Here is a 72089-nt window from a genome sequence, read left to right on the forward strand (position 1 = left end):
CACTCCAAACCTTTTGGGTGGAACTCCCTTGTTTGCCCTCTCTGACCTCCTAGGACCTTGTGGCTCTGGTTCATTCCCTGATTCACTACCTGGTTGATCTTGTTCTTCTTCTTCTTCATCTTCATCCTCAGTTGTGGATTTATTTGTGTCTTTAATTTCCTCTTTCTGTGTTTCTATCTGCCTATACTGGTTCCTTTTTGTGTCACATATTGGGATAAAAACTTGTGAATTTGCATGAATTTTATCCCAGTTTTCGTGCTCATTAAAACTTGCTGATCTAGAAATTACAGTACTATGTTCCTATTCCCATCTAAGAATCTGTATGCCTTTGAACCTGGTTCATACCCAAGAAATCTCATCTTCTTTGCTTTGACTTTACCTTTCCTTCTTAATTGCTTTGGAATATGTACCCAAGCTGTACATCCAAATACTCTTAAATGCTTTAATGATGGCTCTTCGCCATATAGCATGTAATAGGGCGTCTGGTCTATTGCAGAAGACCAAATTCTGTTTACCAAATAGTTCGAAGTCTGCAAACACTCTGCTCAAAAACCATGATTCATTTTTGAGTCTGCTAATAAGGCATCCTTCATAGTTTGAAGCACACCATTCCTTCTCTCTGCTACACTATTTTGAAATGGAGAGTAAGGGCTGGTTTTTCTGTGACTTATTCCAGTACTTTCTAACCAACTCTGAAATTTACTGTTCATGAATTCAGAGCCTCTATCCATTTGTAACTGTGCCATCTTGTGGTCAAAACGTTGTTCAACAAATTTCACCCAATTTCTGAAACTGTTAAACACCTCTGTTTTAGATTTCAATACGTAGCAAAAAGAATATCGACTATAATCGTCCACCAATATCAAAGCATATCTAGCCCCTCCTAATGAGGGTGCAAAAGGCCCTATTAAATCTGAATGTACTAGCTCAAATGGCCTTTTTGTCTGTCTGAAACTTATTTTGCCTTTAGGTGCCACATGGGTTTTTGCCTGTTAAAACACTTGGCAATCAAGGTAATTCTGACAATCTTTTAATTGTACACCTCTGGCTATATTCTCCATTTTTTGTAATGTTTTAAAGTTTACACATCCAAACCTCCTATGTAGCAAATGAACACAATTACTATGCTGTGGTATGTTTCTGCTAACCACATGTGTCTCTCTCTGTGTTTTGCCTTTCAAAATATACAAACTGTCTTTTTGTTTTGCCTCTGCTACAACACAGTTCTTTTTCTTAATTATACATTCACCTCTATCAAATATTACTGTAAATCCTTGTCTGTCTAAAGCAGAAACACTTAAAATATTACAGTCAATTTTGGGAACAAAAAGAACATGGTTTAGTTCTTCATTTAAATTGGGTATATAAACGCTTCCCTCACTAGAGACCTGAGATTTATCTCCGTTCGCCAAGGTCATGCTGTGCTGCTCAGAGTCTCCTAGAAAACACATCTATCTCATTAGTTAAATGATTTACGGCACCACTGTCTATAATCCAAGCAGCTGTGTGTACGGCCTTGGACACTTTATCTCTTGTTTTCTTCACAAGAGAAATTCTTCTGTTGCTGTCTTCTCCGGAGCGTCTATAAGCTGCTTGTTCTCTGCCTTTTGAAAATGTCTCTCCTTGTTTTCTGCTTTTAGCTTGTTTACAATCTTTCAAAAGATGATTTTTAGAACCGCATTCGAAGCAACATTTAATAGTCATGGCATGCCAGCGCTGTTCTTTATCAGTAGCTGGCGTTCTTCCTTTCAGGCTGCCCTCTGGATTTCTTCCCCAGCTTTCCCGGTCAGCTTTCATGTGGTTTCTCTCAACACTGTCGGACCTCTCATCCCAGCATTGCTGTTCCTGCAAAAGTCTGCTCATAACGTACTCCAAACTCAGCTGTGCATCAGGTAAAGTCTCTAGGCTCGTTATCAGCATTAAATTGACTAGGCAGACTGCTCAAAATAACAAAAACTTTATGCTGTTCTGTAAACTGCACGTTCATCAGCTCTAACTCATTGAAAAGTACTTTCATTGTTTGTAAGTGCTTGGATACACACTCACCAGGCTGCAACTTACATTTGTAGAGTCTTCTGGTCAGTGAAATCTTCGTACCAGCTGTCTCTCTTATGTAAATATTCCTAAGCCGATCCCAGACTGCCTTTGCTGTAGTCAGTCCTTGAATATGAATTAATTGTTTGTTTGTTCAGTCGTTTAGTCGTGTCCGACTCTTCGTGACCCCATGGACCAGAGCACGCCAGACCCTCCTATCTTCCACTGCCTCCCGGAGTTGTGTCAAATTCATGTTGGTTGCTTCGATGACACTGTCCAACCATCTCATCCTCGGTCGTCCCCTTCTCCTCTTGCCTTCACACTTTCCCCACATCAAAGTCTTTTCCAAGGAGTCTTCTCTTCTCATGAGATGGCCAAAGTACTGGAGCCTCAGCTTCAGGATCTGTCCTTCCAATGAGCACTCGGGGTTGATTTCCTTTAGAATTGATAGGTTTGTTCTCTTTGCAGTCCAGGGAACTCTCAAGAGTCTCCTCCAGCACCACAATTCAAAGGCATCAATTCTTCGGCGGTCAGCTTTCTTTATGGTCCAGCTCTCACTTCCATACAACACTACAGGAAAAACCATAGCTTTGACTATTCGGACTTTTGTTGGCAAGGTGATGTCTCTGCTTTTTAAGATGCTGTCAAGGTTTGTCATTGCTTTCCTCCCAAGAAGCAGGCGTCTTTTAATTTCAGGGCTGCTGTCTCCATCTGCAGTGATCATGGAGCCCAAGAAAGTAAAATCTGTCACTGCCTCCATATCTTCCCCTTCTATTTGCCAGGAGGTGATTGGACCAGTGGCCATGATCTTAGTTTTTTTGATGTTGAGTTTCAGACCGTTTTTTGCACTCTCGTCTTTCACCCTCATTACAAGGTTCTTTAGTTCCTCCTCACTTTCCGCCATCAGAGTGGTATCATCTGCATATCGGAGGTTGTTGATATTTCTTCCGGCAATCTTAATTCCAGCTTGGGATTCCTCCAGTCCAGCCTTCCGCATGATGTATTCTGCATATAAGTTAAATAAGCAGGGTGACAGTATACAGCCTTGTCGTACTCCTTTCCCAATTTTGAACCAATCCGTTGTTCCATATCCAGTTCTAACTGTTGCTTCCTGTCCCACATATAGGTTTCTCAGGAGATGGATAAGGTGGTCAGGCACGCCCATTTCTTTTAGGACTTGCCATAGTTTGCTGTGGTCCACACAGTCAAAGGCTTTTGCATAGTCAATGAAGCAGAAGTAGATGTTTTTCTGGAACTCTCTGGCTTTCTCCATAATCCAGCGCATGTTGGCAATTTGGTCTCGAGTTCATCTGCCCCTTCGGAATCCCGCTTGTACTTCTGGGAGTTCTTGGTCCACATACTGCTGAAGCCTACCTTGTATGATTTTGAGCATAACCTTGCTGGCGTGTGAGATGAGTGCAATTGTCCGGTAGTTGGAGCATTCTTTGGCACTGCCCTTCTTTGGTATTGGGATGTAGACTGATCTTTTCCAGTCCTCTGGCCACTGTTGAGTTTTCCAAACCTGTTGGCATATTGAATGTAGCACCTTAACAGCATCATCCTTTAAGATTTTAAGATGAATTAATTGATCATCTTCAATAAAAAGTCTTAAAGAACTAAGAGCCCATTTGTGATCTCTTTCTTGTTCCTCGTCAAACTACGCTGGAGGATTATTCACAACCATAATCCTTCCCTTCTCAACAACATTTCAGCTTTGACAGCCCATGTTTTGTAATTGCTGTCATTCAGCCTGGTTAATGGAAATCCTCCCATGCCTCCTGCATTAAACGCCATCCTGTCTGCTCTTTCAGTTCTCTGTTTTCTGTCCCCTCCTGGGCTAACAACAGACGAACTGCCTTTTTCCAAATCTTCTAAATCACTTTCTCTTTCTTCTTTCATCTAGTGATTATCACCCACGGGTACTCACCAGCCGTTCTTCACTTCAATTGGCTTGCGCAGAGCATGTCTCTGGGCCCATGACCTCTGTCAGCTTCTTGCTGTTTAATGTGCAGAGTTTTGATTGAAGAAAAAAACCACACACACTCTTCTACAAAAAGACATGTGTATTAACAAATATATACAAATGTACAAAGTAGCAGACCTTCGGCGTGGCAGGCAAAAATATAGGCAAAGTAGCATGGAGGATAGAAGCATAGAGGAAAGAAGGAGATACAGATAAAGAAAGAAGGATATACAGTTAAATTGCTCCTTCTGTCCAATCACTGGAAGTGTTGCATCATCTTCCTCCACATGGCTGTTGCATCATCCCCAGGCATTGCATCACCTTCTTCTTAGTCACTGTGACTCAGCAGTTACATAGGTGTTCATTATGGCAGTTCATTAATGTTACATTCTGGACCTGTTCAGGCCTATAAAATTTACAATACTTTGACACTGCCAAATATAACAAGGTTTATTTATGGTTTGGTAGGTACAGTAAATCACAGAAGTAAAATCATTGATGTTCTTTTATTACTCATTCAATAAACATGGTTTTGATTATATATACACTTGCTGGTATTCATTCACTTTAATCAAGGTCTCATTGTATTCTGACTGTCTATGTATTTCTTATTACTTTTCTCTTTCATATTCTCTAACACACTAACTTTCCATTCTCTTGTCTAAACACTTCACAATCTTTTCCCTAACTGACTCTCTGTCTCTCCCAGTTCTGTTGAGTCCGTCCCTCCTGTCCTGTCATAGGCTCCTGCACTAGAGCTCTACAATGACTGACAGGAGCGACGTGTGGGCTCTCTGCCACATAGCTATATTCCATATTTCATTATACCATTCATCCATTTGAAATTCAGACTTTGGTTTCCATTGCCTAGCTATTATTAATCTAGCTGCTGTTAATAAATTGGTAATCAATTCTTTAGTCATCTTATTATATTCCATATTCTCAAATATTGATAACAAAGCTATGTCAGAATTAAATTCTATATTTTTTCACATATGTCATTTAATTCTTTAAAGATTAATTTCCAAAATCTTTGTACTTTTTCACATTTCCACCACATATGAAAGTATGTACCAATTTCCTTCTCACATTTCCAGCAGACATTCAGAAAACTAGCATTAATTTTATTTAATTTTGTCAGGGTTAAATACCATCTTAAGCCCAATTTAAAATAATTTTCTCTTATTCTCAGTGACATAAATCTTTAAACCCTCATTTTCCACATCTTCCTCCATTCTTCCTCATTAATTCTTTTGCCAAAATTTTGTTCCCACACTAACTTCAATCCTTCTTTCTCACTTTCTTCTTCTTCTAAGCAGGAATTCATAAATTTTACTCACTGTACCCTTTACTGAATCAGTCATCTGAATATCTTCATATGATAATAGAAACTGTTCATACTTCATGTATTATCTACCTTTGTTATATTTCTTTACCCATTCATTATTCCATCTTTCTAATTGCATACAATTCAACCATGAAATATTCTTATTCTGAAGGATTTGTTTCATTTTATCTTTCAATCTCATTTTATACAACTAGTCTTTCAATCTAATCACTTTTTCCCTTTAAATAATTCCAGATAAATTTTCATATTGACAGGAAAATTCTCTATTTCAGTCACTAATCCTAGTGGAGAGTTAAATGGACGTGTAAATTCTTTCTATATTTTTACCATATGTTTAACATTGTCTTTAAAAACGGGTTATTAATGTCACTTATTTTACATTTATTGACCATACCAAATAGGTATTTTTATCTACCTGTAATTCTGATGATTCCATTTCCCACCAAATTAACCTTTCTGGGTTACATGAATTTGGAGTGATTCTGCCTCATGCAACCTGGTGCAGAGCACTTCCAGGTATCAGTACTGAGAAAGAACTCCCAGCTGTGTTTCTTCAGGGCCAGTGTTCTTTCATACTCAAGAGTGGATCACAAGTCGTCTGGATTTTGAGAAAAGTTAAAGAATATTTGGATATATGGACATTTGTTGCAAAATTTATTCATTCATTTAATAAACTACTCCATTATTGCACAGCACTATTCTGGGCAGTGTACATATGAAAACAAATATCACAAAATAATAACATAAGATAAAGATCAAAATAATAGCTGAGAGATAACACAGCATATCCAAGCAGCATTGCAGGGGTGAATAAATTCCAGAGGAGCGGCCAGCAAAGGCCTCTTGAAAGGGAATGGGTCTGCAGTCCGGATCTTCTTTTGCAAAAATGATGCTTACTGGGATTTACCTTTGGTGGGGAAGTGAAATGACCTGAATTATGGCATCTGATTGGCTGTGTCTTTTTGATAGATTTTTTTAAATATTAAATTAAATTCAGTGCTCCTCACCTTTCTGTATTTGCTGAGTTGCTGCCCTGCATCAAAATGAATGGGATAGCAAATATTGCCAATTTTCCTCAGTCTCCTCCTTTATACCAGAATTTCAGAATCATCACATTGTGTTTGAAACACTGGCAGTATCCAGATTCAAAAACAAGAGCAGCAGCAAAGTTCCGTTCCACTGATACCATTCTTCAGCAAAGAGTAGGAAGGTTCTTGGTGTAGATGGGAAGAAAACCATTCTTTGGATCTGCAAAATCTAAGATCTGAAATGTTAAGTCAAAGCTACCTCTCTCCACATATATGAGTAATCAGTTCAAGGGCCAGTTTGACCTATTAAACTGACTGATCAGAGGTTCCTTTACAGCACTTGAAAAAAATAGGTTCTACTTTTATTTTTAAAAAATTGTAACTTGAAAACTCTTTGTCCAGACTTCCCAAAATTCGGCACAGAGCAAGAATAAGCTGTCTGTTACAATTGTGCTACATTTAGCGCTGCTCCAAAGCTTAGTCTAAAAGCTATAGTTTTTTTTTGTTTGGACTGCCTCCATTTTTTGGATTCCCCCTACTACACAAGATCAGAGGCACAACTCTTGTACACTTCTGATGATGCTAAATGCCTTAAGCCTGACCCTGCAATGTTACTTATACATGGAATTTTCTTTAGAATGATCTACAGTGGACCCTCTACTTATGGAATTAATCCATATTGGAACAGTGGCTGCAGGTCGAAAAGTCTGTAGGTTGGGTCTCCATTGACCTACTGATTAATCCCATAACTGGCCATTTTTATTCCATTTTTGTTCCATTTTGGTTTTTTTCTGGTCTGTAAGTCGATTCTCCGGCTGCAAGTCGAACCTAAAATTTTGCGGCCAGAGAAGTCTGTAACTTGAAAAGTCTGTAAGTCGAGCCGTCTGTAAGTCGATGGTCCACTGTACTGAAGAAAATGACTAGTTTAAATCTTGGCAGTTATAATGATTCTTACAATTCACAGTGCTAGTTTTATTTATTTGTCTCATTTATAGGCTGCCTTTCTCCCAATGGAGAGAGGCTCACAGTATAAAACTATAAGTTGTACATTAAAAACAATTAAATGGTAATAGTAATTAAAACACATTAAAAAATTAAAAAAAACATTTAAGACTTCAAAAACAAACTCAGGGGGAAAAAACCAGCATTCAAGGACTCAGTTATAGTTGCTAAAAGAGGTGGGTCTTCAGCTGTTGGTAGAACGATAAAATGGAGGGGGTAAACCTTGTTGAAATTTTTGAGAGTTTACACACACAGTGGATTGAGCATGAGTGTAAAATAAACATACCAATCATGAATAGATTCTCCCGTGGTATACATATATAAACTTGTATATGCCAGCCGTTGAAATAATATTCATTTAGTCATGGAAAAACTTTAAGAATCTTTTCTGTATAACGTGTTGAAAAAATAAACTGTCAGTACCTGAACATTTTTGCTTGGTATAGATTTTGTGTTAGATAGACTTTCAATAGTTTCGTAACAGCCTCCTTAACATACTAACAGCAGACATCATAACTGAAAAACAGGTCCAGTAGAACCAACAGGAATACATTTCCCCTGTCCAGTTCCCAGCATAGCTCATCTACCAAAGTGTCCAAACATTCATCAGGCCTGAAGCCAGACTGATATGAGTCTAGATAGTTAAGTTCATCCAGGAATCTTTGGAGCTGAGAAATCCCACACCCTCCAGTACTTTGCCCAGAAGTGGAATATTTGAGGCTGGCCAATAGTTGTTCTTCTGGAAAAGTGGGATTCAAGGAAGGATTTTTCGATATAATAGGATCCCTGTATCCATGGGGAATCAGTTCCAAGCCCTCAGCAGATGCTGAAAAATAATAGATTATAGCAAACACTGTTTTAAGACTGATTGCTATGCATAGAATGGTCTCTGGTGCTCTCTAGTGGCCAGTTCTGGTAAATGTATCTTTTAATAATATACAGTATTTCTAAGATTTTTCTTTTAATATTTTCAGACTGTGGATAAGTGAATCAGCAAATACTGATCCCATGGATACATGGGTCCTAGTGAACTGAACTTATTATTAAATCCTTTAAACAAGCTGCTGCAAGGAGGCAATCACCACGTCACTTACCCACTCCAGCCAGTCCCCCTTTGGCTGCTTTTATAAGCCAAGAAGGAAGAGCATATATATAAGGGTAGCATAAGAATCTTGTCCACATCCTCAGGCTGCACCAATTGAAACATAATCGTTATAATAATTATAAGCAGGGGCCAAAGTTAAATCCATAGGACCTGTATGAATTACAGCATCCAAAGCAGAGTGGATCTGAGTGATTTTACCTACAAATTGTCGCACAAGTTCCTCACAGTGGGTTGCTGGTATGGATCTCCTATCAAATATGTAGTTCTTGCACAAACCGCCCACACCCCACCATTCTGTGTTCTGTTTCAAAGTTTGAATTAATTTGCAGATACATCATGATTGCTTTCTCCTGGTGTTAATTCTCACTGAAAGCTTAAGCACATGAAACATTAACTATGATATTTTTCTAGTTCTGATATAGATGGGTTCCACTGCCTCTTCCGTTCTCTGCCATTAGTAATCACTGCTCTTACCACAACATACAAATGGTCCAGGTACAGAACAGCATGAGTGGAACATGCAGAGATAGTCATGTTGACCAATAAACTAGAGTGATTTGGACTGGAACAATTAGTATACAATAAAAGATGACAATGTTTGGCAGCTTTTTATCTTTAAAAAGGGCAGGTGGAATAGAATAGATTTATCTAATGCCTGTGTGGCATTGGTTCACACTACCAGAATCCTTGGATCATGCAGTGAACCTAAATACTGTAATGGGGGATTTAAGACAAAATGACAGGCTTCCTCATCCAGTACATAGTCAAGTTGTGGAATTTACTACCATGGTATTGTTGGTGATCATGGAACAAAGGAAGCCTAATTGCCTTAGAACCAAGGAGTCGACAGCAGGGATGTCCGAACCAGCGGAGCCTAAAGGCAACGCCCTGAGAGCTCTTTTTATTGACTTAGCATGAGTTACATAGAAAGTTGTGAGAGATACAGATAGGATACTAGTTACCTAATCGTAACTAGGATTGGTTGAAATAACTCTTCGACCTTATGCTCTACCTCTAAGCGAAAGGGCAGATTAAAAGGTTACCCCTGCCTGCTGGCAGCTGCTGCTTCCTGCCAGGACTGGAACAGAATGCAGCTACAACCTTTAAGCAGAAGTTTCCCACATGATATGTGATGATAACTGCTCCCAAATTATGGGAGAATGCTGTTAGCAAGTAATATTTATTCTGGATATATGCAGTCTTCAGTATCCTAGGCACTAGTTATGGAGAGAGCTATTGTCTTCTTCATGACTTGTACCTGGTTTGCTACTTTAGGTAGCTGTAGAATTAGATGGACCACAGAAGTCTTACCCTATTAACATTATGCAGATAAAGCAATTCTGTTCAGTTTGGAACTTGGATAGGTTATTTTTCTGGAGCACAACGCTCAACATTCCGCTGCTCATCTTGGCTGGGTTATTGTAGGAGCTCTCATCCAAAAATGTAATATTCAAACTCTGGCTCTGTCAATATCTATTTGCTTCTGATTTCCTTGTTGCTAAAAAGAGAGGCATATTGGTGGTATGCTCTTGACTGGTGCATTATTTTTGACCAACAGATACACTGAGACTATTTCTGAATTAAACTAAAAAGGTGTAAAGAAGTTGAGAGGTGGGTTGCAATCCAAAGTCATTTGAGGATTGGAACCCATCACTTCTGTGCCATATCTAATTCCTGCTCTACATCCTGATTGAGAAATTATACTTCATAGAGCAGACAGCCATGGATTCTCTCATTTCAGTTATAAACGTATCGTGACAGCTATATTATGTCATGCCTGAAGAGTGGGTGGGTATTGGTTATGGTATGCTAGACAACTGAGTTTATTTAAGATGTCAGATATAGCTTGAATTACATGAATTGTGGTTTCACAAACGTAAAACCAATACTTCAGCCCATAAATATTTCGGTTTCTATTTCACTCCCAAGGTAGGCTTGAAGCAAAATAATCCAAAACTCTTGGAAAAGTGTCCAATGTTGAGATGATTTTTTGTTTTGTTTTGTTTTTACAGTAGCTGAGGTCATGATGTCAAAACGGGAATGGAAAAAGCAGACTGTCTCTTTCTCTGAATTTTTGTATAGTTTAATGCTTTTGGAAATCTGCACTTGTCTTTTTAATCAGAAAAGTATTTGCCACCATTAAGTTGGATTTATAAAGATCTATCTGCTTGTGAATGTATTACATGTTTATATAGTTTATTATTTAACATCTAACAGATTTGAAGACCTCCCATCCTTTGGTTAGGATTCTCTCTACTTGCCTCCTCAAAAGCTGCTACTGAAAAGAAATATCAGGCTTAGCCTACAAAACACAGATAACATGTTGTTACTAGTGGGACTTCCCAGGTGTGGGAAGACATCTGGTTGTCATGCTACAGGTTTTGAAGATACCTCTGGTATCTTGAAAAGTAGTGGCTTTGATTTGTGATTGGTAATCAGAAAGTAAAAACAGACTACATTTGCATGTGTGATTGGCCAGGAAAGAAAAAAGAAAAGGATATTGTGACGTTTACCCCATGGCCCCTGCTTGTTTCACCAAACACAGAGCTCATATGAGTATCCCAACACACCCGTTAACACGCTGGCACCAGTTGATCTTTTTATCAACCTATATTTCCTATGAAAGACTGAGATCTATCCGGTACTGAACTTTTAAACAGAAACAGGTTTATTGATTACAAGTTGAGTAGTCAATTGACCAGATGGGCAGGGTATAAATGCAATAAATAAAGTTGTTTCAGGAAAAATTCTTAAGCACATTCTTAAAGTTACACAAAGTGTCAGTATTTTACTTTATCCTCTTCTATCTTAATTAATACAGGTCACACTCTGACTTGTTGTTGTTTAGTTGTGTCTGACTCTTTGTGACCCCCATGGACCAGAGCACGCCAGGCCCTCCTGTTTTCCACTGCCTCCCAGAGTTTGGTCAAATTCATGTTGGTAGCTTCGATGACACTGTCCAACCATCTCATCCTCTGTCTAATCACTCCTTAAACACACTCTCTCTGCCTCAAACCCCCAAACTCTTTTTTTCCTCTTCTCTAGCTCTCTCAAAAACTGTCTCTGACTGAACTCCCTAGACTCTGACTCACCCCTCCCTTCTAGTTTATCTGGCTCTCCTCCCAACAGCTGTCATTGGTACATGCAAATAATCTTCTACCTGAGCCAACGCAGGGTGATCGCCACAGGTATTATTTCTCTTTACCACTTATCCCTTCCTCCTGCTATATTGTAACTGTAAAATGTTATGGTTGGAGACTAATACGTTTGTCTAGCACATGCCTAAGGAAGAGGTTAGGGAAGGGGAAAAAGGCATTTTTCCCTTCTTCTCTTTCCCCAGGTACAGCCAGAGGTGGGATTCAGCAGGTTCTCACCTATTCTATAGAACCGCTTCCTAAATGTACTATTGGTTCTTAGAACCGTTTGTTGGCCTGAGATGAATGAAGGAGGAGGGGCCAGGTGACCAGCGACGAGCGAAGGGGAGGGGGCACAATTAACTGCCTCCCTTCCCACTCCACACTGAGCCGTCTGAGGTGGGATATGGGTGAGAGAGATAAAGCCCTGGAAAGAGCAGAGGTGTCACTGGGGGAAAAGGGGGGAGGATGAATCCTTGATGGCACTGGAGGAAAGCTCATGGCCTCGAGGCAGAGGGTGTGTGTGATTGACAAGGCATGAGGGCAGGACACAGAGGGAAAAAGTTTTGGGGTGAGACCGCTTCAGTCAAACAAACAACCGTCCTCGTTTTACTATGATTTTTTTCAAGTTAAAGGTACCACATAAGACTGTTGCTCTGCCTAGAAACAGTTTTTTTTAAAATCCCAGAGAATATCCAATGCATGAACCAGTGACAGTCTCACTGATCCACGCAAGCAAGGTATGCAATAGAAAAGTCACTCACACCACAAAGAGATGAAACCTCCAAGCCTCATTTAGAGTAACAAAGAACTCTTCCTCCTGCCCCAAAACTGACAATTTCGGGAGACAAATGGCACACAGAGATGGCCCACTCTGTTAGAAGGAAGAAGACAGCTATCAGTATTTTAACACTAGTAAGACTTACTATTCTTGAAGGCCATATATCCAGGGCCAAGAAAGGAAAACACATAAACATATCAATAGATAAGGGGAATTGAAACTCTTCTCTCCAGACATTCAGATGCATCTTGACCACAGGTCAACATGGGGGGTGGGTGGGGGCCGGAGGGACTCCGAGGGGGAGGGACCATCATGAGAAGGCAGCATTCTCCAGAAAAGACATACATGAGAGCATACTAATCATTTGTTGATATTGGCTGTTGTGGGTTTTTCGGGCTCTTTGGCAGTGTTCTGGACCGATTGAGGTGGTGGGGTTGAGGTGGAGTGGCAACAGATTGAAAAGAGACCATACCTTCCAAGCCAGAAGGAAGCGGGGGGGGGGGAGAAGAACTCCTCAACAGGTGTGCAAAGGCAGCCTCCAGGTAACAACAAGCAGGGCTATTAGTCATTTCAGGAGCAGGAAAGGGGATGGAAGCAATTTTTACTGGTGAGCTATAGGGTGAAATAGGAGGTAAAGGGAAGGAGAGATGTGTCAGTTCTCTGTCAAACCTGGTCATAAGCACCCACTGTGAGGTGTGTGTTTGTGTGTGTGTGTTTGGCACATGCCCATGGTGAGGTTAACAGCAGCGGCATGCCCAAACAGATACACTTATCCAGATATCTTAATCATGTGAGAAGTAGTTGTGATGATAGGCAGTAGGGAGACCACTGTAGAAGAAACTCTCATTGGATCCCACTGTCCTGGGCATTTATTTATTTATTTATTTATTTATTTATTTATTTATTTATTTATTTATTTATTTATTTATTTATTTATTTATTTATTTATTTATTTATTTATTTATTTGCCATTCGGGCATAGAACCTGTGGTTAATTTATTTGAATCCCACCACTGGGTACAGCCCCTCCATTCTGCAAAAAATCAGGTCAAAAGCTTCCTGTTCCATGTTGGCTACAGTCCCAAAGGGGAATGTTCCTTCTTGAGAAAGAACGGGACATTTCTGGCCCTTCAGATGCTCTTGGCCTGCGTCACCCCCCTGTCAGCAGTGTTAATGGGCAGAGATGATTGGGAACATGGAATTCTCCTTTTCCCATGTTCTTTCCCTTTTCCAGACTTGTTTTACTTGTTTTCTCAGCAAGTATTCTCTAGAATCGGGGCAACCTAATGAAAGGGGAAAACAGAAAACCAAGCAAAATTAGCTTTTACTTTAATCGAAGTGAATATTACAGTAATTTATTGCCATGCTCTTTGGCCACCCAACAAATATTTTGCCACCATGTTTCTGAAAGTAGTTTGTGTCTTTTATAGTTCTAAGCAGCAGCCACTATGGATTTTACAAGAAAATGTGACAGCCATTTTTGGGTTTCATGACAGTCAGAGGACATGGAGAGATTTTGCCTGTATGAGCTCAGCCAATGTCGCCCAGGAGGTTAGAGGTGAGCCGTTCAAATGAAGTCATAGGAGCATGACTTAGAGGAATGAAGAAAACCTCTAAGGATGCCTGAGGTTGGGGGGAAGTCTGATGAATTATATAACTTTTGGATTCCCTTAAGCATCACAGCCAGTGTTATTAATCTGCAATGGAGGTAGATGTTTCAAATGAGAAAACACACCCTGTACGACACAAGCACTTCATATTTTAGAAACTTGGGCCAGCGTGAACATTTCTAATAGATTACGTCAGGCTCCTACAGTGTCTGAATAAACTTGGTTTGGTTGCTTAGTGCTGCTTCTTTGTTTCTGTGCCAACCCCAACACAGCCTATGAACTTAAAAGAGGCAATAGTAAGACCATTGTTTTTTTTTTTAAAAAAACCCTCTTTGGATCCCACAATATTGAATAATTACCAGCCAGTATCTAATATTCCATTCTTGGGGAAGGTGCTAGAGTTGGTTGTGGCCTCTCGGCTCCAGAGGTTCCTGGACAAGACAAATTATCTAGATCCATTTCAATCAGGCTTCAGACCTGGTTATGTGACAGAGACTGCTTTGGTTGCCTTAGTAGATGACCTATGCCGGTAACTGGATAGGGGGTTTGTGTCTCTGCTGGTTTTGCTGGACTTCTTAGCAGCTTTCAGTACTATCAACCATAGTTGTCCTCCTGACTGGTGTCTCTGGAATGGGACTTTGGGGGCACTGTTTTATGGTGGCTCCAGACCTTCTTGGAGGAGAGAAGTCAGAAGGTGGGGGGGGGGATTCCTGTTTGATACCCTGCCTGCTGGCCTGTCATATCTGTCAGGGTTGTGTTTTGTCTCCTATGTTATTTAACATCTGTATAAAACTGCTGAGAGACATGGTCCAGAGCTTGGGGATTTGGTGTCACCAGCACGCTGATGACACCCAACACTATTGCTCCTTTCCATTTAAATCTGAGGAAGCTGTTTCGGCTCTAGATTAGTGTCTGGTATCAGTGGATGAGGGTGAATAAGTTGAAACTTAATCCAGACAAAACAGAGGTGCTTCTGCTTTAGGTGAGAAAAAAAAAACAATTGTCATTACTATTAAGTAACCAGGAATAAGAAATTCTTCCTAATTTATTATATTTACTTATTATTTAAAATATTTTACCCCACCTTTCTCCTTAAAAAGGACCCAAGTTGGCTTACATCATTAAAATACAATATTTAATATGTGTATACTTACTGGCTGAAACCAGTAAGTATACAAATATTAAAAAAGAATCAAACACCATGCTAAAAATGGTAAACAAAAGCAACACCAAAATTTATACTCAAAGAAACAAGGCATGACACTCCATCAAAAAAACTTTCTCAGGGTACAGTCACAGGTGCCAACTATATCTGCTATTATTTAAATCATTTTATAAATTTCCATTCACATAACACGTGAGTAACATTGGCCAGCCAATCACTTTTTTCCCACCTCACCAATATGATCTTTTAAAAAGTAACTTCATGTCAGGGTCCAGGTTGTGCACAGTTGCCTTCAACAGCAGGGGCAAGGGCACCAGGACCCAGCCAACAGCACAGAGAGCCAAGCCCAAACTCACACATGGACCAACTAGCCAGGATAAGACCACAAGAGCGGAAACCGGAGCACCAGGACTGGAACCAGGCCACAGGAGTGGGAGCACTGAGCTGGGGTGCAGGGAGAGCACAACCAAAGACCTATGTTGCTGAGGCAGCTTTTGGGAGGGAGAGTCCTTCATTACGTAGGCCTTCCCTCAGGACTCCCAGGTGGACCTCATGAGAGCTCCTGGCAGGGCTTGAGCCAGCAAACGTTGGGCTCTTCGTGGGACAAAACTGGCCTGATCCTGCCAGGGCACTGGTGAAGGGGAAGCCCTGCTGCCACCCAGAACCAGACACTTCAGTCCTTGTTGTTTCAGAGCATGTGAACATTGCTGTCAATTTATTTATTTATTTATTTTGGTGAATTTGTCAGGGTTTTGGGCACCTTGACAACTGCATGGCCATCACACTTCTATGCTTTTTTAAAAAATATACTTAGAAATAAATCTGTTACTTTTTCTTTTATATTTTTTCACCACAACAGTTTGCCAATGCATTGCTTAGCTGGTGTCTTCCCTATCATAACTGTCGTCCCTGCTTTTGTGTGGCTTATAGTTAATTTTTTACCCTAGTTTTTCAACAACAGTTCACGTCCCCTTTAATGCTGCCCTACATATATCTAGTGAAATATCCCACCAGGTAGCGCATCAACAAACAGTTGGAAGTGACAGGAAAATGGCATATATATGCCACTTTACCGATATATCACATATGAATGTTTTTTAAAAGAAAATTTTAGGACCCAGAAACAGGATGGAAAATGAACCAATTTATATGAGATGGCACGTGTACCCTACAGAACCAGTCCAAATATCAAGAAATATACGGATTGAACTGCCAGCCATGTGAACAGGCCCAGTGGTATATACTGTATACCATGTGACTGTACATACAAATACATTGATATAAAAAGGAGGAAAAAGAAATGATTCAAGTGGTCCATGTGATCAAGTCCTCAGACAGCAAACCACTAAGGGAATGCCTGTCTGAAGAGACAGGTCTTCGTCTGCTTTCAGAAGAACAACAAAGATAGGGCCAGCCTGACTTCTTGTGGGAGGGAGTTTCAGAGTCTGGGTGCAGTGACAGAGAAGGCCCTCCCGTATCCCCCCCCATGCACCTGTGAAGGTGGTGCGGTTGACTGAGTCAGCTTCAAATCAAGTACGTAGGGTAGATACCAATACTATCTATACATTGTCTGTTCCTGATGAATGGGTGCCCCGAATTCTTTGAGCTAATGTGGTCAATCTCATCCCAACAGTGGTGCATGTTTACATACCATGCCCATGGTACACAAGTTACTTTGCCAGCTTTTTCATTGTTGCAGTAATAATATTTGTTTAAAATGTAGTCTTGATTTTTATGTTGACTATTTTTTTTTCTTTTACTGACTTGCCTCTTGTAGTGACAAACATCAGATTTTTATTGCTGTAACCAATGATATAGTGGAGCCAGGGCATACAGGGTCAAAGTCCTGGGATTAGCAGGGACTGTGCCATCATCTGCCCCCCTACTCAGGTTTCCTTTTTCTTTCTGATGTTAGATGCAGTCCTCACATGGGAATGAAATTGGTTTCCCCGGTAACAATACAGTGCTGCGGGCTACCCTACTGAGTTGAAAAAGAGTGTCTGTTCCCAAATTATGGTCCTTCAGCTCTTGTTGTATGTAAAATGCTTGCAAGGCAACAGGTCTGTGCAAAGAAACCTCCATGTAAACCAGCTCAAGATGCTGTAGATAAGAAACACTCAAAACCATTGTGCCTCAGGTATTGTAGAGGAGATGGGCATGCTGGGATGAGACTCCAACCAGAAGCCAGCGGAGGGCATCATAGTATAAAGAAATTCTAGTAAAATCTAACTTGTCATGGTGCCACTCTTTTATATTACAAAATTCAAAAATGACAACCACAGAGCAATCTCCTAAACTATGCCAAGTTTCTGCTACAGGTTAGCTTTTAAGACTTTTGCTGGTCGAAAAGAACAGACTGCCAGTCTCAATGTCAGCCACTGCCCCCCCCCCCTTTGGTGACTATAAACATTAAATAGTGTGAAGACATTCTCATCTTTTTCTTTGCTCCTGTCTCACTTGTCACATAACACTAAGTTCACTGTTGCAGTTATTCCTCCATTTTCTCTCTCTCTCTCTCTGTGTTTTTTTTTTTAAAGAACCATAGTCTTTCATGAGAATACTGGTTCAACAGTAACTTTAGTACATAGAAGTCTGAATACACCCTCCAGTACACCTGATAAGGGAGCTCAAATTGCTCAATTATCCTTGCTCAGCATTTTAGCCTCAGTAATACCTCATTTTTAAAGATGGTAAATATAATTGCAAAATATCATGTTTATGCACACATATCTTCAAATAAAGATTAACCCATCATTTTCTTCCAGGATTTATTTTTAATAATAGGTAACCTTATCTTCAGCCTATTGAAATAGCAGAAAACTCAATTCCTCTGCATATGTTTGGGGCTCAAAAGGGGTGTGTGTCTTACCCCACCCAATGAGTATTGTTTGGTCTAGCTGGCATTTTGGTAAGGCAGAATGTATGAAAGCTGTATTTTAGAGCAAGTATTAATAAACATTGTGTTAAATCTTTGTACAATGTTCTTTGTGATAAGATTCAATCACAAAGGATTGTTACCAGATTGTCATATTGTATATCTAAACAGCTGGGTAGCATGCAATGTTGAAGAAAATCATGGAGAGAAGCATCAGAGAAAAAGTCTTGAGAATATTGAGCTAAGTCCATAATATGCACAGTGCTGTTAATGTCAATTTATAGATCAGAATGCATGAAAAAAAATCACATGCATGTGTAAAACAGCATTTCAGCTCTAAAGACCTCAGTTTGTCTTTCTTATTTTACAGAGTTTAATTTATTTATTTTATTTATTTATTTTATTTCTATCCCGCCTATCTGGTCATACGAGACCACTCTAGGCGGCTTACAATTAGAGCAACAATAAAATTATTAAAAACATTACAAATAGACAAAAATAGAAATCAAAGAATATAAAAGAAAAATCGTCAGGGATTATCTGTTGGGAAAGCCTGCCTATACATCAGTGTTTTCAATTGTTTCTTAAAAATGCCCAGCGAGGGAGCCGCGCGAATCTCAGGAGGTAAGTTGTTCCAGAGGCGAGGAGCCACCACCGAGAAGGCCCGATTTCTGGTCTTCTCCTTCCGGGCCTCTCTCACATTAACCACCAGAAATTGCTTCCCTCCAGAAATTTAGGAGCTTGGGCCCTTTGGATGATAGGGTGGAAATAGAAAATAATTTTTGGGGATTTGCATTTTCCTAAAAAAACACCATGCATTTCTAATTTTGTGGGCTTGGGAATGAAACAAAGTGTGTCTTGCCTTGAGAATCTGTATATTTTCTTGCTTGGTGATTTAACCACCACCATCACCACCTTTAAACTGCAGAGCTGGAACAGACCCTATGGATCATTGAGTCCAGCCCTTGTTAAGGATGAGAATGTAGCTGGGACTTTAAGAAATTAAATGACTATAAGACTGACATATTTTCAAATCCCGACTGGGTTGTTCAGTCTTACACTCTTGGCATGTTTTGTTCTGTGATACTTACTGCCAGAAATATCTCCACAATGTGTGATATAAAGCTTTTCCAGCTGAGGTATTTGTACCCTTTAAAGCTCCACTTCGGGCACCAGTCTTAACAGGAATTGTGCTGACATCCAGATGATATTTTGTCTTCACGGTGCATAGTTAAACTGTGGAATTTGTAGTGATGTAACAATGGCCACCAATTTAGAGATTTTGAAAGGGATTAGACAAATTCATGGAAGGTAAGACCACCAAAAGCTACTGATCAGGATGGATATACAGTGGTGCCTCACTTTACGATTGCCCCGTTTAACGACGAAACCACATTATGATGAACATTTTGCGATCGCTTTTGCGATTGCAAAATAATGTTTCCTATGGGGGGATTTTGCTTTGCGATGATCGGTTCCCTGCTTCGGGAACCGATTCTTCGCAAAACGACAATTTTCCAACAGCTGATCGGCAGTTTCAAAATGGCCACTGGGTAAACAAAATGGCCCCCCGCTGTTTTCTGGGATGGATTCCTCGCTGCACAGGCAGCAAAAAGGGCTGCCCTATGGAGGATCTTCGCTGGACAGTGAGTTTACAGCCCTTTGGAACACATTAAACGGGTTTAATGCGTTTCAATGGGTTTTTTCTTTTTGCATTACGACGTTTTCGTTCTACAGCGATTTCGCTGGAACAAATTAACGTCGCAATGTGAGGCACCACTGTAGATATTACCTCCTCTGTCAGAGATAATGTACCACTTTCTGGGAAAGTGCTCCAGTTGTGTGTTCTCCATAAATGTAGTTGGCCACTAACTGAACACAATGCTGGAGCAGATAGGTTTTTAGTTTGAGCCAGCAGAGCTTTTCTTACACTCTTACCAGGTGGTCCAGAACAGAGGACAGTGTATTAGTGGCTAATCTTGTCTCTAATGAATTTTCATTCTAGCTGGTCATTATGGGAAATGTGATATGAATTGATGTTTTTACAGATGCATCCATGTCCCTGATGTTTTGTGTTTCATGTGTTAAATTGTAAGCTTGAGGGCATGAGTGCCATGTTAGTTACCTTTGTAAAGTATTTTGGTAGGGTCTAAGGGTATATATAAATCCTTTTGTCTAAGGGTATATATAAATCCTTTCTCCCTATTATCATCATCATTGCCATCATCGCCATCTAGGAATACCCAAAGTTGGTTGAAATAGGTTAAAGACACTGTGACATACACCCCGTGTCCTTTGTTTATTTTACCTTAAACACAAGTCCACCCTCTGGATGTGTGTCCTTACTTCAAGCTGCCACCAGGTATTATTCCCTTAATACCAAATACTGAAGATCTTAGACATGTGCTGCCAATTCAAGAGATTTATTGATTTTATAGATGTCATGCAAATCACAGGAGTAAATCATAGATGTTTAGGCTTGTTCATTAAATATCATTTGCTTTCACGTTGGGTTTGTTTGTTTTTATTCACTGTGATAATATTTCTTTGACTATATATATATATATTCCCTATACAGTGGGGTCTCGACTTACGAACGGCTCGACATGCGAACGTTTCGACTTACGAACCGCTCTCATAGGAATATATGGACTCGACTTACGAACTTAGATTCGAGTTATGAACTCTTTTTTTCCTTTTTTAAAAAGCTAAGTCATCTTAGGTTAAAAGGAAAAAAGAAAAAATATCCCCCTCTAGTGGCCGAAGGCAGAATAGCAGCTTCCCATTAGTTTCTATGGACGAAAAGAGCAGATACGGATTAAATGGTTTTCAATGCATTCCTATGGGAAATGCAGATTCGACTTAAGAACTTTTCGACCTGAGAACTGCCTTCCAATACAGATTAAGTTCGTAAGTCGAGACCCCACTGTACTTTTAAACTCTTTCCTGTTCTCTCTAACATTCTCTCTTAACTTCCTCAATACAATTTCCTAACTCTCTCTTCAGTTCCCTATCTGCAACCTCTTCTCTCCAACTCTCTTCTCTAACTGTCTACCCAACGGTCTAACTCTTCAACTCTCCTCTTGATTCCGCCCCTCCTGTCCTCTCATAGGCTCCTTCCCTTGAGTTTCCCATGATGGACAGGCGTGACGTGGGGGTTCCGCCACAGACACTATTGACAAGAGCATCCCAGTCTTACAATACAGGAGCAATACCTGCTCCAAGAGCAGGCAGAAAGGATGTTCTTGACCTTTAAAGGTGGAATGTGAGATCTTCCACTCCAGAAAAACCACTAACTCCTAGGTAAAACAGGCCTCTCATTATTAATATATCAATCTTATCTGGATGGCGGTGCTAGTTGATCTCATCTGGATCAATGCAGTCTATAGCATATATCCAAGTTTAGTTACAAGTAGGGCAGACCCACTGCATTATTGAAACATATGCAAAGGTTAACTAACCAAGTTCAGATTGAATTTAGGCCATTGTTATAAAAGAAAATGGTAAGTTGTGTTCCAGCAAATTGTCCTCATTTCCTTCCTCTGCTGCACCAGAAAAATTCCTGGGAAAGGAATTCTGTCATTTCCACTAGGAAAATGACAGCATAAAATCAGTTCCCTTCATGAGCAGGCTCAGGATATCAGAGTGACAACTTGACCACATACATCATGTGTCACATGTGATCTGCCCAAAATTCCCTGAAATGAATTGAATCAACACGGAGAAACCTCCCTAACCTCAGTTTATAACCATAAATGGATGTACCAAAAGCAGATTGCCAGAATGAGAAGAAATATATGCAATACTGCTTACTAAATTTCTTTTTAATTCATAAAGCCACGCTCAACAGGAAATAAGTGGTTAACGATTTCAAACGAATCATGTACATGAATGGCTTGCATTGCACCTCAGCTGCAATTGGCTCATGAAAATCTTTAAAAAAATGTTAATTTTAAAATGGAATGCTACGTGTTATAGAAAGTCAGAAATACCGGTATATCTTCTGTAGGAGGCTAAAACTTCAGTGCTGGGAGAATTTTCCAGTTCAGTAGCACTTTCTGATTCAGCTAAGTAGTGTGTTTCAAATCATATTCTATGATTTGAATGCAGAGAGAATGGAAACACAGCTATTTGGTACATTTTGTAGTTCCTTAATGGCAAGGCAACCACTCTGATACATCGCAAGAAGGCAGATAATGCAAAGTAAGTATAAAATGCAGATTTCCCAACACTGGATCCCCACCATTCTCAGTTACAACTAGCATTTTCTTCAGTTAACATTTGAATGAGCTCGTTTAGTTAGGCTTTTTTTTTTTTTAAAATTCAGCACCAAAATTCCAGAGAATGTTTTCAAGTAGTTCTATGGCACACTCTCAAATGCTGTATATGCCTTGTATATTTAATCAGGAGGCTGCTTAGATATGTTGCATGTTCAGATCAGCTGTTTTTCTCATATTCATGCCCACCATGTGTCCCAAGTGCTTTTAAAATTCACACTTGATGTAAATTTAATACAGAGAACACCTGTGTCAATGTGGCAAATGCATCTCCTACTGTAAAGCATGAATGTCATAAATTCAACAAAACAAACATTCAGAGGTTTAAAAGTGTGCTGCTTCTATATCATTCCATAGCACTTAAAGCACACTCTGGGTGGTTTACAATTATGCAGGTTACATACAGCACACACACATCTGCCCAAGAGCTGGGTACTAAGTTTTCTGGACTTGGAAGAATGGAAGGCTGAGTGAACCTCAAGCTAGCTACTTGGGATTGAAACCAGGTTGTGAGCAGAGTTTTGGCTGCAGTACTGCAGTTTATTAATATAAGATTGTTATTTTGGTAACCAGCAGTCTCTTTTATTGTGTGCGTCTCCCCATACATGCAGAAGTTATAATTTGAAAAAATATACAAGATACTCAAATATTACAAAACAAAAAACCCACAGAAAAATTCATATAAAATAGGAAATGAAACATAGGAGAGAATTCTGCTAACCAGCTGCTGATGTACATATTAAAGCAACCTCATAATTACACTTGTCTTTTGAGAACATTGCAAATGTGAAGCATTTTTGCATAAAGAACCTATCAATGCTACATCTCTCCCAGGCTGTAATATAACAAATCAACTGACATATTCATAATGTGTGACTTCAACTGCTTTAACATCTGTTGGAAGTCCCATTCTGCCAAGAATGTAAGGCTCAACAAATTCCTCTCTTGCCCTGCTGACAACTTTGTGTTCCAGAAGATGGAAGAAATAACAAAGGGATCAATTATCCTGCATCTGGTCTTCACCAAGAGGGAAGAACTGTTCAAGTAGGTATAAACACTTTGGGATTTGTTATATGGAGGAAAGGGAATACTGAGGGTAGTATGTTGTACATATTGGATTTTAAGAAAGATGATTTCAAAAAACATAAGAAAATACTACGGAAGATCTCATGGAGAAATATGCTGAAAGATGAGGAAGTTCATGGTGGATGAGAGTTTCTTGAAGGAAATTCTGAACACACAATGTATTTAAGAAATGTTGGCAAAATTGAAGGCAACAAAAATAGAAAAACAGAGACAACATATTGTGCTCTTTACAGCCTAACATCAAAATCCACCTCCTGATGTGTCTGAAGAAGTGGATTTTGATCCAGAAAGGCTCAAAGTGAAACAAATATGTTAGCCTTTTAAGTGCCACAATATTTTTCTTTGTTTTTCATTTTCCCCTTTAATTTTGCCACACAGGTCCTACGAGAAAGACAAGTATGGGGCATCTAAAGAAAGTGGAATAGCTGCAATGAGGAGCTTTCACAGAAGCTGAGATTTTAAATAGGAGCACATTGAGGAAATGGAAGGTGGAACAAATCAAATCAGTCAAAAAGTACAAATAATTCACCAGTATTCTAAAGGAGAAGGTTAGGAATGCTAAAGTTCAGAATGAGCTTAAGCTTGGGAGAGCCATTAAACTAACAACCCCAACCCCATGCTCAGAGCAATCAAAAACAGGAAGTCCACTGCCTGGAAAGGTTAGAGGAATGTCACTGGGGGCAAGATAGAGAAGGCAGGATGGCTCAACAGTTTGTCATCATCTTATCCCAAAAGGAAAACAGTGCTTATCCTAGCACATGTAGATTAAAGGAGGCAATGAGGGAACACTCAGCTACTATAAATGAATTAAAGTCTCCAAGGCCAGATAAATAGAACCCAAGGGAATTACAGGAATTACATTGCAGGAAGGCAAAAACTTCTGAGAATTCTATGAGAACAGGTGAGGTTCCGGAAGACTAGAGGTGGGCAAATGTTGTCTTTGTATTCATAAAAGGGGAAAAAATAAGATCAGGCAGGTATCAGTCATTCAGTTTAACATCAATACCAGAAAAGGTATTGATAAAGAATCTCTCACACTTTTTAAATAGAGTTTGGTGGATGATGAGCAAGTAGTGGGTGTAGTACATCTTAATTTCAGCAATGCTTTCAATCAGGTCATCCATGATACTCTTATGACCAAACCAGTAGAATACTGTATGAGTGATAGAGCGCTGTAGTGGATATGAGACCCCTTCTAGCTGTAGAATTCCAAGATTCTGGGACATTCTTTACAGACATTTCTGTAAAGGTTGCACAGTGAGTTTCTTCACATTCACAGAGAGAGTCCTGCTGTGGGAACATAACTGTGAACTGGAGCAAAATGCCATAACCACCCATTTTCATCCATTGCAACACCATGAAGCTAGGATATCTGATGGACCACTTCCAGCGATACGGATCTCCTTGGAATTTGAAATCTTCAGCAGAGACCATCTTGCGTACCCCCTGTGAGGCTAAGCTGATGAATAGACAAAACAGGGCTTTCTCTTTCATTGTACCTCAGTTGCTGAAATCCCTCCCAAGGAAGTCAGAGTTGCTCCATCTTTATTCAACTTCTAATGTATAGCCAAAACTATATTATTCCATATGGACTTTGGGCCTTAAAACCGATTTTAAATATGCCATGAAGTTTTTTAACTTTTTGACTTTACGGTCCTTTAGATCTATTGGAGTCGGATTTTAAAACTGGCTTTTGAAATTGCTTTTCACCTTTAAAAAATTTTAAAGTATATCTATGCCTATGTATCTATGAAAATTGTACACTAAAGAAGGACACAAATCAGAAAAGTGGTGGTTTGTGATAGTTTGGAGTTTGTTTCTATTCATAAACTATGAACTTTCACAAACTTTCTGACGAAACGAGCCATTTCATGGCTTTTGTGATTTGGAACTTCTGGGAATGGTAGAACAGCTCCCGTGTGAGTTAGGGATGCCAAATTCACAGTGAGTCTTCAGCTGACATTCCTCTCCCCCCCCCTCCAAGTTTGCAGACATGTATTTGGGATGTCCAAGTTATAGGCCCCACAAAGCAGGTCTCACCAAGCACCAACTTTCTTGGAGGGACCTGCTTTGGGGGTGGCTATAACTCAGATGTCCCAAATCTAATCCCCACCAATCCTGGAGAGGATGAGGAGGAGAGTCAGCTGAAGATTCACTGCATTGAACCAGGTCTTTAACCCTTGTGGGGGGCATTCTATCATTCCCAAAGTCCCAAATTCCACAAACCACAAAATGTTTAAATCGCCAACACTGATAATAGTTTGGCATTTAGTTTTGTTCTGGGCAGATGTAATTCCCCAGAACATCTCAGAATGAACCACAAAATGTTCAAATTCACGCAATTTTTGCTTCGTGGTTCATTTCATGCTTCTCTCTATTGTACACAATTTATGAACTCGATAGGCAAAAAAAAAGCTTGAAAAATGTTTTAGTAAATAGCTAAATGAAATTCACTGATCAGTAAAAGAACAGTTGAAAGCTCATTACGGTCTCTGTTTCAGAGAGTGTCATTTAAGCATAAATACACCAGAATCCAATCTACTGTATGTTCAGCTGCCATGCTACATTTCTGCTTTTTGACTTTACTATCCTTTCGCCCTATTGGGAACTGAATATTGCTAAGGATTTGCCACATCTGTTTTTAGAATGTTGTAACATTTTTCAAAAAAGCCCAAAAGCAAGCAAAATAAGTCATTACCAATTATTTATAATGATGCAGAAGAAAAAAGGAAAAAAATGCACAGGAAAAGACATTTACATGAGTAGTACAATTCTCATTTTTTGTCTGTTACTTTCTGAAATGTTGCTCTGTTTCTCTAATGAATTGAGCAGGAAACTCTACCCTTTCCTTCGAATGACTCATGATGTAATACAGTTACAGATTAGTAGGGACACAATTTAACCAATGTACTGCAAAGCAATAAGCAAGCATTGCCCAGGTCCTTGCATTTGCCTTTGGTCGAGATGCCACACAGCATCATTTGTGCTAAATTTAGAATGTGTGCAGAGGGTTGGTGCAAGAAAGCAGATTTCAGTTAGCACATCTACGGCTGTGTCTTTGCCTTTCAGCAAACTTTCCTGTTTCTGTTTCCAGTAACATGAATGGCTAAAATTGTCTCAATGGTTACCTTCAGTCAATCCTGATGTCTTTTAAACTATCCTACTGTATCATCGTTATCATCAAAAGATGGTCAGTAATGGAACAAATTATAAACTCAGTCTGAATTAAATAGGCCTTGCAATGGCCTTATAATGCACTGTGTCATATAGATAAGCATATATACTTTCCATGAAACCACATATATAGTTTAATGGAAAGAAATGTGTAGAAAATGAATTTTGAGACAGAATTCTATAGCCTATGCGATCTTAATAGCATTTTATGTGCAATGTGTCACCCTTTTTACTTTAAAAGATACCAAGAACAATGTCTGCATTTTCCCCGATTGTTGCATTGTAACATCTGGGGTGAGGTGAGAGAGGAACTGTTGTAGTTTTGTTTTTTGTGGTTTTATGACTGGTTACTCTGGATTCTAACCACAGTGAATATTTTTATCATGGTTGTCCAGATTCACCACTTTTAGAAGGGATGATGAATTAATATGTCATGGGCCTGATCCAGTGCACAATGGTCTTTGCTAGCTCTTTCCCCCCCAGAGCAGTTAAAAGTGTATTCTCAAAGGCTTTCAAGGCCAGGATCTGATGGTTGTTGTGGGTTTTTCGGGCTCTTTGGCCGTGTTCTGAAGGTTGTTCTTCCTAAAGTTTCACCAGTCTCTGTGGCCGGCATCTTCAGAGGACAAGAGTCAGAACCAGAGCACAGACAGAGTTCTGATTCCTGTCCTCTGAAGATGCCAGCCACAGAGACTGGCAAAACGTTAGGAAGAACAACCTTCAGATCAAGGCCAAACAGCCCGAAAAACCTACAACAACCAATGTTAAAAGTGTTTCGGTGAAGTCTGTTGGACTTAAGAGATTGTAGCATTGCGTGCCTGCCTGGAACATACTAGTCTGTTCAAGTCTTTTTGATTTAGCTGCTGTACATTCCACATCCATCATTCACCTTGTATGCTTGTACTTTCTGTGACTTCAGGGCCAGCTTAACAGGGGAGAGAGGGAGAGAAAATGAGTCTTAAAGTATTATTTTTTCATCTGTAACCCCCTAACATGGCTCCTGGCCCACCCTTAAATGTTTTTGGCTCTTATCACAAGCTAACTGTTGTGTAATTAGTAACGTATTATGAGATTATTCAAGTCCATTTACATTTGCATTTTCTTCTACTCTTCCTCCTGGAGCTCAGGATTAAAGATGGATACAAACTGCAGTCTGCTTTGTGAGCACGGTGTGGTCCTGTCCCGCTGCCTCCTCCATGCGGTTGCCCACTCACCAGCAGCAGCACATGCTTTCCTCTTCTGCCTCTTTCAGTGGCCACCCACTCAGATGAGGAGTTGGGACAGGGAAGTCTGTGGCGCTGCCAGTGAGTGGACAAACACACTGAGGAGGTGGGGGATGCTGCACTGAACTGGGCCAAACCACCGAAATGTAGTTCATGTCCATCTCTACCCAGAATTGCATCTAAATTTGTTCTCTCACACATTTTATCGTTGGCTGATGGCTGTTACCAAGCCAGTATTATGACAGCCATAACATAGTGTATAAATGTGTTTTATACAGTAAATTCGCCATCTGATACAGTAATCAATATGAAGGGATCCTGTAACTGAAGGCTTTCTGCTTGAAAACCATTTTAAAGATGGAAAAAACAAACAAAACAAGAGTAGCAGCCTTGAAGTTGCGTGTCAGCAGTGGACGAATTTGTGGTTAGCCAGCATATTAATCACCTGTTACAGTTTACAAAATTATTTATAATAATAACTGTGGGCTATCAAGTAAATTCTGACCTTATGGCAACTCTTTCTCAGGGTTTTCCAGGCAGAGAATACTCAGGAGTGATTTATCATTCCCTTCTTCTGGGAGCATCCTGGGACTGTGCAGCTCACCCAAAGCTACACAGACGGCTCTTCTTCCAGGAGACACAGCGAGGAATCAAATTCCCAGCCTTTGAGTCTGAAACCAGGTTACCAATCTACAGCATTCTACCAAGCTTGTAACTCTGTCAAAAAGAAAGAAAGAAAGAAAGAAAGAAAGAAAGAAAGAAAGAAAGAAAGAAAGAAAGAAAGAAAGAAAGAAAGAGAGAGAGAGAGACTCACAATATTAAGGGAATTTGATCTGGGAGAAGAAATAAATACTACTGCTTGGAAAAATATATAGAATAATAAAATATTAATGTCTATGTCGGAAAGGATAAAAGGGTTTTTAAAAATAGTTTGGTTGTACTTAACTCCAGTGAAGTTAAATAAAATAGATGATAATTACTCTAAGATGTGCTGGAGAAGAGACTAGAAAGTATATTTATTTTCATACGTGGTGGGAATATGAGAATATATTGAAATTTAAACAATTGATTTTTGAGGAAATGAATGAAATAAGCAAGCTAAAATTAGCTGTATGTTCTAAAATAACACTTCTATTAATATTTGAAAAGAAGGCATTTGAACAACTAAAGAATTAATTTCCAACTTGTTAACAGTCATGAGATTGGTTATTGTCAGGAACCGGAAATCAGCATATACTTTCAAGTTAAGTGATTGGTATAGGGAAGTTTGGGATAAAACAATCAATGATAAAGTTAAATGTAATATGTAAGTTAAAAGGGAGTAACAAGCAATGATTAATGTATAGATATATGGGATAATTAATCTATTTTATATTAGTAAAGGGGAAGAAAATGGGGCTCCTCCACATTCCATTATTAGAAAGCCATCAGCAGGCTGAATGAAAGCAAGTTAATTTGTAATATTCAGGGTTGCTAAAATGTCATGATAGGAAAAACAAATATCAAGGAAGTTCCACTCATGATGATGTTGGCATCTGGCCTGTTTTTGTCTTCTGTGAATGGACACAGATAATTTTGCAGAAGACTAGGAAAAAAGATCTCTTCATACAGTCTTAACTCCCTCTTTTTCCTAGTTCTTCCATTAAAATATAATTTTAGCCTTGTTATATTATTACTATTATTATTATTTATTTGATTTATATACCACCCAGAGTGGGGTATTTGTTATTATAAAAATAAGAAAACAACAACAGAGTAACGAAAAAGCAAAGAGAATTTTGTGAATTTATAGTTGATCCTAATAAAAGTATTGCTCATCTGGGGATTTTTTAAAAACTCTCGCCAAGATGGTACAGACACCCCAGGATGTGGCTCATTTATGTGATAATTCCCTTTGGAATAGGCTGGTGAACTCTTGAGACTTTACAATTGCGTACAAATGTAGTGACTCAGTAGATCCTGGGTTCTGTTTAAGGCACCTGAGTGTACTGTATTGCCAGAAGACTATGTAAGACACATACCAGATCAACAAAGGACCTTATATATACTGCTGATTTGACTCTTTTGGTCATGTTTGCATTAAATTCATTTTAATATTTAGAGGAAAAGTGACTCAAAAAGTTACCTTTAGTGAGATGATGCTGAGCTTTGCTGCCTTGGAATCTATATCCATAAGGATAGGTTACAGGATTCGGCTTGTAAAATCATAAAGAAGCTTTAAACGTCTTACACTGATGCATCATATATATCTCTTCCTGTACATTTTACAGGCTTACAGATCAGACCTTCTCACTGTCTGCCCCCTCCAAAGATCCTCATTAGTTTCAGCTGTCACTGCAGTGTTCAAACTCTCTTAAAACCAGGCTAGATTAGATAAATTAGATAATTCTGAGATGATACATATCCTGTTTATATTCCTAAACCTACTTTAGAGAAAACAGGATTAGTGAAAATGAGGTGTAAATATTCTTGCCCATTTTTTAAAAAGTCTGGTCAAATTTGTTGTTTAAGTCGTGTCCAACTCTTCATGACCCCATGGACCAGAGCATGCCAGGCCCTCCTGTCTTCCGCTGCCTCTCGAAATTGGGTCAAATTCAAAGTTGGTAGCTTTGATGACACTGTCCAACCATCTTGTTCTCTGTCATCCCCTTCTCCTCTTGCCCTCACACTTTCCCAACATCACGGTCTTTTCCAGGGAGTCTTCTCATGAGATGGCCAAAGAATTGGAGCCTCAGCTTCAGGATCTGTTCTTCCAGTGAGCACTCTGGGGTTGATTTCCTTCAGAATGGATAGGTTTGTTCTCTTTGCAGTCCAGGGGACTCTCAAGAGCCTCCTCCAGGACCACAATTCAAAAGCATCAATTCTTTGGCAGTCAGCCTTCTTTATGGTCCAGCTCTCATTTCCATACATTGCTACAGGAAAAACCATAGCTTTGACTATGCGGGCCTTTGTCGGCAAGGTGATGTCTCTGCTTTTTAAGATGCTGGCATTGCTTCCTTCCCAAGAAACAGGTGTCTTTTAATTTCGTGGCAGCTGTCACCATCTGCAGTGATCATGGAGCCCAAGAAAGTAAAATCTGTCACTGCCTCCATATCTTGCCCATTTATTTGCTAGGAGGTGATGGGACCAGTTGCCATGATCTTAGTTTTTGTGATGTTGAGCTTCAGACAATTTTTTGCGCTCTCCTCTTTCACCTTCATTGAGAGGTTCTTTAATTCCTCCTCACTTTCTGCCATCAGAGTGGTATCATCTGCATATCAGAGGTTGTTGATATTTCTTCCAGCAATCTTAATTCCAGCATGGGATTCCTCCAGTCCAGTGTTTTGCATTATGTATTCTGCATATAAGTTAAATAAGCAGGGAGACAATATACAGCCTTGTCATACTCCTTTCCCAATTTTGAACCAATCAGTTGTTTCATATCCAGTTCAAACTGTTGCTTCCTGTCCCATATATAGATTTCTCAGGAGATAGATAACGTGGTCAGGCACTCCTATTTCTTTAAGAACTTGCCATAGGTTGTTGTGTCCCACACAGCCAAAGGCTTTTGCATAGTCAATGAAGCAGAAGTACAGTGGTGCCTCGCTTAACAAGGATAATCCATTCCACAAAATCACTGTAGAACGAAATCCTCGTTAAGCGAAATAAAAAAGCCCATTGAAACGCATTGAAAACCCTTCAATGCGTTCCAGTGGAATGAAAACTCACCATCCAGCGAAGATCCTCCATAGAGGCGGCCATTTTCACTGCCTGTAAAGGGAGGAATCTGTCCTAGAAAACAGCAGGGGGCCATTTTTTACACCCGGTGGCCATTTTGAAACCTGATGATCAGCTGTTTTAGATCGTCGTAATGTGAAAATCGGTTCCCGAGGCAGGGAACTGATCATTGTGAAGTGGATTTTTCCCATTTAAACTATCGTTTTGTGATTCCTTTTGCGATCGTAAAAACATAATCAGCAAGCGATTTCCTCATTAAGTGAGGCAATCGTTAAGCGAGGCACCACTGTAGATGTTTTCCAGAAACTCTCTGGCTTTCTTCATAATCCAGCGCATGTTAGCAATTTAGTCTCTAGTTTCTCTGCCCTTTCAAAATCCAGCTTGTACTTCTGGGAGTTCTCAGTCCACATACTGCTGAAGCCTACCTTGTAGGATTTTGAGTATAACCTTGGTAGTGAAATGAGTGCAATTGTACGGTAGCTGGAGCATTCCTTGGCACTGCCCTTCTTTGGGATTGGGATATTTTTGAGATTATATCGCAGTACAGCTTTTCCCAGTCTTTTGTTGACTATGAGGGCTACTCCATTTCTTCTATAGGATTCTTGCCCACAATAGTAGATATGGCAATCGTATGAACTGAATTCGCGCATTCTTATCCATTTGAGTTCACTGACGCCAAGGATGTCAATGTTTATTCTTGCCATCTCCTATTTGATCACATCCAGATTACCAAGGTTCATAGATCTTACATTCCAGGCTCCTATGCAGTATTTTTCTTTGCAGCATCAGACTTTCCTTTCACTTCCAGGCGCATCCGCAGCTGAGCATCCTTTTGGCTTTGGCCCAACCACTTCATTAGCTCTGCAGCTACTTGTACTTGTCCTCCACTCTTCCTAAGTAGAATGTGGGATGCCTTCTGACCTGAGGGGCTCATCTTCCAGCATCATATCTTTTAGCCTTTTGTTTCTGTCCATGGAGTTTTCTTGGCAAAGATACTGGAGTGGCTTGCCAGTTCCTGCTCCAGGTGGATCGCAATTAGTCAGAACTCTCCACTATGACCTGTCCATCTTGGGTGTCCCTGCACGGATTAGCCCATAGCTTCTCTTAGTTACTCAAGCCCCTTCGCCATGACAAGGCAGCAATCCATGAAGGGGCAAATAAGTAGCAATAAATAAATTGGCCGTTTTATTATTTATTATTTATACCCTATCTTTCCACCATAAATTAGTGATCAAGGCTGCATACAGTCTTTATATGAGAGCAAAAAACACAAGAAACACCCCAAATTTAACAAGAAAATAGCAAAACAAATTAAAAACTAACCACACAGAAAAAGCCATTAAAATCCACTGTGCATTGAACTGTTTTTAGCAAGGAATACAGTTTAAAACAACACAGTGGGATGAATTAAACATTATATGGCAGTCTAAAAACATGTGTTTTTACATTGTTCTTGAAATCAGTCAGACTGGAAACTGACTGTGTCTCAGAAGGGAGTACATGTCACAGTCTGGGAGCAATGCAGCAGAAAGCCCTGTCTCACATGCTTCTCTGGTGGGCCTCCAAAATAGTTAATAAGACATGTCCTGAAGATCTCAGTATTTGGAGAGGCTCATAATTAGACAGTTGTTTATGTAGGTAGCCAGACCCTCAGGAGATAAGGCCTTGAAGGTTAAGACCAACAACCTGAATTGAGCCTGGTAACCAGGGCTAGCAACCAGTGTTGATCTTTCAGCATTGGGGTCATATAACAATGATACTTTATGCCAGTCAGCAACTTAGCTGCCACATGATGTAGCAATTGAAGGTCCTAGATCCATTTCTATGGTAGCCCATCTCCTAAGCCAGCAGCTGGTACATGAAATGGAGCTGTGTAAAGGCACTCCTTCTCACTGCTGCCACCCGGGAATCCAAGGACAGTGTGGAATCAAGGAGCATTCCCAGGCTGTGAATCTGACTTGGGGGGGGGGCACCCTTTCTAGAACATGATGAATCTGACAAGGATATTCTCCACAATCCACAGAGAAACAATCCTAATTCCTAAACCTATCTACTTATGGACATACTTTTCACAGTGAGGGAACATCACATTTCCACATTTCTGTGATTTCACATGCAGGATTGCAAAAAATTTTCCTCTGTTGTTCCACATTTTGGCAATAACAGAGACAGGTGGTCACAAAACAAAATGAAGTATAACTTTATTTAAATCCCATAGCTAGAGGCAATTGTCTTGAGAAGACACATCAAATCAACTGCTAAATGATGAGCCAACAATTCTACAAATATCATTGATTTAGTGGGCCTGCTCTAGATGGATTCAGGCCAATGAACCTTGCATCGAATGATAGAATTATTAACCTGATAGTTGTAGTATTTTAATTTTTTAAGCATTTTGTTGTTGTTGCTTAGATCTTCCCATTTTGACTCTTGGTCAACTTTCAGAATTATATCATTGTGTCTTTTATTTAGATTGGGTTTTAAGAGCATAAGACTAATTTTAATCTGATTTTATATGAACTGTGGTTTTTTAAAAAAAATACTTTGACTTGCCTTCTTGAGTTTGAGAAGGCATTTTAAAATTGTTGCCACTTACATGGACAATGAGAATAGAGCAGGATAGGACGGACGTAATGATCAAATGATTAACATCTCTGAAAAGTCAAATAAAGATCTCAGAGAGCAATATTTTTGATTGCAGTTGTTTTGGGGAGATGTATGGAATGAAATGTGTAAATATATAAATAATCTTTCTTCAGAAACTGAAATCTTCATTGTTAATCTACAAAACAGACTTGCAGAAATTAATCTTCTGTCCACTTCTTTCATCAAGACAAGACCCAGACTTTCCAACTGTCCGCCTTTTAACGGTAGAAAGAATTTTAGCAGCAGCAACAACAATGAGAAAAACTGACTGTGTTTACCTTTGCTGTTTCTAAACTGATCCTATTCAAAAGAAAACAAAGTCTTGATATTTTACAAATTCTAAATTTATATATACCTAGGAAAAGTCAGCTGTATGTAACTTACTGAGTGAAAGGTAATAAAATGAGAAGGAGTACACAAAGTTACTAATGAATTCTGTTTCCAGTTACCCCAGTTCTGTTATTTCCTTCATCTTGAAAACACATATCTCGAAATAGAAGCTGATTGAACTGCTGGATAGCTCTGTGATTTAGGCATTTGACCGAAGAGCCAGAGGTTGGGCGTTCAGTTCCCTACTGTGCCTGAATCAAATATAGTGAACATTCACACAGGGTGAAGGTTAATGCAGCCTTGTTAATACGCTGACAAAAATGGCAACGTTTGCCTCTATAGTTTGGAGTATAGCTTCTACAATCTCTTATTCTTGCCTATGCTAACATGGGCTTCTGGAAGACCAAAAATCTCTGGAGGGCCTTATGGTCTTCACCTCAAACTACAGTGTGCAGATGGACATTGTCTTGAAAACCGTACGAACATACAATTTATCCCACCCACAGTTCCTAACCTTTAAAGGTATTAAATACGATTGTTCCATGGTGAGAAGAGGCAATGTTTGGTAATTTACTAATTTATATACTGTCTATTTCCTATCCACCCAGAACTCGGTTAGGAATATGATGTTTAAATGTACCGTTTTCCAAGTATGAGATTTCTTCATGTCCAGAACTGACTCTGAAAAATACAAAGGAAAGGTTCAGGTTTTGAGAATGTTCACATATTAGTGTTTCTTAAAGGATCATTCATACGTTTTGCTACATGATTAGAAAACATAGACATAAATTCTGCTCAAGTCATCCCATCTGTATGATTTGAGGTTTTGAAGGGCCTGTGCAAACTGGAGTCCTCGGCCATTGCTCTGAAAACATACCCTACTTGTAATTATGGTGCACTATGAAGTTCGGATCGTGAACTAAGACACCATGTGTCTTTTTTAAAATGGACAGACAGACAAACTAGTATATAAATATGGAAATAACATCAATCTAATTAAAGCAGAAATAATCATAAGTAGTAACATGGTTAGCCATTTCTTTTCTGTATTTATTTCTAACAATCAATAGTGAGGAAAGCACCTTGCAACAGAAGTGTTTAGAGGTCTTTATTAAGGCTTAGGTACTGAAGACATGCACCTGTTTATAAAAAGTATGCAGGCACAAAATAAACATTGTTTCTCTTTGGGGTTCTCTCATGGGCAAAACATTTTTATGAGGTCAAAGGCATTGCTGGATCCTTCTGTGAAGCACCCAGTTTTACAGTATCTCATTTGGCTGAGTTAAGAAGAGAAAGTTCTTCATCAGTAGTGCAAAAATTGCAAACTATCTAGAGAACGTATTAGGTTATTAATAACCAGTTCTGATTTCCAGAGGGGAAAATCTGATGCAAGCTGAAGTATCCATTTGAGATACTATAAACAGTGGTGCCTTGCAAGACGATTGCCTCGTGGGATGATTAATCCGCAAGACTATTAGTTTTTGCGATTGCTGTTGCGCTTCGCAAGACGATGGTGTCCTATGGACGATTTTTGCAAGACGATGATTTTTTCCCCATTGGAACGCATTAAATAGATTTCAATGCATTCCAATGGGGAACCGCGTTTCGCAAGATGATGTTTTCTATAGACAATTTTCACAAAATAGCTATTTTGCCATTGGAATGCATTAAATAGATTTCAATCCATTCCAATGGGGAACCGCATTTCACGAGATGATGTTTTCGCAAGACAGCGAATTTCATGGAATGAATTAACATTGTCTTGATTCTGCAACAATTGTAATGATTTGGGGGGCATTTTGGGTTCTTTCCTCCATCCTATCTCTTTATTTTGTAATGCCCAGCCTTAAGAAGGCTCTTACTATACCTGAATGCTTCCTTGTTTTTAACATTTTAATAGTCCAATGAAGATATTACTCAGCCTTATTTTCTTTTGGATTTTGTGCCAAGACCACACAAGTTTTTTTGTTTGCTTTTTCGTTCTGCTTACAATTGGGAAAGGAACAAAATTGTATTCAGCCTTCTGACTGATTCTAGATTTGTCCTGATTATTTTTCACCATGGCAATGTGTTGATATGGATGATAGCCCAGGTCTTTTGCTTCTGGTAAATTTCCCTTTCTTGCCATAAAGAGTATAACTAATGAGATTCAGACATAAGTTTTGAATTTTTTCCGCTCCTCTCCAATTGCTGTGCGTACTTTTAATGTATCTGCCAAGAAAATACATTATGTAAGAGATTTCAGTTTTCTATCAACTTTGACGGTGCCTTTCACTGTGTTGCATTTTATTGGCCTGACTGATGGAGTTATGAGCCATGTACTAGCCAACACTTAAGGATGATTTTCCTTGACCTTACATTATCAGCTGAAGAAGAACAATGTTGTCACAATGTTTTAATTGGAACAAAGATGATTATTATGCCTTACCAAGGTTCATATTCTGAAAAAAAGGAATGATAAACATTTGCAGTCACTAATCAGAACTATAAACCAAACTCTTTCATGGGGACAAATGCAGAAATTCTTTGCTTTCTTTGCTGTTTGATGTTTAAGCTCCATGAAATGATTTTTTGATTATTGAGTTTCCAGATTGCTTTCTGACATGGCTAATGCTTGTGATAGGTGCAGTTAGGACATGTATAAGTAAAGTCTAGTTCTCACTCAGCAACACACTACAGGTGTGTGGATTAGACATATATACCAACATGAGAGCTAAGAGATTATGATAATAATAATAATAGATCAGAACAAGTGGAGAAATGCTTATTAGCTGAAAGGAGAGTTTCATTTCATTGGGCCAACTGAAAGGTCACCAAGGACTCTGCAAGTTTTCAAGCTCTTCAGAACTTATTTAGCAGGAAACATGGTAAGATGGTTGTAGTAGGAAGCTGATGTTCAAGTCTTACATTTCGCAACTAGTTACAAGAAATGTGTGATTGAAGTTAGAAAATCAGTATATTCATTTTTAAATGCAAATAAATTTATTTCTTTTTGTTTCCAAAGTCACTTGAGTTTGCTAAATTATCTTCTACTTTAGTTACAGTTCTCCCCAGCCATAGACTATTGTGTTATCTTAATGGACTTGTTTAAATGGGTTGGCTAATGTATGGATCATCCTTGTATTTCAAGCCACTCAAAGAATGGAAAACTTTGAACTGATTACATTTGTTAAATAGGTCAGAGAAAGCTGAATAAAAATACTCTTGGCAACAGACACCAAAATGTTTATTAACTTGGGGACTGTGGTGTTGTTACAAACTATGGATATCAAAGTCTCATGATGGTACAAACATCTAGAAGGGTTATTTTCAGTTTGCTGCCCCATAACATTGGGCTCAATTACCGTTTGTCTGGCACTGGTGCCACATGAGTTTTTGATCTGCTTCCAAATCCACTGCACTGTCTAGACGTCTCTGAACTGCTCCAGGCTTTAGGCAGTGTAAATATTGTATGTACAAGTTGGAAAAACTGGATTTTGACAATAACACTTATTTCCATCTAAATATAAAGCACTAACATTGTCACCTTTTAAAAAGTCCATCACATTTATGAAGTCTTACTGCACAATGGCAGAATCACAACAAAAGCCTATAGAAGAACAGGAAGCATCAATGCATCTCACATTACACTTTGAAAAGCAATGGTTCATTGTATACTGATGTATCAAATAAGTGTTGGAAATGTGAAACACAAATGGGAAGTTATTATCATATGTGGTGGTCGTGTGGGGTAGCGAAAAAATACTGGAAAAGAGTGCATGTTATGTTACAACAAATTCTGCTTTGTAAAGTACCACTAACCCCAGAATTGTTTCTATTAAGCATGATACCCGATAACATAGATAGGTCAAAGGAACATATAGTTATATATATTATTACAGCAGCCAGAATTATGTATGCTAGAAACTGGAAAAGTACGGCGGTGCCGGAACAAGAAGATCTGATGGAAAAGATATGGGAAATAGCCGAAATGGACATCTTATCGGAAGTTATGAAGGACCAATCCTTGCAAAGGGCAACAGAAAGATGGGACTTATTTTATAAATGGACTGAATTAACAGGTAGTAGCTGAATATATATAGTGAAATGTGAACCTTATACATAAGGCAGAAAAGAGTAAATAGAATGATTTTGGATTTGATATGGCAATAGGTATAGATTGGATATTAGTATGCTATGATTTCCCCTCTCCCTCACAAATCCCCTTCCCTCACAAACCCTAACCCCCATGTCCCTATGTCACCCTTTATGTAAAAAATAAAATAAAATTATAAAAAAAAGAAAAGCAATGGTTCATTCAATTTTGAGGAAGTGACAACTTAAATTGTACTCTACTTTGGTAATCTTAGACTTGTTTATCCTTTTGATACAAGCAGTGATGCCACCATACACAGCACCATATAAAAGGTAACAGATAAAATAATCTTGTAGCAATGTTTAGTCTTATGAAAGCCATAAGTCTCATATAATAATTACATGGGTTTTGATGTTCTCTTTTAAAGCAGTTAGCACTGAACTCTTGTCATGTGATGGTCACTGCCATAGTGTGCATATGCTCTTACATGCAATACGTGGGGCAAGAGATATTGTGATTTTGTCTCATCTTTCTTTTCTTTATGCTCTATTGGGTAATTGTGTTATCCTCCAGGTATTGTTAGACTACAAGCCCAAGTATTACTTGGCTATGTTGGCTAGGACTGATGGGGGATGTAGTCGAGCATCATTTGGAAGACAACAGTTGACCATTTGTACTCTAAGGATACATCTACAAACAGTTCTTTTAACTTTCATGTTAACATTTTTTGTGCATTGTTTCCTTTGGTTGGGTACTTTATCTGAATTTTATTTGTGATTAGTTTGGATATTAATATCTGCACTGTTGCTAGCTGGATGGCTCACTGGTTTAGGCACATGGCTGCAGAGCCAGAAGTTGGGGGTTCAGTGTCCCTCCTGTGCCTCCTGTGTGGCCTTGGGTAAATCGCGTTGTCCCAGAGCGAGCCCAGAAGAAGGGAATGATAAAGCCACTTCTGTGTATTCCCTACATAGAATGGGTTGCCATAAGAATTGTTATTGTTATATCTGCATTGTTGGACTGATGTTCGACTTTGCTTAATGACTACCTTTAAAGGTGGCCATGTTTTATTATATTACGTAGGGTTTGGACAGAAAGGTGGTTAATACAGAGCTTGTAAAAATTACTTTTAAAAAAGACATGCAGGTTGGAGGAGGTCAGTCATGCTTCCTGGAGAATTCTGGTTGTTATTATTTTTGAACAAACAACACTTGCAACAGTGTAAATTGAAAATAAAAATACTGTGAAAACTGGATGTCAGGATAAGTGCTTTTGAAAATAAGGGAAGGTTGCACTCCTAATTAGCCAAGATGGTTGAGGGATGGCTGAGCTGATAACGATACCAGTGTTCCATCCAAACCCCTCTCAGTCTCACAATGTTAGAGATTACTTAGGATCCCCTCCCCCACACAATTTGGTCTAATTTTGTGCTGCCATACTGACTGTGACTCGGAAATGTGAAGGATTTGGATCTGGAATAATTCAGCTTCTCCTCCTGCCTTTATCCAGTTCTTTTTCTTTCTTTCTTTCTTTCTTTCTTTCTTTCTTTCTTTCTTTCTTTCTTTCTTTTTTGCCTCTTCTGTCAGAGTTTCTCAGCCAGCACAGCAGTTGTGCTGGAAGATTCAGTTGCAGTGGCAAATCTGAGATCAGCCAGCAAAAGGCCAGTTGTGCCAGAACAAGAGGTTTCTATCAATTCCAAACCCACTATAGCAGGTGTGTCTTTAGGTTTGAATGACACTAAATACCTGTAGGTATGGACAGGGTAACTAACAGTTTCTAATAGTCCCTGTTATGACCTTCAGGACAGGTGAGATCAGGTTAATTAAATATTTTTCATGAGTTAGCATGAATTTAGGATGTTTTATTGAGATGGAAACCTCTCTGGCTGATTAAAGATGGGATATTTATTTAGGATCAGAGTCTATCACATAAATAGGAATTTTTTAAAAATAGATGGAAATCATTTAGAACATTTCAAACTGAATGGATCCAAGTTTCATTTGGCAACTTAAGGCATCCTGGGACAAGATGCAGCCTGTTCTTTCCTTTTTCCTCCTCTTCCTCCTCTTCCTCCTCCTCTTTCCTGTCAAATTATAAATAATATGTGAAACAAATTAAAGTTGGCTTGGCATTTCTAATTACTTATCCACATTTCCTATAAACAGAAGAGTTCTTATAGGGCATGACCCTGGGCTTGTTAAGCACTTTAAATTTCCATGGATATCAGTAGGGGAAAGCATGTGCTTAGATCTCTCCTGTTGAATCAGAAGGGAATGTTTCATTTCTTTCAGAGAAGGACTCATGCAATAATACAATAATGGAGCTAGAAGGGTCCTATAAGGCCATTGAGTCCAACCCCCTGCTCAGTGCAGGAATCTAAATCAAAGCAGATCTGACAGAATTTTCTTTTGAACACCTCTCACCATCTCAGTCAAAATCTGTTTCCCTGTAACTTGAGCCCATTAATAAATATAATTGTTCTCAATTAACCTTTTCTCCACACGAAATGCTTACAGTAAGAGTTAGGACTTTAATCCTGTTCATGCTACTTTGGCTTACACTTAAATTATTGCCCTTAAAATTAAAAATGTATGTAACTTTGTATCAGTACTAACAGTGGGGAGAAAAATAATCACTGAAACCTACTGTATTTTTCCATGTACAGGACACCCCATATATAAGATGGACCCCAATTTTGAACTTTTTGAGCCTGAGTGCCCAAATCAGCGGGTACTCTCTGGGCTGGTGCATCCTCCAGGGGACACCTTTTTTCCCCCTCCCCAATTATAGGCAGGGCCTTCACCTGGGCTTCTTGCACTGTGCTGTGCTGCGTTCTTCCCCGCTTGCTCACAGTCAATGGGCAGCAGTGATTTCACACTGGGAGGGGCGGGCACACTCCTTCACCTTTGCCTCCTGCTGCTGCTGTTGCTGTCGCTGCCTGATGACCACCTCCAGCACCACTCATGGGCTCTCTTTGGGTGGGGGACAAGGTTGTAGTGTGAGCTCAAACTGAGCCCCAGCAGCAAGTGGCACTGTGCCGTGCACTGGGTTGGCATGGGCAGCAGCATTGGCATGGCTCGCATGCCCACAGAGGGGGCTTTGTGCACCAGCTGTGGCACACGTGCCGTCGGTTTGGCTTACTTCTGTGTATAAGATGACCCCTAATTTTTACTCTTAACTATTTTTTGGAAAAAGTAGTGTCTTATATATGGAAAAATACTGTATGTTACTTGTGACTGATAAATACTATTCTTTTGGCAATGTGTGAGCCTGTGACCTCATTTTTCCAGGTAGCCCATTTGTATACCATGTGGAACATGGGAGGAAGGGGATAATGTAATTCCCAGAAGGCCATATGGCTGTGTGCTACAATATTCTGAATTCAATAGACTAGTGGTTCCCAACGTTGGGTAACCCAGGTGTTCTTTGACGGCCAATCCCAGAAACCCTGGTTAGCACAGGTGGTGGTAAAGATTTATGGTAATTGCAGTCCAAGAACATCATGGTTACCCACGGTTGGGAACCACTGCAATAGAGAATGCCCATTGCAGTAGGGAGACAGGGTTCTCACAGAAGAGGCTGGGAGGAGAGGCCTTCCCTCTAACCAGCTCCCAAACTTTAAAGGGAACCTTTCCACCTGCACTAGCCATTACTAAGAAGTTTTTTTTCCCACCCTTCCATTTCTATGTGTTTGACTGTCAGCTTTTGTAGCTCGATCACCAATTGACAGGCTGGAGAAGATTTTTTAACCAACCAATATGATTGGGGATATCAGGACAGGCCTAAAATACTGGGGAGGAAGGGACAGGCTCTAATGACCTGCCTGTTTTCTCATGCTTTTGCTATTAAGCAGAAATGCTTTGTGGCTCTGGAAATATGGTGGGGGGCAGGCCAGACAGAAATTTGCAAATTGCTGAGCAAATTTGTTCTTTTAGACATAAATGAAGATATTGCTCATTACCTCAATGTGGACAGCCAGAAAGAACACGACAAGGGTTGTCACAACCAATGAGACACCACGAAAAATACCTGTGTAAAGAGCTTGCCATGACATGAGCAAACATTACTTGTTACTTCCAAAGTTACAAAGTTTGCTTTTTATTAGAAAGGACACAGCCAAACTTTTTTTTGCCAGTACAGACCCCTATCAGCTGCTATGGTTTGACCACTAGTTAACAAACGAGACGATTTTTACATATCAGTACAATTTTGTCTGTCCTGATAGGGCTTTACTTCATATTAACTTTTATATGTTCATAACTGTCCGTGTTGATGAGGTAAAGTTCAATTAGCTGCAGGCATCGGGCTGGAGTCATTTAGGAAACAGCAAAGAGTGCAAAGATTGTGGGAACAAGTCTCCAAAAGGAAAAACCCTGTAAAAGACTTTGAATGTCTTTCATACATTCTTTAAAACATTATACTATATGTTTCATTCATGATACCTTTTATAGTATGTCTTTTATATATTGCACTATAAGGGCAGTTTGGCTTTTTGGGCTTACTTTTATTTTATTTTATTATTTACTTTTAATTTTGATTGATTGATTGATTTAGCAAAATTGCAACTCTGACATTGACTACCTCACAGCCACATGCTGCAAGGCACCCATATGCCTATGATAACCTTGGTGGGCCAAATATTCCCATCACTGCCAATGTGCCTTTCTCATCAAATAGATTGAGAGGTGGGGATTCATTCAGTATTTAGGCTGCTTGATTATTGGTGCAGTATGTTGTAGCCTGTAAAAGGTGTCTCTTTTATCTTAAAGCCTATCTATGCCCAGCCGCCACTCCATGCTTCACTTGCAGTACATGCTGCAGGTTTCACATTCTAGTTTTACATGTTGCAAAGAACATTTAATATTTATGGCTGTCAAAACAGTCAGTTTTAGTACAGGTAGTTACAAGGTTGAAATCAGCACTTACTGTAGCTCAAGTCTGTTTGTTGTCACATTCTGCCCTTCTCGCTGCTGCCAAAAGAGAACTTAACTTAATGTTTACATAGCCACCATGTGCCAAAAAAAAGGGGGCTTTCCCCAGGGATTTCTTTACCCTTCCCCTTGCAAGAACATTGCTTTAATGCTACTCACACAGATTGTCCAATTAATTGTTAAAAAAATTTCCATGGAAACATTGTATAAAAACCACAAGCAATCGTACACAAGACCTTTAATTATGGAGAACAAACAAATCATAAACCATGTAGAAAACTGACTTGCTTGGCCTGTGACCACTCTTTTTTTTAACCAGGTGAACTAGTCAAAGAGAGGAAAGGGAGAAAAATAAATGAGGTCATTTCAAGTCTATGCTGGTTTCTGTCAATAATTAAGTTTCATCTGCGTATTTCAGATAACTGATATTTCTTCCATCAGTTTTCACTCTTCCTTTCTCTGAATCGTTTCCAGTTTATATGTTTCTCATACAGATTAAACAGGCAAGAAGGTAAAATACAACCTTTTCTGACATCTTTGTTCATGGGATACCATATGGTTTCTTTATATTCTGTTCTTACTTTAGCTCCTTGTCTGGAATATAGATTGTGTACCAGGAGAATCAAATGTTGAGGCATACCTATTTCCTTTATAACTATTCATTGGTTCTCAAGATCTAGAGTCAAAGGCTTCAATGTAGATTATAAAGCATAGAGTGATTTTATTCTGATTTTTTTTAGTTTGCTCCAATAAACAACTTACCGTATTTTTCCATCTATAAGACACTACTTTTTCCTAAAACCATTACCCTAAAAATTGAGGGGCATCTTTTACATGGAAGTAAGCTGAGATAGCTGAGAAGAGAACAAAATGGCACATACCTTGCCTTTGTAAACAGATCCCCTTCAGCCATGAGGCTGAATTTCCTACAGTCAGGACGCTTAACTTCTTCCAATCAGGAGCCTTATGGAACTGATGTCAGCTGACCCTGAACAAACCAATTGGAACACACCTCCTTGGAGGTGGAGCCTGTAGGCTCAAGATTCAACTGAGATAAAACTGTCCAACGTTCTGAGCTCAGAGGCTGAATCCTCAAAGCTAGGTTTTCTTAATTTTGGGGTTAGAAAATGGGGGTGTTATAAACAGAAAAATATGGTATATTTGAGACATGATTTCTAGTGCTTGTCCATTTTCTGAGTCTAGCTTCATTACTACGCATTTTTCATTCCATACAGTATATGTCAAAAGTCTTAATATGTGGTAAAAAGTTTTTGAAAAACACTGAACATTTCTTATATGGTAAATCAATGCAATGGTCCTGTAGTTACTGCATTCTTTGGCATTCCTTTCTTGGGGAGTGGAATGGATAGGGAACATTTGTTTTATTATGTGCTGGTATATTCTTGCTAGAATTTTGATAGATTCAGTCTCTGTAGTTTGGAATAGTTTTATTGGTATCTTATCTACTCCTTGTGATGTAGTTCTTCCAGGTACATAGAAAAGAGCTTTTGCTTCACTTTCTAACATATAAGATTTTTCATCATATGATTCCCCCCCAAAGGAATCTGTCATCCTTGTATCTCTTCTGTGCAGTTCTTCAGTATAGTTTTGCATCTTCTCTTCAATTTATCTTGGTCAGATAATATTTTCTCCTGTTGTTCTTTTACCATCCCTTATCTATGTTTAAATTTCCCTTTGATTTCTTGGATTTTAAGGAATAGTTCTCTTCTTTTCCTCTTTCATTGTTCTCTTCTCTTTTGTTACACTGATTATTGTAATAGTTCTCTTAGTCATGATATGACTGTGGCGGAAAGGTTGCATTTAGGATTTTGGTGTATTTCCTCTTCCTTTTGCTTCCCATCTGTCAACAATTTTGAACATTTCATCAGTCTTCCATTTAGGTTTTTCTTTTATTTTGGCTATGGGAATTATCAGGCAAAAACAAAATAAAAGTGGCACCTTAAAGACTGGATGTTATTTTTTTAATGTGAGCTTTCGCAGAAAAGTCCACTTCCTCAGAAGTAAGAAGGTGACTACACGGCAAATATTTATACAGTTATACATGACCCTGAAACAAAGAAACTGCCTGCTTCCTGGACACACATCGTTGATATTCCCTGGTAATATTTCTGGCTTAAATTCATAGTTCTTCTGTTCACATTCAGCTGAGTTTACCAATACAAATCTGTGTTTTAAATTAATAGAAATGTTATTGAAATCATATCCTGGCACTGTTGATTCTTTTTGTATTCTTCTTCAGCTTTACTTTAATTTTTGAGATTAACACTTCATGCTACATACCACAATCTGCCCTGTTTTTCAGACAATACACCTTCTCCATGTACTACATTCAGTTATGTCGTCTACTTGATTTCATCTGGTGATGTCTATGAGTCAACCGTTTGCTTGCCTGGATCATTTATTTGCATTAAGCAGATTGTTGGCATCTCAGAATTGTATGGGTCATTCTCCTGCTTGATTTCTGACTCCTAGGCCAAATTATCCAACAATGTTTGGTTCTGTTTAGGGTCTTATGATTGTATTCCAATAACTTATGCTTTTCAGCACATCCTGCTTTGGCGTGTGATCTAGTTTGTCCTGGACAGCTGAGGAGCTATATCAGGCATGAACATTGATAGCAACAGTTTGCTTCATTATTAGAGCTACACTGTTTCCTCTGATTTTTTTTTCCAGTGAAATACTTTGCAAATTTCTTATTGAATACTCTGTTCCAGTACACTATAGTTTGTTCACACCAAGTACTGCAGTTTTTTTAACAATTAATTTCTTGCTTTGCAATTTTGAATTTACCTTGAATCATATTTCTTACACTCCACATTCCAATTTCATGTGTTTTGTGTCTTTGGACTTTCCTTTAGCCCCTGTGCATATTGCCCACTATATGTCCTGCCAGCTTTAATCTACTTTCTCCATTAGTGACACTGCTGATTGAACCTGTTCTCTGTTATTCAGCTTGACCTACGTCATAGGATTGTTGATTTGGGGCCAGGCTATGGAGGAAGTGAGCTGCGTACACTGACGAGGTCATTGGGGGAATAGATGAGATTAACCTATGCTGGGCATTGCAGTAGTGCAAATCTAAATGTCTAAACCAGTTAAGTAACAAAGATATAAATGCACATTTAAACATGTAGGTTTAATTTTGGAACTAATATAGAAAGCAGATGCGTTTAGATTATGGTATTCGAATGAAGCTTGGCAGATACAGTCTGAAATCCCCATAGCTCAAAACTTAGTAGGTGATCTGCAGCCAATTCCTATCTTTCTCAGCTTGATTTTCCTATCAGGAAAAAGCAACAAAACAGTGTGGTCCATGAGCAAAATCCAGGAAGAGTGGCAAGTAATACACTATAATATCTTTTAAAGAAATGAGCTTTTGAGTCCCCCAGGACTTTTGCTGGATATTGCAGAGTTTGGTGTGTGGGAAGAAAGAAACAAAAATTTGTAGAAATTGTCCTCACTGTGTACCAACACTATTTACTTATTATTGAAGTGTATCTCCTCCAGATGTGTTCAGGGGAGGGAGCTAGCCTCATCCCTTCTGTTGTAATTTTCATCATATGAAAAGCAACAGTCTGGAAGGAAGGGCTCTCCATGTGAGCCTGAAATACAATTTTCCCCATGCTCTCATGACATGGCTGTCTCATTACCCTCATCACACGTAGGTGACACATGCTTTAAGAATCAATGAATAGGGCTATTGAAATTAAAGGATTTTATAAATTTAGGATAAATATAAGCTCCTCCTCTCTGATATGGATGTTGGCACTTATTTATTTAAATTATTTATATGCCACTTTCTACCCATAGGAGACCCAAGGAGACTCACAGCAGATGAAGCAACAAACAACAAATAAAACAAAAAAAAGTAACACTATATATTTTATATAAATAAAAACACTAATATCACCTTTAAATATATATTTAAATATAAAGATCACATAAAACAATTAAACATAAATTAAGATTTTAAAAAATCAAGCGTAAAAAGAATTCAAGAACATTTTAAAATCTCTAAGTTAAAAACCAGCGTTCCTGAGATAACTTATTGTTTAAAGGCCTGTCTGAAGAGGAAAGTCTTTGTCAGATGATGGAAAAACAAGAGGGAGAGGGCCAACCTGGCTTCTTGGGGCAGTGCATTCCAAAGCCTGGAAGCAGCCACTGAAAAGGCCCTTTCGTGTATCCTCACCAAACAAGTTTGGGAAGGTGGAGGAACCAAGAGAAGGACCTCCCCAGAAGATCTAAAAAGACTTCAACTAGCATGAACCCAAGCAACATGTTTCTAGGCCCTTCTACCTCCAACCAGCATTGAACAGCCCTCTATGTGCAGAGATGGAGACACAGGGAATTGATAGTGCCTCATTTCATTGGATTCTTCAATGTTTACACTATCAGAAAGGAGTTTTGGGAAACTGTAGATCCTGCAGTTTCATTATTTAGCCAGAATGGTTTTCCTGCAGCTTTTCTGTTTCTTACTTCGTCCCAAGCTCTGCACAGCCCAGACTGAAGAGAGGGTAAGGGGATGAGATTATGAGAGTGGGAGAAAGGGAGATCAAAAGCAGGGGTTTGTGGGTGAAGAGGTGAGAAATGGGTTTTGGACAAATGCATAGATAGGGCTCTTTCCTTCTCTCCAAAGCTGAAAACAGGGACAAGAGGCAAAGGAAGAAATACTGTGGATGGAAGTTTTCAGCATAGCCACATAACATCAATTTAAATGTCAACTTAACATTTAACATTCTAAAAATATCCCATTTGATGTAATTAGACTTTTTAGGTTACTGAAAATTAAGTTTATATGACCCTTTCCTACTCAAATTCTCATATTCTTCCTGTGATTGCTATATAGTCAGTACACATGACACTGAACTTGGATATGCCCCTTTTCTAAGTCTAAACCTTTCCTTGTGTATTCTGGTTTTCACTGCATCTGGGTCATGCAATGTAAATTTTTTAAAAATGACAAATCATAACTCAGGTTAATGCTAAAGCTTGTTAGGTGGTAGTGCATGAATTTGGTGCAATTTGTCTATGTACCCTGGGGATGAGTTCCTTTCATTATTCAGAAATTAAAACACTGAGGGGCTGAGTCACCAGGGAGCTGAAGAAAGTTTTGAAAAATGATCTCCTAATCTTGACATATTTGCAAGGAAAGCAATGCTTTCTTTAATTGTAACAGCCGGCTTAAATGTGAGGGGTATGAAGGAAATCCAGTAAGCTAGTAGAATGTAGTAAATGCATCACCCTCTTCATGTCCTGAATTCAAATTGTCCTGTTTCCAGAAAACACTAGTTTTAATTCCACCCTGAATGTTTTACTCAAAAGAGATGCTAAGAACTATCACTAAATGGTTTCTCCCCCCCTTAACTAGTTACAGTGGTGCCTTGATTTATGAACTTAATCTGTCCTAGAAGATGTTCGTTAAGTCAAAAAGGTTGTAAGTCAAAGCAGCATTTCCCATCGGAATGCACTGAAACCCGATTAATCCGTTCCGCTGTTTTTTGTTATTATGTCAAGGCACGGTTTGTAAGTCAAAGCATTAGTTCCCATAGGAACTAATGCAAAACTGATTAATCTGTCCTCTACCACTAGGAGGAGAATTTTTCTTCTAAGATGAATTTAGGTTTAAAAAAAGGGCAGGAAAGGAGGAACACCTTTTAAACAGAACACCTTTAAAACCAAACAGCTTTAAACCAAACCAGGCACCTTTTAAATCAATTTTTACATTTTAAAATTTCAGTACCAGGCAGTCCAAAGTCCATTTCCCACTTTTCCTGTGGTTTTTTTGTTCACAAGTCAAAGCAAAATTTTGCGAACAGAGCTGTTTGTAACTCAAAATGTTCGCAGGTCAAGGCGTTAGTAAGTCAAGGGACCAATGTATCAGTAGTGACATTAAAGACCAAGCCAAACAAAGGTGTTTCTAAAACTGAATCACAGTTGAGATTACATTCTGCCATGGCAAAAGACATGATGTGATAATTCACAAAAGTTCCTCTGAGGCAAGTTCTGCTTATTATCATAATCATAATTAGATTATAATCAACACCAACCTGTGCCTTCCCTCAGTAAACAGCTACTGTGTTATTTTTAGATAGATATACATTATTGCTCTGACTGGTTTTTTGTACTATTTGTGTTTTCCATTTGTCAGAATGACTTTTTTTACTTATTGATCTTTGCCTTAATATTGCCTGTTAATGATATAAGATGGCTCCTTATTCATTGTTCATAGTTTTAAATATTGTCTTATGATGTTAAATATTGTCTTTTAATGATGTTATACTCATTGTTCTCAACTTTAAATATTGTCTTTCATTGTTTGTAAGCTGCCTTGGGTCCTTTTCAAGAAGAAAGGTGGGGTAAAAATATTTTAAATAAAATAAATGCAACTACCATTTGACAATTTTGGGGGTGAATATCACCTGATAACAGACCAATGGGTCTTAAAATGAGATCTATTAAAGAGAGCTAATCAGAGGTAACTGTCCAGGATGGTTTTGAGTGACATCATCAGTGAATAATTCTGCACAATTGTACAAAAGAAAGAACAATTACTATTGTTTTGCTGTGTTTAAAACTTTCTTCCCCAAAATTATAGTCCAGTAAACAATAATTTCCATTTGGATCACTACAGCACACTCCGTACATGAAGCCACTTTTGATGAATACCGAGAAAGTTGATTTCAGCCATAATACTGCTTCCAGACTTTGAGATAGCATGTGAATCTCTTGTGACAACACGTTCATGGGCTATCAGTTTGATTGATAAAAAGGATATTGAAAGGAAAAGTTGAGAGAATCAAATCTCTCCAGAAAGACTTGAGCTCTAAAACAACAGCACAAGCTTAGCTAGAAACAGGAAATTTGGAGTACAAGAGGTCACCAGCATGGTTATCAAATTGTATTATGGCACTTTATACCAAATACAAATGTGTTTATTGATCTATTATTAGTCTTATAGCTCACCAAAGAATCTATAAAAATGAATGTTAAAACAGTTGTGCACCTGTCCCTTATCAGAGAGCTAACAGGAAAAGCAGTGTCACTGTCACAAAATAGAGCTTGTAAAGGATGTGCACCACAATACATAAGCCTGACCATGTGGAACCAATTCTTTTTTCATTGCTGTCACGTATACTGTCATTTCACATGTTAACATAAAATGGCACCATATGTAGTAAAAGCAGTTACTCATGTCTGCTTTTTATTAGCACCTTTTCCTCTCTCTTTTGCTCTCCCTCTCCTCCATTCTCAAAAAACTAGGTTATGATGGTTTGTTCAGCCGTAGGCACATTTCCTGACTATATTGAAATTCACATTTAACTCTCCTGGGTTTTAGAGTGGGTTGTTCTCCAGTATATATGAGGGCAGACTTTGGCCCTTGGTATACAGCCAGCAGAAAAATAATACTCTAACACAAAAGTAATGTAGTGTCACTTAGAGAAACTGTGGTGATGTAGAAAGGGGGAATGATAATGAGACACAGATGTGCATGCAGCACAGCAGGTTTGATCAAGTGACATGTGTGGTTTCATATGGGCATGTGATTCTTTTGCACATGGAGAGTTATTGTGCGTATAGAGACAGATTGACAGAAACACATATGTTGCTTGAAACCACATGCCATTCAAGTGAACGTGGAAAATACTAGTCAGTTTAGTACTGTTTTAAAATATGCCTCTTTTTGTGGAAAAGATCTCAAGGAACTTCTTCAGATTCACAGTCTACAAATGCAATTGAGATTCATAGAATTGGCTTGGATGCAAAATGATGGCACTTGCTTTCAAGTAACTGCATTTAAGAACAAAACTGTAAAACAATATAATTTTGTTTGATTTTGCTACTGCAAGAATTCAGATACACAGTTGTTAGAGGATTAATTTCACAGCCTCTCTGTCTTTATTTACTGATTGTCCAAAACTTCTGGGTATTTTGAGATGACTGTGGAAACATATCCTTTTATTTTTGAAACTCCCAATACAAATGATTAGAACAAGTAATGGTAATTTAAAAGACAAACAACGACAACAACGATGACAACAACAAGTTTTCTCATATCTCACTCTTGGTCTCTGATTTCACATAGAGTTAGGTCTAGTGGTGTGCAAATTTGTGCTTTTAGACTACAGCTCCCGGAATTCCCCAGACAACATGGCTATGGTACCTGGGAAATTCTGAGATTGAGGTCAAATATTACCTCTCCTTTGATCAGTTCTAGATCACTCTTCTAGAGCCTAGTTATTTTAGACTACTAAGAAATGTGAATTCTTGGTGAAATGTGAAATATGCATTTTTCCAGTTCATTTGAGGAGAGCAATACAACTCTCTTTTGCCATCCCTTGTTTTCCTGTGAAGTTTATATCTGAAGTTGACTGTGTCCTACTGATTCTCCCTTTTCTTCCAGGTTTCTGGTTTGCTTCCCTTATGTATGTTGTCCTTGAAAAACAATTGATTTATTGAGTTATCAATTTATTGATTTATTTCATTGACTTTATTTATTTCCCATCTTTCTTCCAGTAAAGGGATTCAAGGCAGTGAACGGCAAATGAAATATACGTATGCTTAAATGAACAATGGAGCATAATGTCGAAGTACAATTAAACCTATTTAGTACTTTAAAAAAAAGCTAATTTAAAACAATTTCAACAGATTAAAAATATAATAAAAAACATATGCTGACCCCCCCCCCCAGCATAAAACTGCAGATCAAAGATTAAAAGCCAGTTTAAAAAGGGGTTTGAGAATGAATTCCATAGACTAGGAAGAGTCACCATAAATGCCATCTCTCAAGTCCTCACCAAATTTGCCTATGATGGCAGTGGGAGAAAAGGCCTTCCTGCAAACATCTCAGAGATCAATATGGAGAAATTCCATGGGGAGATACTGTCTTTCAAATAGCCAGTACCTAACTATATAGAACTTTATAGGTCTTAACCAGCACTTTGAATCGGGCCCATAAATGACATATTTAGGGAATAGGACAAGTTACTTTTTCTCCAGCCACACTAGCTGGGATATTGTGGGGGTTGTCCAATAATATAACTTTCTTCATCTCTAATTGTTGTAATTTTGTTTTAATTTTGGCAAAAAAAAAAAAAAATCCCTGGTAACATTGGGTAACACAAAGGAAACATTAAAAGAGTGAAGAAGACAAAATGTTGTGACACCTACAAATTAACAGCTATATTTTAATGTGAGCTTTCGTGGATAAGTCCACTTGTTCGGAATTTTCTTTTGGTTTTTCCTGATGTTTTAGCATAGACTGACAGGCCTGCCTTTTCTAAAACTGTTCTAATTGTGTATTCTGTTGCAGGAAAGCTGGGTAGTGTAGAGAGCTGGCAGGGGAAAACCCGAATTCCTTCAAAATGGGGGGGGGGGGTTGGAAGAGAACTTTACATCTATTAGGAATTACCAGAATGACAAATAAGTAAGGCGGGAAATCAAATGAATCCCTAACTTTCTCTAGAAACAAAAATGACTAAACAGAGAGGCTGACTTCATGGGCATTTAGCCTGCTGTTTTGAGAGCTGCAGGGATGGGCTCGTGATCAGGCAACAGTTTTGCTATGGCACATAAGCCCATCACCAGAGTGATCCTATCCACTCCTTTCTGGCCCCTGTCAAGGGGCTTCTACTTTTTTAGTGTAGGCTTGATTGCTCTGGTTTAGATCAGTTCTGATACATGTGATCAGTGTAACTTATCCAAAGCAAACCTTCCATTTTGAATTTGCCACTATCGTGAAGTGGCTTGTAAGTGACAATCACTTCCCCTGTTGGCACACATTTCTGTGTGAACAGTTGGGCTTGATGAAATCATTGTAATCAAGCCGAGCCATCTCAAGGCGGCCCACACTATCTTGCTCCCTGCTGCAAGTGCAGTCACACTGTGAATCATACTTTGGATGCATCATGAGACACCAAGATTCACTGGAAGAGACAGTAATGTTGGTAAAAAGTGGAAGGTAGCAGGAAAAAGAGGAATGTCACATACTGAATGACATGGACTTGCTCAGCCAAGGAAACCATGGTCTTGAGCTTGCAAAAGCTGAGCAGGGCTGCTAATGGTAGGATCTTTGGAAGGTGGCTAATTCATAGGGCTGCCCTTAGTCAAAAGCAATGTTTCTAATTAGGGACAGGACTAAAATCCCACAGTGAGTTCTGGGCAGAAGCAGAGGAACATGCCAGCGATTTTGCAAAAACTGTGGAACAGCCCAATTTTTTTTACCATTTTAGCAGATCTGACTCCCATCATTTGGAACTGTTACACTAAAGAATTAACCCAAAGTGGAAGTCCTTAGCAGAACTGGGCCTCCTCATTCCATCTACATTCCAGTGGAAGTTGATAAGATAAAATCCATTCCTTAATGTTGGGAGCATCTAATTCTGCTGTAGGCTTCATGATAAAATTGGGTCCCAGTTTAGTTACCATTTAATTACACTCCCACCACCAAAAAAGAGAGGGTGTTTCATAGCCTGAAATGCTAGAATTGCATTTTGGAAGGATTATGAATGGTCTGGATTTGCAATTATGTTCTGTGTATTGTGGCTTGTCTTTGGTTACAGTTGTTTTTAGCACCAAGCTCTTTGTCTTGTCAAGAAAGTGAAAATTCCCTCCAAATAGGGTTTGCTGCAAATGATCAAAGAGCCATATAGGGTCCAAATAAAGGAAATAAAGCCATATGGTTCTTTGATCACATAAAGACATCCTGAGCACCATGGTTTGCTATGGAGAGAGAAAGGATGTACCACAGAGGACAAGAAGTACCAGAAGTAATGGAAACTGCAGTCCAGATTTATCATGCTTCGGACCAGTAAAAATAGTAAAATAGTAAAACACAACTAGTGTTAAGGTTTAGAAAGGATCTGAAAAACGATGTGCCTAAATATAACAGAAATAGTAAACAGTGGAATTGCTTTTCATTTCTTTATAGGGCTATTTTAATGAGAATGGAAAAATGAAATGCTTTCATTGGCTTTGTGCCTTGAAATTGCAGCTCTGTCTGCATTTTTTGACAGGGCACACCAGCTCAGGGCAAACAGGAAAACACTAGTTAGAAAGAATGGATACGCCATATTCTGAATGATTAAATGTACTGTTTTAATCTAAGTATTTTGAGGTCAAATTGAGAATGAATTTGGCGTACAGATGAATGGTATCTCTAGGACACTGCTTCACACTATTGGGACAGCAAGTGTTCTGCTATTGTTTTCATTATGTTTATGTTTATGCTTTTGTTGGAAACCACCCAGAGTATGCCACTAGATCATGTGTACAGAAATTTAAGAAAGAAAGAAAGAAAGAAAGAAAGAAAGAAAGAAAGAAAGAAAGAAAGAAAGAAAGAAAGAAAGAAAGAAAGAAAGAAAGAAAGATGCAGCAGTGGGAATGTAGCCCGTGAGTACAGTACAGTCCCACTCTCCTCATATGAAGCATATCCACATTGGAAAGGAATTAACATGCACTGGAAGCCACAACTGGCAATCTGTGACTGGAAACAGTTACTGTATATGAAATTTCATTGTTCATTATCTTGAAAGAGGGCATTGCTGCTTATAATATTTGCCTGCTGAAGATTTCAAAAGCATGACTTTTCTTCCATGCATTTCAATGGAAATGCGCAACTTATAAAATGAAGGATATTCTTATAAAACAAAACATTTTTAAAAAACTTTTAATCATTTTTAAACAAAACATTTTGAGAGTAACAACAATCTCATGGAACAGGATAAAAATATCGACACACTTAAAAATGACATCTGCCAATTCTAGGATGCCTCTGTCTGCGGAGAATTAGAGCATATTAAAAAGATTTTAGCTTCATAATGTATACCCACATGTGACAGATTCTTTGAAATGCTTGCTGTTTACATTATCTGAATGGAAGAAAAAAATAGCAGTCTGATCCTTCTGGATTATATGGACCATACCTTCAGTTTTTGCTTTGATACTCACTATGTGGCTGCTGTTATGAGGTATTGGAATCTATGTGAGTAAAACTCTAGCACTTCCCTTCTTGTATATCACTGGCTGAAGTCCAGTAGTAATTCACAAGTAGAATAAGCCCACTGAGTCAATGGACCTTACAGAGGAGTTGACTCACTGAATTTGCACAGATTCAATGGGCCTACTCGAGTTGTAACTTATTACTATATTTTGGCCATTGTGTGATCCTACTACATAAGTTTCACCACTGTACAAACCCCTGCCTTCTTGAAAGATATGGAGAAGCAGGGTGAATAAGAGTTAAAGAACTTTGGACTGAGACTTAGGAGACCCAGCGTCTGGTTACCAGTGGATAGTAATGTAATAACTAATAACTACAGTGAAGAGAAAATTAAATCCCCGCTGCTTGATCAGAAAGATCAACTACCAATAACAGACAAAGGATGTGAGAACTAATATTGATTTGCTGTACTCATTGAATATACTTGGGGGTGATGATTTTTTAGTAGAAAGGTTTCCAGACAGTTGCTATTTTATATTAATAAAACCCATGTGTACATTGTGTGTCTGTTGCACATTGGGCTAAAACTGAGGAGAGATATGTGGATATACATGTAAATACAACATCTGAAGCCTTATTCAGATGTAATTTAGCCCTGTTCAGATGCAAAAAGAGACATCTGATAGACATCGGTGTGAACAGAATTTCTGTCAACACAAATCAGAATCCTGGTAAATGGAAACCTTGCTACTAGAAAGTGTTGCTCTCAAGCCACTGGTTCTGGTCAACTTGTAAGCAGGAGAGTGCTTGGCTTCTCTCCTCTATGTCACTGCTTTCTTCTCATGGAGAGGAACATGTTTGCAAAGAAGAGATTTCTGCCTGTATGTGATTCTTTCTGTATGCGAACAAGAATTGTGAAAAATTGGGGGTTCCTGCTTGCCTGGAGAGCATACATATGAGCAGGAGTTTCTGCTTTGCAAACATTTCATTCTACATGGAGAAAGTGATGACAGAGAGGGATAGAGTGATGGGTATCCTTAGAGAGAACTTGGTATGTCAGCCGATAGAACTGGGCAACTTGTAATAGGTAGGTCTCTGGCTACAACTACACACCGGGAAAAGCCAACTGGAATTTGCAGAGGCTCCTGTCACTTTACATGATGTAAGCCCTACTGCTATTTAAAAATTGGGCCCAATTTCTAAAACCACAGTAGGGCTAGAGCAGTGTTGCTGGCTGGCCAGTGCTGGCAGATTTCCTGGCTACTGACAGTACTGAGGTCAGAGCAGCAGCTGGGAGCTCATGCCCACTCGACATGCAAAGAAAAGATAGGAGCTGGAGTGCCCTTCCCACAAGATAAAACCGACATTGCCTGCTAGCTCGTATCAAGGTAGCTGGGAAGCCTCTCAACATTGGTCAATTGGTGATGTTTTTCTTGCCTGGGGAGGGGCACTTCAGTGACTCTTGTTTTTGCTGTACATTGAGTAGGTAAAGACTCTTAGATGCTGCTTTGACCTACAGCTGGCTGTCCATCCTACATGTCCTGCTTTAATGCAAACAGGACATACGTTGTATGCCTATTTGCAGATAACCTGCAATGGTAAGATTTGCTATGGATTATTGCAAACACAAAGTTTCTGCTAAAGAATAATCAGGAAGCTTGAATCCCCTGTGTTTATATAGGATGTTACAGTGCATCCAGGAATCAGGAAGAATTATGCTTTAAGTCTAAAGAGGATCCTGTGACCACATTTGGATTAACCTTGCAGAACTTCCATGTAGGAACTTGAATCTTGCAGCCACCCACCCTTGGTAGGAAAATGAGAAGGAATCCCCCCTCTTTTTTCCTTACAATGAGATTTTTCTTTATGAACACCCCTCCAAGAAATCTTGTGAGATATCCTGCATGTTTTGTGGTTATTCCCCCCCACCCCCAGATAAAAACACTAAAAATTATAATTCCTTTAATCAATGGTATCTCTCCTGCACAAAATGTATTGAGGAGTGCACTGGGTTATTCAGAATTTGGCAGCTTCTTCTGAAAACAGAAAACAAAACAAATGAACAGTACATAGGAAAATCAAGACTAGAATCTCTTTTTTTGTGAAAAGCTGAGAGATTTTGGAGGTGTAAAGGGAAATCTTGGTGAGACATCTTGGCATGATGAGATCAGGAAAATTACTGGGGATGAGCAATTTTTTGAATACCCTTCTCATCCCTGCTCCTGTGATTGGGAACCCAAATAAGGTCAACATTCCCACCACAGAAGTCCTGTCACCACATTGTGGCAAACATGGTTATAGAACCATTCCCCACCTTTACTGTATGTTCAACATGCTCAGACATACTTTTGGGTAAGTGTTAAAAGAAAATTAATTCTTGATACTTATATGAAGTCATGTTTGCCTGATTAATGCTTCATGTGTTCTATAACCTGCCACCCACTTTTTGTTGACCACCAATCCATTTGAATGGTCCAGTTACAACGTGATTCAATCAGCTTGCATATTTATGTACTCTATTGCATATTGTAACCCTTGTGAAATGTAGACCACAAGCCATGGGCCAAGCATGTCCAGCTAAGTGTTCCCAGTACAGGATGGAGTAACATATCTGTTCCAGATAAGTCCAAACCTGATCATTCCATCTGGATCTGAGGGAATGGACTCGTAAAAATACTGTATTCCATTCCGTCCTGAATATGTGAATGGATAGATGTAGAACATAATTGTATCTATTCCATTTTGTAACTGTTGTGATGTAACTTGTTGATTGGTGGGTTTGCTACTCCCAAATTTGTGCTAAGAATACTATAAAAGCTGTGTGAAAACTCTGTATCTTTGTACTCCCAAAACTACCTACCTGTTGAAAATAAATGATCATTGTTGCTTTGCTGACTCTGATTATTTTACCTTCGAAAAATCCTCACTAGAACAACGAAACTCTGGGTGTTATTTAAGGACCACCTGCAACAGTAAGTTATGATGTTCAGGGGCACAATTTATCTGTATGCTCACATTCCTGTTCATAGTTTTCACCCTATCCATAACCAGGCAAATGTTTGAGTAGAATTTGTATGTGTTCTTTCTTTCTTTCTTTCTTTCTTTCTTTCTTTCTTTCTTTCTTTCTTTCTTTCTTTCTTTCTTTCTTTCTTTCTTTCTTTCTTTCTTTCTTCATTCTTTCTTTCATATCGTGCCCATTTAGTGGCAGACCTGTTTATGTACTAGTCACATTGAGCATATTAAATTATTTAAAATTACAGAAATAAATGAATTAATGAACAAAATAATGTAAAGAACAGAATTTAGAGCTGAATATACAAACATTAAAAATGGTAATTCCAGGTCACTTCATTGTTTACCTTAAGCAGCTGTTGTACATGCATGGAAATATTCTGGGAAAGTTGCAAACATGTCATAATGTATTAACTATATCAGACAGCAAGGGAAATATGACTTTTTGGAACTAGAGATGGTAATATTGATCAAAACTCATGATTCCATTAGTTTGAAATACTTTTTCCCTTGTGACTTCTGTTATGGGCTATAATAATTTATAATAATAGGACTTAAACATTTTAAATATTTTTAAAAGGCAAATCATCATGGTAGATCTGTTGTAAATGCACAGCTTTCTTTTTCATATCTCTTTTCTCCAGGGCCGCTAGCACCGTGGGATATTTTAATCTTTAAATAGGCCTCAGAAACCTTATTTAGACGACTAAGCAATAAAGCTCTTTTTAAAAACTCTTCAGGGCTTCAAGCTTCATATATTTAACCAGAAACTCCCTAATTCTTTCCAAACTTGTTTTGTGGTCTTTTAACTTCCTAAAGAGGCATAAGTAAGACCGCTAAGCCACATCATAAAATACTTTATTTGCTTTGAGGATCTAGTTAGTATATGATGAAGTGCTCTAGAGACAAAAGGCCCCTTTGTCACAAGAAACATACTGTAAATTTCTCCTTGGGTCCTTGGTGGAATAAATGAGTTGACCTCTTCCTTTTGCCCCATATCAACATGCCAGACAGCCTGTGAGTTTGGAGATTAATTTTGTACCGTGTGTCATAATCTAGATTTTCTATAAAATGAAAAGTTAAACCTGAGAATTTCAAAATGGCAATTTTTTAAATTGAATGTATCCTTGAGCTTTTTGCCAAAAATGGCACTGAATATAAAGCTAGATAGTCAAGAATCCCCTTCACTTAAAAATTCTTTCCTGTTTGTTTAAATTCATGTAACTCAATCATGGCAAAAACAGAAAAAGGATTCTCTCTCTCTCTCTCTCTCTCTCTCTCTCTCTCTCATTCATGAGGTGCACTGATGGGACAAAGTGCTTTTCTGAAAGAGAGGGGTGAATCTTGTTCATCGTCGTTTAGTCGTTTAGTCGTGTCCGACCCTTTGTGACCCCATGAGTCTTGTTCAGGTAGTACTTATTCTGCTTTTATCTATGGCTCCAGTGGGTTAGCACACAGCCTTGTTGCTTTTATGCAGATTTTTGTGTTTTTGGTCAAATTTATCTAGCTGTGCAGCAGAAGGGCAGAGATTCACAGAGCAGAATATTTTCAGGTTCCCCAAAGTAGCCATTGAGAAGAAACAACAAAGTTCCAGAGGGAAACAGCGGAGATAAAATATATACATGTGCTTGATACCCGCCTCAATGGATTAAATATTAATCAGATGTTCTTAAACCATTACCAAATGTGAAATATTACGATCTCCTATTATTTTGCGACGCCCATGTTCCTTCCTAACTATGGTAGCCACTGCCACTTCTACAGAACAAGCTTCAAAGGTAAAGTTATACATTCTTGAGTCATTGGCATCTGTGTAATGCCCCAAGTATACCTCTGCTTCTGTTGTTATCTATAGCCTGGGGTTCCTTTACCCACCAACTATGTCACTTCTTTACAGAACAAAGCTTCAAAGGAAAAGAAACTCTGAATATCTAATAGAAGTCTTACATCATTACTAGGTGTGAAATCCCACACTGATTCACACAATTTGGAATAATTAACTACTGTATCTTTATCTTGATGCCAAGTATAAACGTTTGCCATGTAGTCTCATTGTTATGTCTAGGGGAGTGGACTTGATCTGTGAAAGCTCACATTAAAATAGAGCAGTTAGTCTTCAAGGTGCCACAATGTTTTCTTTATGCTTTTTGCTTTTGCTTTGTTTTGTTTCATGTCTGATATGCTCTAGCAGACAGTTCATTGTTGTCCAAACTTTCATGTTATAATCACATTTTTGCATTTCCATGGTTACATTTCTTATACCCTTACTCTTTTAATACTTTGTACAAAATACGAACTTTGACAGTTGTCCAGCCCCTTCAAATGAGTTTGGGGAAGGGTTGTCTGTAGGTTTTCTCAGTTGCTCAATATTTCAGTTTCATAGACGTGACCCTTATGAATAAAAACTAATGAGAATAGTAGTTTTTCTCATGAAAGTTTTCACAAAATGTGCCACAATTTCAGTTCAGATTTGTTGAATCTCTAACACAGAAGGAAACAAGGCGTGTTAGGTTCATTCTAGAAAGATTTCACCTAGCCTTGTTTTCCTTGTAGTTTCTGCTTTTCTCTCATGGCAGCCAGGTTATGACACCTTCAATGAACGGGCTCTCTGTACTATCACAGTTTTCCCCACAGCAAGAATCAGCAAACTAAAACATAACATTTAGCACATTTATGATGAGTTCAGATGTTGTCTTTCAAGCTTCAAATCCCAGGAAAATCTATGGACTCTTTCCAGTACTTGTAAACCAATCCTGCAAATGCTAACATGCCAAAAGAATATTTATGTTCTTCCCCCTTTAGTTCCATTAATCTTCCTTTCAGTCCTTCTCAAAGCAACAATTATTATTATTAAATGTACTGAGCAAATATTTGTATGATCTTCTGCCACAGTGGTTGTATGATATAATATTCTTTAAAGGATTAAGAGTGAGGTGGATAGCATGCAATCTATGGGCTGCATCAAGCCCACGACGACTCCACCCCCAGTTCTACCCAGACTGTTCATACCCCTAAAATGTTTTTACTTTTTCCTTAATTTTTTTTTTTAAATTGACCATTAAAGAGTACAAGCAGGGTTTTTTTTCAGTTTAAAAAGGGTGTTTATATGTGTTTATGTTGATGTTGGCATTAATTAGGTTAGGTGGTAAAGAATGATCTCCACTGTATAGTAGGATGTTTTATCAACACAGTTACAAATTAAATATGCAGTTTAGCCCTTCCCCTTTAGAGTGTGGGCTTCGGGTGCTACATGGCCCTTATTCCCACTTCCATCACCCATCCTTGGATTAAGCAAACCGTGTAGAACAGAGCCAGCCCCACCATTAGGCAGGGTGGGGATGCCATTTCAGAAAACAGATGACTGAAGGCCAGAGTGTGGCAGTGAGATATTGGAGGCACAGCTATACAGGTTGTGCAGTGGAGATCATTCTTTGCCACCTAACCTAATTAATGCCAACATCAACATAAGATTAGCATTTCTTATCCCTAGCAAGCAATCCTCAAGCAGAATTGGGAAATGCCATATAGTCTTCTGCCGCAGGCGCAGGTTATACCCAGAAGATTCCTTAAATTTCCAGAGATTCCTTAAGACATGGGTCGGGGAACAGGGGTAAATTGCCCCAAGTGGGGTAAAAGTGAAAATCCTGGGGGTAATGAGCAGAGTGCCTGGTTTGTTCCTTTTTGCACACCACAGATAGAATGATTAAAGTGGTAGGGAAAGCCCCCCCCCAATTCTGCATTGGCTGTCTGTAACAAGCATGTCATTGCTAGCACCACTCTGGCAGCCACTAATGATCCTCTGCAAGCTAGCAAAAATTTAATGCAACTTGCTAGACACGTTGGACACCTTACTACTCCCTATACCACACCATGGCTGGAGTGCAATGTGTTCCAGCAAAAATAGTGCACATCTTTATCAAATTTGGTGCATCCTGCTAGTTTGGTACACAGCCTGTGTAGATTCAATAATATTTTTAATTCAAATAATGTATGATTTCCTTCCTTTCGAATCAAGGGGGTAATGGCGTATATAATTTTTTTTTGGGGGGGGAAGAGGTAAAAAAGTTCCCTGACCCCTGCCTTAAGAGAATTCTGTGAAATTCAACATTCCACAGGAAGTCACAGAGGAACTATCTTGTCCTCACCTTCTCCAGAAAATATCCTAGTTTTCCAAAGACAGTTTTGTGGGTGCCAGGAGGCTGCACTGGAGAGGGAAGAATGTTCCTGTTCTGTGGTGGTACATTGCTCATAGTTGTCCAGTCCTCATTATATTTCCCTGCAGTCATTTGCTAATGGTACCCTAGTTGCTAGTTATAAAGTGTCCCACCTAGACTGGTTTGAATTGGGTGTGCAATGGGGTGAACTATGGCTTGAATCGAACCTGGAAAATCCATGACATTGTGTTTTTGAAGTACTTTGTCTGGAACATTGCTTTTCACAATGGCAGACTCCAGTTATGTAAGAAATTGAGCAACTTATTCATTTCACATCTCATCCAATGCACATTGACTTCCTCAGAAGAAATCCTATTACTGCAGTCATTTTTAGCTCATAAAGCGCTTATCCAATTTTGCAGCATAGTTGGGAAAATAACTCCCACTAAAATGTCTCCTCTCCATCAATGTACATTATACGTTATCATAGCTTTCATAACTTCTAAGCCTTCAGTGGTTCTTAGATTATCAAGAGCTTTTTAAAATGTTGTCTGAGCATCTATCTGAATGAGACAGGGAGTTCCAGCTTGAACTGTGCATCCTAGCAGAAATGCAGCAGCATTTTTTAAAAATTAAACACCCTATAATTGTCTCCTTGCTCTCACATTTTGGCTAGTTACAGAGAGCAATTAAATGATTTTAAGACCAGTTGCAGAAGGAGTGTTTCTTCTCTTCTCACTGTATCTTTCACCATGCTGTAAATCTCTGGTGATGCCATGTGAACAATTTGGCAGCATTAAGGTCATTTGATTAATTGAACTTAGCAATACACTTCAACAACACTCTTCTTTGGCACAGATGCTAGAGTTTGTAAACGACCATCTGTAAGCACAATCAAGGCTTCATAGCAACACTTAGGGTGTAGACAGATGTAATATTTAAAGAGTAATCACAGTGGATTCTTCATCCTCTTTTGCAACAGTGTGAACCCAGCTGAATGCTGCTTCAGGCACCATCTTACTTCATCCTCTGCTTCAGAAAAACTGTCTGCCTTTTAAATCTCAAAATCAGACATAGGGATGAATAGAAAAATGAATCAGGATGTTGAACGAATATCCCTGATTCATTAGATATTCGTTGCTTTGTATTCTTGGGGTCAAGAGACCCCAATGAATTTGAAGCAATGAATATAACCCTTTTATATTTGTCCCTTTGTTCCCTATCTGCTTATGCCCCTGGAGATCAGCTGTTCTTCGGGGGGCATAAGCAGAGAGGAATTTTCCCTTTGGCTGCTTGCTAAAGCCTGCCAGAAGGGAAACCTACCCCCGGGGCTGAGGGATGGCTTGGATGGCTTGGATCCAGCTTTCCCCCTCTTTCTAACCTCAGGCAGAGGGTGAAAGGGGTTAAAGCAATCTGGAGGCAGGGGATCCCTTTGATCCCTTTCACCCTCTTCCTATGCCGCTAAAGTTAGAAAGAGGGGGAAAGCCCAATTGAAGCAATCACCGAGCCCCACTGCTTTTCCATAGGCAGCACAGCTGGGAGATAACTTTGATCCCTTTCCCCCTCCTCCTATTTTACATGGCATAGGAAGGCTGTGGGGGCTTTTTGTTGTTGTTGTTGTTAGATAGCCCCACGGGCTCTCTAAAAAAACCCCACCCTCTGAACTAAGAAATTGATTCATAGTTCTTTGGGACACTGGGGAGGTAATTCGTGTTTCATGAGTTGTCAAGTTTGGCGCTTTGTCCCTATCTCTACTCAAAACCAATCAGTGCCTATCAGAGTGACCTTTTATTCTTTTCATATCCCACTGCACCAATGCAGAATCACTTGCGCAGTTCTTCACAAAGGGAAAAAAAGGTACCTTTGTGTTAAACATGGCAATGATGCATCTACATTGAACCCATTCCTTTTTTAAAAGTCATATTGTGTTTCTTTACTCTTTGTTGTGTATTGTTCTACTTTGTCATGATTTTATGAGTCTTTAAAAATTTGTTACTGTATAGTTATTTGATTATATTGCTGTAGCTTTCATTGATGAGCATTTTCCTTCTTTCTCTTTTCACATTTTGTTCTATAGAATTCCTACCAAAATATTTTGCACCTATGAAAAGCTTCATTCTGTACATACAGCAATTTGTTCTAAACTAGATTTGGTAGAGAAAGCTGGAGTGAAATTTTTGTTATGGATAAACTTCTGCCAGCATAGCAAGATGAGTACTTGCAGAAACATCTGTTGGACTACAGGATATGTGCTGCTTAACACTTCCCCTTCTGATCATTTTGCCTACTCACAATAATCCTCACCAAGCTGTTTTTCCACACAGTAAAGAAAGATATGAGTGTATTTGAACCTCAGCCAACAAGTACTGTAAGACCTGTACTAAATTCTGATGCAACAAGGAATTTCAGTATTCCTTGTTAACCCCTCTGTTCACTACATCATCTTGGGTCTGCTGATGTTTCCAGCCACTTTCCAAAGTCAACTCTTATGGTGTACATTGCAGTAATACAAATGGGATTGAAGTAAGGTATGTGTCACTGTGGCCAGATGAGAGAGATCCAGGAGCAAGCACAGCTGACAAACTAGTTTTAACTATCCAGATGCTTTTCCAGTCATAACCAATAACTGGGTCAGGGCCAAATCCAGTCATAACCAATGCTCAGGGCCAAAACCAAGACCCTGCCCAAACTATGAACCTGAGTTATCAGGGAGAATGTAACCTCATCTAATACAGCTCGGTTTCATGTTCTCTGATCTGCCTTTCACCTGACCAAGAGCACCTTTATCTTGTCTGAATTAAACCTCATTTCCTCATCCTCATCTAGTCTACTACTAATACCAGATACTGGCTCAAAGCCAAAACTCCTCCCTCAGAGAGAGGGAGAGGGAGAAATAGGTTTGGGTGTCAATAGCTTAATGCTGGCACTAAAGACCTCCAACAACTCATTAATCGTTTTAGCAAGGTCTGCCAAGACTTTTGACTAACAATCAGCCTGAAGAAAACACAAGTCATGGGCCAGGGCATGGACTCACCTCATTCTATTACCATCTCCACACAAGAATTGGAGGTTGTTCATGACTTTGTGTACCTTGGCTCAACGATCTCTGACACCCTCTCCCTAGATGTCAAGCTGGATAAATGCATTGGCAAACAGCTACCATGTTCTCTAGACTCACAAAGAGTGTATGGCTTAATAAGAAGCTGATGGCATATACCAAGATCCAGGTACAGTGGTGCCTCGCATTACGATGTTAATTTGTTCCAGCGAAATCATTGTAAAATGAAAACGTCGTAATGTGATTTTTAAAAGCCCGTAGAAGTGCATTAAAACCTGATTAATGCATTCCTAGGGGCTTGAAATTCACAGTCCAGCGAAGATCCTCCATAGCGCGGCCATTTTCACTGCCTGTGCAGCGAGGAATCCGTGCCAGAAAAGAGCGGGCGGCTATTTTGTTTACCCGGCGGCCATTTTGAAACCGCCGATCAGCTGGCCGAAAATCATCGCTTTGCGATGATCAGTTCCCAAAGCAGGGAACCGATCATCGCAAAGCGAAATTCCCCCATAGGGAACATCGATTTGCAATCGCTTTTGCAATCGCAAAAACATGGACATCTAGCGATTTTGTCATCAAATGGAGTGCACATTAAGCAAGGCACCACTGTATATAGAGCCTGTGTCCTGAGCACACTCCAGTGTGCAGTGAGTCTTGGACCCTTTGTCTACGGCAGGAGAGGAAGCTGAACACGTTCCATATGCGTTGTCTCTGATGCATTTTTTGTATCACCTGGCAGGACAAAATTCCAAACAGAGTAGTCCTCAAACGACCTGGAATTTTTAGCATGTATATGTTACTGAAACAGCGACGTCTACATTGGCTTAGGCATGTTGTGAGAGTGGCTCATGGTCGGATTCCAAAAGATCTCCTCTATGGGGAATTAGTAGAGAGAAATCGCCCCAAAGGGCTGTGATACAAGGATATCTGCACGTGGAATCTGAAGGCCTTAGGAATGGATCTCAACAGATGGGAAACCTTGACATCTCAGTGTTCAGCCTGGAGGCAGGTGGTGCAGCATGGCCTCTCACAATTTGAAGAGACCCTTGTACAGCAGACCTAAACCAGCAAAATCAGGGAGCTGGACAGGGGACAGATTGCATTTGTCTTCAGTGTGGAAGCGATTGTCACTCTCAAATTGGCCTTCTCAGCCACACTAGACCCTGTTCCAAGTCCTCTATTCAGAGCACGTTATCATAGTCTCTTGAGACTGAAGGATGCCTGGCTAGTGTGTGTCGAATCCTATCAGGTGGTGATTTATCCATGACACAAGAAGTGTTGAAAAGTTCCTTCAAGATCACTGTCATTTTGCCCAGAAAAACAAGCAACCAAATCTGGGCTATGGCCTGCAGCATAGGTGAGACCAGATACTGCTTGAGACAGAAACATGGTCAATATGGAGGATATGAGGCTCTGAGCCATTCTTGACAAGGTGGTCTCAACATGGATGTTGGGCTTTTTTGCTGCTACACAAAGATTGTGTGTGGACAGAACCAACACAGATCAATCCCCTCCTGTTTCCTCTAGCCAGGTCTCTCTAATACAAGCCAGGCCAGCACATCCATCCAGTCTCAGTTCCCAGTTGGTTGTTGTTTGCCTATTCACAGACATGGGTTTTAGCAGCATCATTTCCAATGCAGAGGGCTTGATGCCAAGGGATTATAGAAATACACTACTACGAACTTGGACGCAGCAGCTAATCTTATCTTTTAATCTGTGCAGAAGACTTAGGTATAATTTGTCATACTTTGTTATTATCATATAGAGTATTCTATATGACTAGATGGGTGGGCTATAAATGTAACAAATGAATAAATAAAATAAATAAATATTATTAATATGCTTATCATAGTATGTATATAACAATGTATTATAGCAATATCTTTATTTTGCTATCATCTTCTTTCAGAATGTCTAGCTTAGTATCTATACATCTAATACCAATGTAGTGGAATGTGGAACTCAGTGTGATATAGTCACTATATATGGTTCTTAACCTTTTTGAAAGAAATGCCCCCTTGAGCCATTGAGGAAGTTATCATTGCCCCCCTCCCCACAGTGATATTTATTTATTTATTTATTTATTTATTTATTTATTTATTTATTTATTTATTTATTTATTTATTCATTCATTCATTCATTCATTCATTCATTCATTCATTCATTCATTCATTCATTCATTCAAGAAAGACACTTAAATCCAATGATCCCTGAAAATAAAATTCAATTGCAAGAAAATGCTCGAAAAAAAACAGAAACATTTTATTATTTAATTACAAATGAATTTTAAGATGTAAAAAGAAATATTAAAAGGGCATAAAAAACAAACCACAATTCAAGAAATAAAATTTCAAGATGAACATTCTGAAATTAAATTAAGATTTGAGGAAAATATACATTCATGCACACTATAAAGAGGGTTAAAAAGACACAAAGAATTTTTTTACAGAAAAATCAGAGTGACAAAATATATATAGCTGCCGAATTCCCACACAGGATGACCCAAGCCAGCACAATCCGTAGAAATCCTGCTGCGCCACCCCAAACCGACCCATTTTTCTCCACGCTTCCCTTGCAATGGAAGGTGGATGGGAAGGCAGGACAGACAAATGAGGCTCATCTCTCCCTCCCCACCGGGTGCAAGGCAGCACTTCACTGGGTGATGATGGGGACCCGAGAGACCCTTTCTTTCCACCCAGTCCACACTCGGTGCTCCCCTAAGGGAGAAAGGTGAGACATGGCAGGCAGAAAGAGCTGGATCGTCTGGTGGTGGTGGCGGCACCAGATGCACTGCCAGCACCGTGGCTGCAGCCGCCTTCACAGGTTTGGCTTGCTCCAATGCCCCCCTACTGCCCCCCTTTTGTTCCTTTGCCCCCACACCGCCCCTTTTCATTCTACCACCCCCCTGAAAAATGAAATTGCTCCCTGGGGGGCATTATTGCCCACGTTAAGAACCACTTATGTATATAGTGGATAGAATGTCAGATCAGGACTCAGGAGTCTTGCATTCAAATCCATGTTCACCTATGGAAAATCTTTGGGGCAGGTTGGCAATGGTAAACAACTCCTTGATTATCTCAGATACCTGAAAAACCCCTGCTTAGGGTTGCCATAAGATGGAAGTGACTTGGTTGGACATAATAGCAACAATTCACCATTTATCTACCTGCACTGACTTAAGAATATATCTCTAGCCAAAAGGGTCCAAACAGTTTGAGTCTAGTTTGCTGTCAAATGTTACAAAAGGAAAAACATGCTATAGATTCAGTGTGGGGGTGGAAAGGAATGGAACACACATATTACAAATTAGGAGGCTGGAAATTATTGGAGTTAACAACCTCAACAGTCTACCCAAGAAAAATATCCAATTTAGATCCACACACAAATCTGTAAAATTCATTAGATTTCAGATTTACTAGAAATATTTATCTCCAGTGACTACATCAAAGTAGGGTGGAATTATATGCCACATCTCTCCTCACTCATCAGCCATAGCAGGAAAAGGCAAGAGCAATGAACTTGTAGGTGGAAGAGTGAAGTGAAAAAAAGAGAACAGTTTGCCTTCTGGCAGGAAACTCAACATGCTCTCCCACGTCCAACTTGACCTTGCGTGCCCTGACACAATGCATTCACTCGTTCTTTGAAAACTGAGGTTTTCAGGCAACACTTGTGCATCCAGAGACATATGGGAATCATTTAGAACGAAAGGTGGGTGCGAGCAGGAAAATGAGGTTTTTCATTTCAGCTGATGTTTGATCATTTCTGTACAAATGTGCCATTCTGGAAAAGCCATTGTTAGTACATGTGGAGTAACCAGAGTAGCAGCAACATGCCCTTGCATGGGATTGGTGCACCGATGACAAGTTCCTGGCAAAACAAAAGACCCCACAGGAACCTGGGTTGGCAGAGCCTTGCCTGTTCTAACCGGCATTCTAGTTCTCAGATACTTCTAATGGGTCTCAGCAGAGCAAACAATCATATGGTATTATCCAGATGCAAAATGTCAATGCTTTCCTTGAAGCTATATAAAAATAGGATCCACAGCATAAGGCTACAGTCCTATTGTCTATAGTGTTGCCCCCAAACTTTTTTCGCCTGAGGCAAAGAACAAGCTGGAGGGCCATCCCATGGCATGTGTAGAGTGAACTGGCAATCAAATCTTATGTGCTAAGTGGCACTGACATGGCAACTTCCAATACACTATATCCAAAAGGGTAGGCTTGTGTAGTGGGCACACAGGAGAATCATTGGAAGGCTCAGGCAGAAGGGCAAGAGGGCTGCCACTGCTGTTCCTCTACCCCAGCCTTTGGTCCTGCTGCCTCAGATGGGGCATGCTCCAGCTAATGATAGGGCTGACACTGGTCTTCACTTTAAGAGTGGAGTCTATTTCAGTTTGACAGACAGAGATCTGGATTAAAGGCCCTTTCCTAAGGATTAGGTTAGGTTTGCCCTGAGTGTATCTGCATATATAATACTTCCACAGTCCCATTTAGTTCTGTATTCCATCTCCTCCCAGTAAGGAAAAAAGGGTTGTAGGTTTTTTGGGCTGTTTGGCTGTGTTCTGGAGGTTTTTCTTCCTAACATTTCATCAGTCTCTGTGGCTGGCATCTTCAGAGGACAGGAGTTGGAACTCTGTCTGTGTTCTGGTATAGGGTGTGGGATAGTGGAGTATTTGTCGCTGTGGGATCAGCTTTTTCTCCTTTTCAGGAGATTGGGTGATTATAGTGATCAGGGTGTTTTTTTGTTATGGGTGTATTGTTGTGATAAGGGGAGATGATCTGTCACTGTGATTGATGGGTGTCGTTAGCTAATCTTTTGTCTGAAGTGATCACCAGTCCTTGTGGCTGGGTAGAGTTTTTTGACCTTTTTGCAGGCTGTATCTTCAGTGCTGGGAGCCAGGCTTTCTTGAGTTTTAGACTTTCTTCTTTTTTGTTGAAGCTTTGCTGATATTTGTGGATTTCAGTGGCTTCCCTGTGTAGTCTAACTTAATGCTTGCTGGTGTTGTCCAGTACTTCTGTGTTTTGAAATAGAATTTCTTGTCCAGCTTGTTTCAGGGTATGTTCAGCTACTCTTGTCCTCTGAAGATGTTGGCCACAGAGAATGGCAAAATATTAGGAAGAAAAACTTCCAGAACATGGCCAAATGGCCTGAAAAACCTACAACAACCATTGGATCCCGGCTGTGAAAGCCTTCGAGAATACAAGGAGAAAATGCTTCACAGGATTGCAGGGGAGAAGGTCTTCCTGTGCCTGTAGAAGGATTGCCATTGATAGTAATTTGTGATAGTGCTAAAAGTTTAAATAGGACCAAATCTCATATATTTTTGCATGGTGGTACCTGGTATCTAAAGATCTCACCCTAAAACCACATTTTGAATGAATAATTTTTTTCCCAGTCAGGTATGGAATGAATCTTCCTTTTGTTTCATGCTTCACCTTTCCACAGTTGTTGATTCCAGCCTCTCCCCGCCCCCCTTAATTGCTGTTGGGATATATAAAAAACAAGGAAGGGAGAAAAAGAATGGAAGTAGCAGCTGAGGAGGGATGTGGCAAGATGTTGATGGGTATAACCATGTTTGCTACATGTCCTGTCCTGAGCAATTTATGTTATCCAGCTTTTCTCAGGAAAGGCAGAGGACACTGTCTTGTCAGTTGTGTCAGTTAGATTCAGCTTGTCAGTTTGGTCCATTTGTGTTCTTGGTACTGAAGTAGAAGAAGTGCCATCTTGCCCCTCTCCTTTCATAACAAACTATCATGAAACATCCCCGGCTCCCAGATCTTGATTAAACTGAAGGAGAAGGGTTGGTGATGACATGCAAATATAGAATCTTGGCAGCATAAGCTAAGGAGCTTGTTGTGAAGCTTCTACCTTGTAGTAAGGATGGGCCAAATGAAACACACCCCAAGAACAACCCTCAATTCTCAACTCATCAACTCTTCCCTTTTCATGAATTAGTGCTCTTTATTTTGTGTTAGAGAAAGACTAACCCCTAAAAGAAAAACTTCCTTGCATCCCAAGAGACAGCAAGCTCTATGATAATCATATTTGGACAATCTAGTTAGGGGGATTCACAGAATTCACTGTGGTCTTTATGGGCAAAGGTTAGTGCTATGATTCAGGGGCTAAGGAGAAGGTGAGACTGGCCTGGAGGGGAGGTGGAATAAACTAGCCTTCACATATTGTTTTCCTCCTATGATTTAAATCATTTCATTACCTTTTCACTTTTACTTGAGGGACCAAACTGGTATTTTATCTCAGACATTCATGGCTTTAAAAGATTTTCTTTTCCATTAGGTAAAATAAACTATCTGCCCCTGCAGTGTTTGGTGTTATTTTAAATCTCTTTCACACACATGGCAAGCACATGCATTTAGTTTTAATGCGACAAAGGCAGAGATGGAACTTAGTGGG

Source organism: Pogona vitticeps, chromosome 3 (genome assembly GCF_051106095.1).
Source record: "Pogona vitticeps strain Pit_001003342236 chromosome 3, PviZW2.1, whole genome shotgun sequence".
NCBI classification, from domain to species: Eukaryota; Metazoa; Chordata; class Lepidosauria; order Squamata; family Agamidae; genus Pogona; species Pogona vitticeps.